Below are 64,596 nucleotides of genomic sequence, written 5' to 3' on the forward strand. Positions count from 1 at the left end.
GATGCATGACTCGGTTCTGATGTACCTATGACCACACACTACTTTTTCCCCCGATACCAACACTAGTCCGTGATTTTGCATTCAATGCTGTGCCAATGGATTTATTTAATATATTGAGTGCTAATGTATTCTATTCAGAACTGCCATTAGATGAACTGGATTCTTGTCGCCTGATGGTCGTCGTAGCGTGAAGCTCGTCGTGAGGCCCAACAAGTAATTTGTGCATTTCCGGCTTTCCCGGCGTGTAAGATGTAATGGGATATGTTGGTTCGTCCATCATGTACCGTATTTGCCCGATTATAAGTCGCACTCGGTTATTATACAGTACATGTAAGTCGCATCCCCATTCTCAGGTTTTGAGCCATATTGTTTTGGTATGCAGTAAAATCTGTAACAAAAGACCACAGTGACTAGCGACCAGCCTGGTACTACAGACCACTTCGCCAGGCACGGACGCTCTCACATTATGGTTGTGCGGTGCAAACCTCTAACTAAGGACCACCTGCCACTAAAGACCGCTTTCTCTGGCCCCAAGGGGTGGTCGTTAGTCACAGGGTTTACTGTATTGAATATTATTCATTTCAGTACATGTAGTAAGGCATGCTCGATTGTAAGTCGCACCATCTTTTTGCCCTCGAATGTGTAGTGTGAACGGTTGCTACGTATTTTCGGTGAACTACTGTGTGTCCTTTTAGCAACGGACCGTGCGTGGAGTAAGTATTTATTCCCGTAGCTATGCAGAAGACGTTACTTCAGAAACGTCTGGCGCTAGCCAGGGTCCACACAGCTTTAATTTGGTGTTTGTTTGTTTGTTTGTTTGTTTGTTTGTGTCACGCCTGGCGCTATCCCGTATCTGTCCCGTACCGTATCGCACAGCTGGCCATTTGCTGGCTCCCGTATCTGTCCCGTACCGTACCGTACCATCAAACACAGCTGGCTACAAACAGCTGGCCACAATGCTATGTACAATGTACATGTATACGACTCCCTGTGTGTTGCAACTGTGCTTGAAGGGGACAGTTGCACTTTTTGTAGCTCCGTTTTATCTGAGTTTTCAGTCGTTCCTCTTACTAGTCTTGCCAAGGGGGTGGCTCTGGGTCCACCAGAGTTGCCCCTGGCGTATTTCTGAATTTGCTGGGGCGAGGGTTCCGCGACGCGGTTGCCAAGGCAGTGTCTTTTCAGTCACGACCGTTGTCGTCCTCGTCTCTCCATTCGCGGTGGTGTAGCTGACCCCCGAATGGTTTCAAACTGCGAAGCTCGGAGGAGTATAGTGGTGGCAGAGGCATGAGCTGTGAGTGGAGACGGTTGCTGGAGATGGATGGTGATGCAGGGAGAAGAGTTACGCTGCCTGACGCCGCGTGGGAAATTGTTTGAACCTGCAATTTCAGTTCGAGCGCGGTAGACTTCTAGACGATGTGTCCTCATGGCTGTTTTTCAACGCTTGGCCTATCGCTGATATCCCTGCGTGGGATGTTCTTCCAGTGGAGTCCAGGTGCGACTTCGGGTGCCCACACTCCATCACCTGGTTGATTGTTTCGGAACTGCAAAAATAATCAGTATTGTTTCCTATTTTGTGCGCATCTCTTGTCATCTCTCTTTTCTATACGTCGCACACCAGATGTACTACTATCGTCGTCTTTCTCTTGCTTTCTCTCCCTGCTTGCTGTTTTTTTGTTTCTGTTGCCACTGTCCCTCATCATACACATGCTTGGGTGGTGGGCGGCGTGACCCGTTAGGGTAGCTGCCAATACAGTACGACTCCCTGATGTATAGAGAGACTTTCTGGAAAGAAATAGGGAGACGAGGAGGAAATGAAGTTAGAATGGATGTTAGTTGCCGAATAGGTGATAGGATGCGTCAGCAAAAACATACTTTGGAAGAGAGATCCCGTTGTCTCCAAAATAGGCGTGAACGGGCGAGTCAGCGCCGGTCACAGGAAACGTCGGCAGAGTGATCCCGTCGACTCCAGAACGCGCGTGCTCGGCAGAGTCAGCGCCTTCCCAGGAAACATTTCCATCAGTTCCCACAACATGCACGATGAGCTAAGTAACAAAGCATAGCGTAGGGCCCTGAGCTTCCAAGCTCTCTCGTTTAATTTATATTTATCTCGGATACTGAGCCTGGATAGCCCTTGGCGGATTATGCCGGCATAATATTTGGCATAATCTTGGGATTTCGTCAAAAAATTATGCTCCGGCATAATATACGGATTCCAACGTGTAAGGTCGGCATAATCTTTCGGTTTAGACAAAAATTATGCTAATAGGGGCATAATACAGCTTTGTCAGAAAGCCTGCAGATGGTTTTTTTTCTAAATACCCCAGTTACGACCCTTTGTCATAGCCCTTGGCGGATTATGCCGGCATAATATTTGGCATTATCTTGGGATTTCGTCAAAAATTATGCTCCGGCATAATATACGGATTCCAACGTGTAAGGTCGGCATAATCTTTCGGTTTAAACAAACATTATGCTTAGGGCATGTTCGTGTGTGTATGCGTGGCTTCTCAATCCTCTATGTACAGCGTGAGTACATAGTGGCACCGAGCATAATTCAGCATATTTGTTGGCATAATTGTGGCATAATCAAAAGCATAATTTGACGATTGGCCGAGCATAGTCCGCCAATGGCTACTGAGCCAGTAAAAAAATGTTTAAAAGAAGGAAAGAGAAGAAAACACATAAGAACGAGTTATGCAGCAACTATCCACGACTGTATAATAACATGATGATCATTGAAACAGTCAGAAAGTGCGATAATAGGGCACAAAACTGACAGGCTACTGAGACAATCAGCGACCTGAGACCTAGCTCTAACACATCTCCAGTGCGCAAACCAACAGCCTTCCAACTACATGTACCGGTATTACTTGGAAGGTTCATGGTTACGTAGGACCAAGAGTACATAACCCCCCAGGTAGGACCGAAGAGGGAAGGTGAGGGCAGCGAAAATGTGCACAAGCTAAGTCCCACGGCAACAAAGAATACCGACTGTTACAGGACGATGACGAGACCAGTTGGTTTGCGCACTGGAGATGTGTTAGAGGCTTAGAGCTAACTATGAACCTTCCAAGTAATTACTAGTAGTTGGAAGGCTGTTGGTTAGCGGAGGTGTGTTAGTCTTAGAGCTAGGTCTTAGGTCGTTGAATGTCTCAGTAGCCCGTCAGTTTTGTGCCTTGTTATCGCCGCGGCACGTACATGTAGATCTACTGACTGCTTATTATCTTGTTTACAGTCGTGGATAGTTGCTTCATAACTCGTTCCCATGGCATGTGTTTTCTTCTTCTAGTGTATTATGTAAGTATCACAGGTCACAATACGCCTCTGTCCGGCGATAGTTTCCTGGTCATACTTTGCAAAATGAATAGTCCCACTTAGCCCTTGGCGGATAAGGCTGACAAACTGGCAGATTCTGCTCGAAAAGCAGTCATCGGAAACGGGCAGAACCCCTGCAAACCTCATGACAGACACTTCCTTGAATGCTGCCGCTCCATTCCCGTATCCAAACATGCATGAAACATACCAGAAAGAGTAGTGTACATTGTACATACATGTATACCAAATGCTGCCAATGTTTCTGCTGGCATTATCCGCCAAAGCCAAAGGCTATTATTACTAGTCCCACTCCTAGCTTGCTTTATTAGACTTAGAGTTTAGTTGGGCACGATCACGTACACGTACATGACGTGTACATGTACAGTGCTGGCACTGTACATGTACCGGTACATGATTGTATACAAATGTAACACTATTGTCGACTACTGGCCATTAGTCTCCAAAAAATGTACATGTATACTGACTATGAACTCGGATGGAGAGCCAAGGATTATTTATAAAAAGTAAAAAGGACCAAGGAACTCCAAGATGTGCTAGAGCTGTTAGCCAGTTATAGTTGTAGAACGTCAGTACCGTCGGTCAGTGTCGTGCAATCTTATCGCATGCGCATGAGCTGATTGTTTAGTAACTGGTGGTGTTAGTGGACATTACATGTATCGTAGAACTTGTAGTTCCTTGGTTCTTTTTTACTTTTTATATACTGACTATACTCTTCTTTGAAGCCACAGGTTTGAAGCCACAGGGCGTGACAGGGGCGACAATTTATTTGGACATACATCTACATGTAAACTCGGATACTGAGTAGGGTCCAGCGGATAATGCTCCGAAAATGTTCGTATAATGCTAACCAATCGTTTTTAACCAACAGCCTCTGACTCAAGTGTCTAGCACGAGAATCCTGGTGGGAGTCATTGTAGACAGTGATGTTTCTTGGTCTGGTCACATAGACTTTATCGTTAGGAAGACTTGCACGAAAATTGGTGCTCTTCGACGGTGTTTTCGGCAACTAAGTTTGAAGGCAACACGGCAGTTTATCCTCTCTGTTATCCTGCCTGACTTATTATACTGCTGCTCTTGCTTTGCAATGAAACTATCCACCAAGGACCGACAGCGACTCTCGTCCGTTTATCGTCGTTCTGTACGCGCTGCTTGTGGCTCGAAACTACAAGATGACGTCATGCCGCTGTTAGCTAGATTGTCGATTGATCCGTTTGAACATTACCTTATTCGTAGCATTGCTAAATTTATCCATGTTAATCATGTCGTTTTCCCTCTCCCAAATCTGACGGACCTTTTCCCTCAAGTTTCAACCGGCCCTAGGACAACAAGAAGCTCTTTTAATGCTGCTATTGCAATATCTAAATTCCGGACGACTGACGGTGTCAGTTCCTTTTCAAATCGTGCTGCCCTGTTCTTTAATTCTTTGCCTGTGGAGTGGCGCACCCAGCACCGCACTACATTTGCTAAGCACCTTCAGACCATGCTAAAAGACGCAGCGTCTTTTCAGAAGTATTTTGATCTTCTTTTCAGCAAACTCCCTCATTGATCTGCACCGCCTGTATTGTATAACTGTGTTTACTGCGTTCCTAGTTTAAATTCGTTTTTAAAAACATCTCTTTAATTCTTGCATTATCCCATTATGACCATGCTTAAAGACGCAGCGTCTTTTCAGAAGTATTTTGATCTTCTTTTCAGCAAACGGCCTCATTGATCTGCATCGCTTTTATTGTATACCTGTGTTTACTGCTTACTGCTTACTGCTGCTTTATTGTTCCAAGTATCAGTTTAGTTTAGTTTAAATATCTCTTATTTTTTCTCACCCCACACCCCTCTACTCTGTTATCGGCCCTCTTAAGAGTTGTGTTCATCACTGTTGAGGCTTCCGATGGAAAATAAAAGAATACTACTACTACTACTACTACTACTACTACTACTACTACTACTACTACTACTACTACTACTACTACTACTACTACTACTACTACTACTACTACTACTACTACTACTACTACTACTACTACTACTACTACTACTACTACTACTACTACTACTACTACTACTACTACTACTACTACTACTACTACTACTACTACTACTACTACTACTACTACTACTACTACTACTACTACTACTACTACTACTACTACTACTACTACTACTACTACTACTACTACTACTACTACTACTACTACTACTACTACTACTACTACTACTACTACTACTACTACTACTACTACTACTACTACTACTACTACTACTACTACTACTACTACTACTACTACTACTACTACTACTACTACTACTACTACTACTACTACTACTACTACTACTACTACTACTACTACTACTACTACTACTACTACTACTACTACTAACCATAATGCTCCAAAAACTGCCTTATAATGCTGATTATAATGCTTCAGCAAGGGATATAATGCTCTTGGTTTGGGACAAAAACTTGGTTTGGGACAAAAATGGAAGAAAGTCTGCACACCGACAAACTTCCAGGAAATTATGCATATCGTTGATCTGCATCTGAATTAGTTGCCACCTTATCTCTCACGAGCTCTACCACTTCTTCGCACTATAAGACATGATCGCTTCTCCATTGATTGCTCTCCATTCCAACTTTGATGCAGGGTTGTGGCAGAATAGTCGGTGTATCAAATCTTTCCCCTAATTATCCATGTAGTGAGAGATGAAACCATTATTGCAGGTAGTCATTCATTCATTATAGGGTACCTCACTTCAAACTCTCCAACTACGGTCTCTTCGCTGCATATGTTCACTTCACTTCCAAAAAAAACAAATAATATTAGATATAAATTGAATGCACCAAATTTTCGGGCATGGCCCATCTTCAGGGTGAAAAAGAAAACCATTCAACTAAAGCCAACAAAAACTGAAACGAGTATATATGCTGTGTGGTGCGGTAGTGCTGGAAATCTTTGTATGTGTGAAGGGTAGCAGCAATGGTGAAGTGTGTTGGTAAAAAGGGAAGGAGCGAAAGAGACCAGTGGAGAGCTGTGTCTGTAAGTGTGAATATGTGTTAGTGCGATGTGAAGGGAAAGCACGAGAAGTGTGGTTACCAGCAGCAATGGTGAAGTGTGTTGGTAGAAAGTGAAGGAGCCAAGTGGAGAGCTGTGTCTGTAAGTGTGAATATGTGTTAGTGACATGGAGAATAGAATGCAAAGCATCAATGTAGTTGGGTCCATGGGTGTGAAGACAAAGATGACGACAACTATTTGCTAAGCACTATATAACCATATAACCAGCTAGCACACATAAACATCAAATATCAAATATTATCATAATATATTCGCAACATCACAGTCTACCACAATTTACAACACCAGCATCTAACACAATAATTTCACACTGTGTCCAGCAGTCTCCAGCCACGATCCCTGTTAACACTTGGGCGTTTATCACGAATGAACATTGCTTCACGTATACGACGATTCACAAGGGACGACTGCTTGGCGAGAATTGATGCGTTGGTGATGGGTGTAGATGTGATTGCTTGTTGTGGGTGGTGTTCTGCATAGTGTTCTCCCCATGGCGTCTCCAGCGCTTGCGCTTTGGCCTCTCTGCAATGCTCCTCAAATCTCTTCCTTGCAGTTCGCTCGGTCTCGCCAACGTACTCCTCGGCGCAAAGTGCACATAACATCGAGTAGATAACATCCTGAGACAAACATTGACCACTCTCCATACCAGCATCACATGCACGACATTCAACTGGTCGCCCCCTCCCTCTTCTCTTCTTATACACTTCCTTCGGGCATTCAGGACGGGACAATGATGACGATACCAACATGTCCCTTAGTGACCGACCGGACTGGTCGTTGGCTTTAGTTGAATGGTTTTCTTTTTCACCCTGAAGATGGGCCATGCCCGAAAATTTGGTGCATTCAATTTATATCTAATATTATTTGTTTTTTTTGGAAGTGAAGTGAACATATGCAGCGAAGAGACCGTAGTTGGAGAGTTTGAAGTGAGGTACCCTATAATGTGTGAATGGCTGCAATGGAGTCTGCGAGTGCTTAGAAATAGTCATTCATTGTTGGGATGAAGTTAATCTTGGCAAAATTAATAGTATTCCTGCCTGCAGACAAGCTGTCACTGCGTCCACTCTGTGAATAATGTCTTCTTCTGAAACACTAGACGTGAGGCCAGCTCCTGAGATCCGATCTCAGATGGAGAGCCCTCCCATTTGCGGAAATCCTGAACTTGTGACACGTGGTCAGAAGTTATTTTGCCACTCTTCATCCTTTTATTGTGCTCTCATCTTCTCCTTGAGATGGTGTGTAGACGTATGGCGTGCCACAATACTCTTCCTTTCTGATAGCATTTGACTGTAGGCCTGGCATTACAACCGTCCACAACTAACTGTACGTGCTTCATCAGGAAGTAAGACAGGCGCTGCTGACTTGGTACTGAGTCCATGAGAAATTCTAGTTCTTTTCGAGCCTCCTGAGCTGGACTCGGCAAAGTCAGTTCTTTTGGAACGAGCTCTTTCTGTTTTAGCCGCTCCTTCATCCTGGCCCAAATTTAGCAATGCATCAGTGTCTACTTCAGTATCGCTAGAGATGCTATCGCCAGAGCCTCTGGCACAACTAGAAAACTCTTCTTCGTCTGTTTGATATTCGCTTCGCGTATGTCTCCTCCATAGCTCTCCAATATTCTAAAAGTAAAAGAAACCTCGTAAATAATCTATTCGGATTTGTGTCACTTGAACTGCCTCGGCGCCTCGGTTGGGCATGCTTCACAAATGGCTTGTATACATTTACCTGACCACATCGCTACAATCAGGGAGTCGTCAAATACCGGTATTTGACGACTCCCTGGCTACAATCATAACGTTTTTATGTAGCAATAGTTGTATTATGTAGCGTTAGTGCTAAAGGTGTTACGTGTCTACACAATCACAAACTCATGCGCCGGTACAATGCATAGTGCTCGAATGCCCGGAGTGGGCGGAGCGTAGTACGCAAGAGGAACACAAAAGGAGTAAAATAGGTCTGTTTCGTTGTTACTCAGAGTTTTGTGGCAAAAACCAGTCATCAGACAACATCTCATGATCATGATTGTAGCCGATTGTAGCCAAAAACCTGGGATTAGGCCAAACTAAAGAAGGTGTGTGGTTCGACTCACCCGACCGACCGTACAATTTCAGCCCGACCGTAACTTTTTTTCGGCGGGCTGTCGTGTGACTGACGTACGTGGACTGAACACGTCCACGTCTACGTGCTGTGCGGCGTGAGTCTGCGGACGCAGGCGGCTCCTTTTGGACTTGACTTGTAGTTGTACTGCAGTGCAGTGCAGTGAGTGGTACGACTGCTGCCTTGTGCTGGTAGTAGAGTCTACTCGATACGCGTATACAGTGTATTTACATGTACTAAAAATATATATTAAAAAAAAAAAATCCGCCCGCCCGCCCGTAAAAACAATGTCCATGTTAGTCGAACCACACACCTTCTTTAGTTTGGCCTTATTATTATTATTTTTGGATTACCCGATATTATCCACTATGAAACTCGCTATGCCGCTCAAACCTCACATAATGCTCGTTTTGTTACTTTCTAATGCTTCATAATGCTCTGATGCTCGGATAGTCGTATAATGCCGACTATAATGCCGGCATTATCCGCTGGACCCTAATACTGAGCCAGTAATATTTGTAAAAAAAAAGAAGAGAAGAAACACATGAATGTCTCAGTCGCCTGTCAGTTTTGTGCCCTATTATCCGCACTTTCTGACCGTTTATCATCTTGTTACAGTCGTGGAAAGTTGCTGCATAACTCGTTCTCATGTGTTTCTTCTCTTTTTTACATGTACATGTACATGTAAATGTACTTGTATATGTACATGTACATGTACATATACATATTATGTATATGTATATGTATATGTACATGTACATATACATGTACATGTATATGTATATGTATATGTACATGTAATTACAATAGAAACATTACTGTAATAGGACAGTTGGTGAAGGTAGTAAGAGATGGTTAATTGGCTGCAGTGGAGCCTCCGAGTATTGAAGGAAGCGTACTACTACTACAAGAGTAAACATGCTCGCGGGGAGCCTATTTTCTCCTTTTAGTACTTGCAATGTAGATCTAGTAGAACAGTGTCGTCCTTTCTCCCAGTCCGAGTGGGTATCTCCAGGCCAGGGTACTGTGTGCCCTTCTTTCCGAAACGGCGAAAGCTAGAACGATGATGATGATAAGCCATGACTCCCATCGATTATTGCTACATATATACCTAAGCAGTCAAATACAATGACTGTATTCCTGCATATTTCACTCCCTAGGGCCTCACGTACATGTAACATGCAATTACAAGATGATAAAAACAGTCAGAAAGTGCGATAATAGGGCACAAAACTGACAAGCTACTGAGACATTCAGCGACCTGAGACCTACATGTAGCTGTAACACACCTCCGCAAACCAACAACCTTCCAACTTGGAAGGTTCATGGTTACATAGGACCGAAGAGGGGAAGGTGAGCGCAGCGGAAATGTGCACAAGCTAAGTCCCACGGCAACAAAGAATGCCGACTGTTTTCTCAGGTCGCTGAATGTCTCAGTAGCTTGTCAGTAGTTGTGCCCTAATGTCGCACTTTCTGACTGTTTATCACCTTGTTACAGTCGCGGATAGTTGCTGCATAACTCGTTCTCATGTGTTTCTTCTCCTTTTATTATTATTATTTTTCACGGTGGCCGTTGGCCAATAAGAGATGCAATTAATAATGATGATTATAGGAGGCTATGAGGTAACATCAGTTGAAAATATGGCGATACTGATAGTTCAAGAGTTGATCGCTAGGGAGTGTACAGAATGGGATGGAGCTATCAGCACATTCGACTTAGTTGGGGCTGCACTGGAGATTAGAGCAAGAGCATATGCTAGATTCGATGTGAGCAGAGAGTTGCTAAGGAAGGGTTCTGACTGGATCTTATGTCTCGGGGTAGACTATTGAACGGTTTCATTGAGCAAAGAAGTGGAGAGGAGGAATAGCGAGTGGGGCAAGCAACAGACAGAGAAAAAGCTCTGAGGTGCCTCAACTCTCTGGTACTGTGCATGGGGAAATGTGCTACCAAAATTCCCGTATTATAGTTACAGTGCTGCCAAACCGTCCGATTTTTCGGACAGTGTCCGATTTTGAAGGCTCTTCCGAAAACCGGTCCGAAAAAGGAAACGTCCGAAAAGCAACCAAAACTGTCAGGGATTAGTACTTTCCTATGCAGAAGTCCAGAAGTCCTGTAGTCCTGTAAGCATGTAAGGCTGTATTTTCACTTCTCAGCGCAACTAAAGGCACAAATCACCATGATCACAGTACCTGTGCAGTAAAAGGCTAGCGCTTACTCATGCATTACAAAATTCATGACAACTTCGGGGGTGCCATATCGGTTACCATGGCAGCGGAGCGAATTTTCATGGTATTGCGGGCGTTATTTTGAATTCTTTGGAAAAAATTTGCTGAGGAGAAAAATTCGCACCATGTGGACAGCCTTGGCGGTGAACATGGTGCAGGGTGTCCGATTTTGGGTGAAAATTATTTGGCAGCACTGTAGTTACTACACAGAATTATCATCATGGTGAAACAAAGGAACCTGGAAGACACACAATATAGGCATGGAAAGTCAACAGGTACATCTACGAAGACCATTATAGGAGGCTATGAGGTAACATCAGTTGAAAATATGGCGATACTGATAGTTCAAGAGTTGATCGCTAGGGAGTGTACAGAATGGGATGGAGCTATCAGCACATTCGACTTAGTTGGGGCTGCACTGGAGATTAGAGCAAGAGCATATGCTAGATTCGATGTGAGCAGAGAGTTGCTAAGGAAGGGTTCTGACTGGATCTTATGTCTCGGGGTAGACTATTGAACGGTTTCATTGAGCAAAGAAGTGGAGAGGAGGAATAGCGAGTGGGGCAAGCAACAGACAGAGAAAAAGCTCTGAGGTGCCTCAACTCTCTGGTACTGTGCATGGGGAAATGGGGGAAATGTGCTACCAAAATTCCCGTATTATAGTTACAGTGCTGCCAAACCGTCCGATTTTTCGGACAGTGTCCGATTTTGAAGGCTCTTCCGAAAACCGGTCCGAAAAAGGAAACGTCCGAAAAGCAACCAAAACTGTCAGGGATTAGTACTTTCCTATGCAGAAGTCCAGAAGTCCTGTAGTCCTGTAAGCATGTAAGGCTGTATTTTCACTTCTCAGCGCAACTAAAGGCACAAATCACCATGATCACAGTACCTGTGCAGTAAAAGGCTAGCGCTTACTCATGCATTACAAAATTCATGACAACTTCGGGGGTGCCATATCGGTTACCATGGCAGCGGAGCGAATTTTCATGGTATTGCGGGCGTTATTTTGAATTCTTTGGAAAAAATTTGCTGAGGAGAAAAATTCGCACCATGTGGACAGCCTTGGCGGTGAACATGGTGCAGGGTGTCCGATTTTGGGTGAAAATTATTTGGCAGCACTGTAGTTACTACACAGAATTATCATCATGGTGAAACAAAGGAACCTGGAAGACACACAATATAGGCATGGAAAGTCAACAGGTACATCTACGAAGACCATTAGTCTAGGAGCCAGGGGGTCATCAGAACTGAGCTATGTGACACCCTGTCCAGGAAGGATTTTTTGATGGATTTGGAATGGCATAACAACCAGTAACTGATCCCTGAAAACCAGAACGTGCCAAAGTTGTCCATTCAAGAGTTATGGCCGATTTACTAAAATTGCCATGGTTACCATAGCAACGTACATGTAAATTGCCTCTTTTTAGCTGAAGAGACATGCAATATGGGTCAAATAGATAATGAATGGCTGTCAAAGTCATAAGTGAAGATAAAAGTTCCCAAAACTGCCTTCAAAATATTATAAATGTCATCAAAAGTGAATTATTTAATACTGGTGTGGTTTGTACATGTACAATGTACAGTGTACATGTATTTGGTATCATTATTACATTGTATGTAGAGGTAGTATCGCCGTTATTTATCAGTGGGAAATTGCTGTATGGTCACCAGGACCAGAGCTTAACACTGGCACATAGAAGTACAAAACAATAATTTACAGAAAAGAAAAAGGACCATCGAACTACAAGCTACGCTATAATCCACTAACACCACTAGTTACTGAACAATCAGCTCATGCGATAACATTGCACGACACTGACCGACGGTACTGACGTTCTACAACTAACTGGCTAACAGCTCTAGCAGTGGCTAGCACATCTTGGATGCGCACTACACCAGCCTTCCAACTTGGAAGGTTCTAAGTTACATGTATATGATAACATATGAGGGGAAGGTGATTGTTTAGTAACTGGTGGTGTTCGTGGATATTCTAGCATAGCTTGCAGTTCAATGGTCCTTTTTCCTTTCTATAAATTTATCCTTGGCTCTCCATCCAAAAAAGAACTGTTCAGTACGCTTCACCAACAAGGAATGAATCTGCCCCAGACCTTGGTGCAGAAGGGTGAGTCGTCAGGCAACGCTGTTGCGGCTCTTCGCTAGTCCTTTTCTCTATCCTCCAGCGACTACATCTGTCAACGAGGCACGATAACAGCTCTTCTTCATGACTCCAGTGGGCTATCCATGAGTCGTCCCCCTTCCAAGACTCCCATAACTACATGTATATCCGTATAGCCAAAGCCACCTTCCAGGCAGCTCTTTCAGGAAACATGTGCTGCTGCTCAGCCTGGTATGATGGTATCCCAGATCCCGCTGCCCATTGATGGTATGCTACAACCTCTCCATCCGATGGCCATCACAGATTTCAGGTCCAGAGCTTTTGCTGCAGCTTGACACATAGTCGCTGGAGGATAGAGAAAAGGACTAGCGAAGAGCTGCAACAGCTTTGCCTGACGACTCACCCTTCTGCACGGTCACTGCACCTACATGTACATGTAGGGCAGATTCATTCCTTGTTTGTGAAGCATACTGAACAGTTCTAATTTCGTACTTCAGTGTGCCAGTGTCAAGCGCTGCTCCTGGTGACCATACAGAAATTTCCCACTGATAAGTAACTGTGATACTACCTCTACATACAATGTAATAATGATACCAAATACATGTACACTGTACATTGTACATGTACATGTACAAACCACACCAGTATTAAATAATTCACTTTTGATGACATTTATAATATTTTGAAGGCAGTTTTGGGAACTTTTATCTTCACTTATGACTTTGACAGCCATTCATTATCTATTTGACCCATATTGCATGTCTCTTCAGCTAAAAAGAGGCAATTTACATGTACGTTGCTATGGTAACCATGGCAATTTTAGTAAATCGGCCATAACTCTTGAATGGACAACTTTGGCACGTTCTGGTTTTCAGGGATCAGTTACTGGTTGTTATGCCATTCCAAATCCGTCAAAAAATCTTTCCTGGACAAGGTGTCACACTAACTCCTTATTCCTTGGACTTTTGCTGACTTGGCTCCTAGACTACATTGTAGATTCTACGAAGCCCATTGTAGATTCGCATTGTATCTGATCTCCTTCCCGTCTTCATGATCATAAGCAAAATCCGGTTTCTATATTATAGTATCAGATCACAATCATGACCAACCACAGTCATACAGTGACAGGTAAATATGCCTGCACGCGAGATAGGAGTATTAAGGGGGGAATGACCCTTCGCGCACGCCATACTGGACCGTACATGTCCGAACGACCACAACTTCTGTTTCCTTCAATATTTCTTGAAGAAATTTTCACCATGTCTTGATGGAATAACATACAACAGATCAATGGCACTCTGAATGAAAATAAACTAAAGAAAGTTGGAAGATTTGACAACAAAAGGATAATTATCGCACAACGGACAAAAGCTAAACGGTGCGCAATTTTATCAGAATGTAGTTCATCAGAATCATCTCTTTCAGCCATAGATATTTAGATTACAGGTACACGCAGTGCGTTTGCCTAATATCACACAGTCCTAAACATCAGTGGCAGTGGTACAGCTCTCACATGCTGCACTACCGCACATGCGCAGTTTCCTCATGGATGGAATGGGCAGAATATGCACACAGGATTGAAGAAATCTCCTGCCCATAGGCAAACGCACAAGCTGACATCACACAGATTTCAAAAATGTATACTTTTGCATGTCCATTCTGTACAAGTGAGCCAGGAAACTGCGCGGAGTGTCAACAAACCACTAAAAATGGCGAAAATTCAGGGTATATTTAGGTCTATATTCAGGGTATGTTCAGCAATTTTCATACAGCACCATCACGATGCAGGCAGATAGCTGCACTAAAACTTGCCCGGTCCATAAGTATCTCCTTCCTCTTCAATAGTGGTCTCCTCCCAGCCCTTCTTTCGCCTTCTTCTCTTCTTTCTCTTCTCCTTCTCTTCTGCTGAACCTTTGCGATCGGCTTTGCTGATGCGGGTGAAATCCTCATCTTGGCATGCTTTGTGGGTCAGCACGCCAGGTACACAGTCTGCTTCCAGAAGCACACTCTCCACAGCCAGTGCACCATCATTGAAGTGGGCAACTGCAAGGCTGGCAGCGAACCGGACAACATCAGCGCCACAGAAGCTTTCCTTCTGGCACATACCCCAGATGACGCCGTTGAAGCTTTCATTCGCATTCTGCGTGGCTCCGAGGAGGCATCTCTCGAGAAGCTTGCGCTCTGTCAAGCGGAGATACAGTGGCTTGACGACGTCAAACACGGCCTTGGGGAGAATGTGGCGATGGGTGTACTCATCCCTGACTCCAGCCTGCACCAACTGCCACTTGCACCAACTGTCAGGACCGGTCGGGCAAAACTGGTGCTGGGGATTGTCGTCCGACGAACACCGGTGCATAAGGCCACTCCAGATAGCCCGGGCCATGCCTTGGATGTCTTGGCTGTGCTCCCTCACTGCCCATCCATAGTACGTCTGGAGAGTGTCAATGGCTTTGTCGGTGAGCCGGCCTTTCCCAGACAACGCCTTGCCGTCTGACAATTTCGTACCCTTCATCGTCTTCTTCAGCTCCCGCAAGCCCGTGCCGATGCGTTTCTGTACATGTCCAATGCACTCCTCCTTTTCAATGGCTACACCATTGTACGGGTCAGCTTCAACGACAGAATTGAATGCCTTACTGTCGCCATCTCCGATGTACGTTGTATACCGGAGACCACGATCAGCAACAGAGCGACTCCATATGATGACAGCTGCCTCGCTCTCCATGGCTGGTGCAGATCGCGCTGTATTCACTCCACAGGTGTGGGCACCTTTCCAGGCAGTGAAATCAGCTGCACTAATTCTCCCGGACTCCTTCCGGTCGTTCCACACGACACATTCCTGGCAGTACTTGCTGCTCACGTGTATGTCCAGTACACGGCCTGTTCTCCACGATATACAGGCAAAGACACCGTAGAGAGACGTATAGCCGCGCCTCATCCAGGTGCCATCGCAAGTTACCGCCACGGTGTCGCAACCATTCAGCACCTTCACCTCGTCAGCAGCATTGACCATGCTCTTATGAGCCACAGTGGCTGAAGCGATCACGAGTGCTTCCTGGTGACGGGTGTAGGCATGTGTGTTCACAGGGCTGGGCATGTCCATGGTTCCGCAGAACTTATTCAGAGCGGCACGTCCCTTGCCAATTCTCCGCATGGCTAACACTGATCGCCGGTTGACGTCAAAGAACCGCTTCTCTTTCAGGCATAGGTTAAATCTCCAACTGTGACTACATAAGACATTGTCGCACTGCACGTGCACCACCGATGCGAGGCCAACGGCGCAGCAGTCAACAATATTTATTTTTCCAGATTTGCACTCGCTACACACAGTGGCCACGTCCAGAAGCTCCTGAAGACATTTCAGGTACACAATTCTGTTGCTCCGCAAGCAATCCTCTTCTATCTCTTCTCCAGATCCCTCAGACGCCTCAGTATCGTCGTCCTCAGAACTGTCTGGGTTCGAGTTCACATCTGAGCCGTCGCTGCTGTCAAAGCTTTCATCAGCTAAATAGGCCGGCTTCCTGCTCAACTTTCGCGTGGACGCGCTTTCAGTCACTTCAACATCACTGGCGACCTCAGGAACCTCAACGACATCGTCGACTTCAGCAGCAGCTGGCTTTGGACCAAAATATTTCCTTTTCTGTCGTCTAGAACGTCCACTCGAGCTCGTTCTTCGGTTCCCCATTGTTCAAATTTCAAAATTTAATAATAATAATAATATTTTGTTCTCAAGGCAGGAAGCTGTTCAGCGCTTCTCCTTGTACGCCATGGTATCCAGTAGCAACGATTTCAAGTCAAAAACTCGCTAGTAGTACGCGGTTTCAGTGAAAATCACCGACTGCATGGAGTGCAAAATTGTACAAATTTTCGTTCCGTGCGTACTCATTTTCATTTGAATTGTTGAATTTGAAACGGTCGTAACTTTGGAACCAGTAGTCCGTTTCACCAAAAATTTTGTTTCTACACCCTATAGGGTCCGCTGGCCTAGTTGGATACCCAAAACAGCCAGAATTAAAACTTTCAATTTTTGAGTATCTGAAGGGTCATTCCCCCCTTAAAGGGGAACTCCGGTCCAAAATCACCCCCATTTTTTATTGCGGAATCCATTAGAGCATGTCGTAAGTGGTAGAATGGCGAAAACCGGAAGCTTCTACGACAAGGATAACATACCTAAATTACCAATTGCAATTTTCCATATTTGGCACGAGGGGGCCCCCGCCCACCCTGTGACGTAAAACGTTCTCAGTGACCTCCAAATTTTTTTATTCAAATGGTAGACCTGCAGAAATTTTGAAAAAGGTATTCACTGTTTTTTCTTCAATCAATAACCCTTGTACTAGTATTCATTCGATCATCATGTTGGAGGAAGAGGAGACCACGGGAGGTGTGGAGGTGGACGCCACTTCGGATTCAACAACACCGAGGCCTTTTAGGTTCGAGCCGAAGCGCGCATCAGCGTCTGCGAAACTGTCTACAAGTAATATTTCTGAGACTACAAAACAGATGAACGTGAAGAGAACGCTTTGGTTGCAAGTGCTCGCTTGAGAAGCACTGCTTGATGCCGTTGCGGACAATGCAGCATGATGTGGAGCGAGGTCGAGTCGACTTGTTGCTGGGAGGTTCCTGCAGCTTTCAGTAAACGCGGCGAGCAGGAAGGGCTGCAGTGCGTCACGCAGCACTCAGAGTTTGCTGTTGTTTGCCTGCAAAAATCAGTGCTCGAGGTGGCATTGCTTTCCTTCGAAGAATTTCGGGCAAGGTGTGGACCGTGGTCAAACAGGTGAGGATTCACTGAATCGGTTTCATTATTTCCTTTCTTTCCATGTTTCATGTACCGGTACAAAGTAGATAGGAAGTGTTGTGCAATGATTTTGTGTACAGTATTCAAATTCACCAACTTCCATCACACAATCATGAAGTTCTATTGCACCCATGCCAATATAATTATACTGGTACAACGATGTCTTTCATTCATACTATTCCTAGCACTGTAAGTGTTTCAACTGTGTGTAAAAGTGATGTAAATTTGAAAAAAGGCCAAAGTGTCTTTAGTATAGTAGCCCATAGAAATATTAACTCGAATCCGAAACTATTTACACTGAAACTATTTACTTTTACACAATCATGAAGACACTCGTGGTATGTGTATCTACATCTCTCCAACTGTTTTGTGCAGGATTTGGAGACATGTGGCGTATAGACAATACACATGGTTCACCCATGGATACTTTGGACGCAAGCAGCGGCGTGTGATACCGTCTTGCGTGGTATCGAAGATAAAGCAGCTGTACCAGAAGCCAATGCAGATGCGCACTGGGGCTTTGAGGAAGCAGTTGGACATGATGATGATGATGATGATAATGCTTCTTGGCCTGGTTGACGTTCACATAATCATTGGTACATGTGCATGCAGAATGTAGAAAACAGTTGACAGACACGATTTATAACTATTCTTGACTCGGGCAATATTTGTGTTTTCGGGTGGGCGCATGCTTTGCACCAATGCAGCTGCACGAACAATCTGGTAAAGTTGACAGATACAATGGCACAAGACTGTACTGTGTTCGGGAGCATGGGGTTGTGCCGGTGCCGTGTGCCGTTGCGAATGCCGAGAATGGTTGTATGCACATCGTTCAACAGGTCCTTCAAGAAGTTGCAGGACATTGTCGTGCAGCTTCTTGGCCACTTTGTGCTCTTGGTGTATTCCAGCCTGTACCTGAGCACACCCTCCTTGGTTTTGGCGTGCGCTCTCCCTATATTGGCATTGTGGGACAGACATGCCGACTGTACCCGTGCTCTCATGCCATTGTACGAAAAGTGGACACGTTTTGGTGCCCACTTCAGTATGACAGCATGGAAATTTTCCAGACTACAAATCATACTGTACCTTGTATTTGTGGCAGTGTAGCTGCAACCGGAAAGTAACGCAATGGAAACTTACAGATAAAGAGAACCGAAATAACACACATGATAACGTTCCATGTACATTACATCAATTCTCGACTTCACTGACTAGGATTTTGAGTAGGACTGTAGTCGTTTAGAGCTACGTTCTGGACGGCACAAAATCATGCCGTTCACTTACCTCATCGTGCTCACGTTCCTGGAAGTAAATCGAAGATGGTCTGCTTTTGCTGGCAGCAGAGGTAGAGGAGCTACTAACTATTAGTATGACATGCACCACCAAGTTTCAGGATGGCAGAGACCCTGGCTGGTGAAATGCTCAGTGCAGACACGATTATTTTTCGTCGGAGAAAAATCCTTCCAACATACTCTCCATAGCCAAGCTGTCGTCAGGTTCGCGTCAGCCAGAGGAAAGCCATGCTACGACAGCCCGCAGGCGCCTCTTTCTTCGTGACATTGTTGCATCCAGAGACGCAGCAGCGAGTCGTGACAATATATCGGGCATGGCACAGAACAACAAGCACTTCAACAATGGCCAAGGACTTTTCATTCTTGCTTCAATTATTTGAAAATTTCATCTGAGTGGACCGGGCTGAGAACGTTTTACGTCACAGGGTGGGAGGGGGCCCCCTCGTGCCAAATATGGAAAATTGCAATTGGTAATTTAGGTATGTTATCCTTGTCGTAGAAGCTTCCGGTTTTCGCCATTCTACCACTTACGACATACTCTAATGGATTCCGCAATAAAAAATGGGGGTGATTTTGGACCGGAGTTCCCCTTTAGGCCTCGGTCACACTACGGCAAAAATGCTCCGTCAGCGTCAGAATCATGAGCTTTTCCATGGCAACTGACGCAACGCGGGAAGTTTGAGCGTCAGACGCTGCTGCGTCTGACGTGGGGAAATCGGCTGCGTTGCCGCTGATGGGAGTGACGCTTGGCGGAAAAACAGTGTCTTTCAAGTAAAATTAGTTTCAAGACACTTTGCTTGAGTTGAGCAGTTATTCGACATTCGTCTCTTCAAGGTTTGTTTTGTTCCCTCTTTTTGTTCGAGATGAGTCCGTGGACCTACGAGGCCGAGGCTGCTCTGCTCCGAACCTGGCGGAAGAGCGAGGCGTTTTCTGAGAAGAAAATGATGTCGAGAAAGGACCAGTTGTTTGAGTGGGTCATCGGCCAACTGGAGCCTGTTGACTTGTGAGTGTTGTGTTGTCGTCAAGAGCCCCAAAAAGGACAACCAGTATGACGAAGTCAGGAGAAACACAGCTGCGATGCGGACTTTTCTTGCCTGATCAATGACACTACAACTGAAAATGGCTTCAAATTCGGAAAGAAACAACAACGATCGTGCACGCGTGGACCTACAAGTACAAGTACCTTTCGTCTTCTTGTAATCAAAATCAATGAAAAATTCGAAAACTTTGTCCGACAATTTTTTTGTATAATAAGCAAAAGGCCGGTTTCCGTGGGAATCCGTGTCGTCATTGAGTTTTCCTGGTGGTTTTGTGACGTAGACAAATGCGTCAAGCCGCGGCAGTCATGAGCTGCAAAAAAAACAAAACACTGTGTGACCCCACGTCTCCGTCAAGTGCTGCGACTTGACGCTGCGTCCAGCTTCAGACTGCCGTAGTGTGACCGAGGCCTTAAGGGGAACTACACCCAAAAATCAAAACTTCATGGTCCGTAGAGTTTTTGGCGCTGAGTCGAATGGTGAAGGTCCCACTTCGATCCGACCAAGCGTTCTTAAGATATATCAGTTTGAAATTGTCCTAAGACAACAGAACACTGCATCCTGTAGTACAGTTGAAATCGTCCTGCTCAATGAAATCCAGTCCCAGCACTCAAGTGTTTGCGCCTTGGCACCATTTCGAAGGCCAGTGTTCGCAGGTCTAGGGCTGCGCAACGCCGAGTGTGGCGACTGGATTTCATTGAGCAGCACTGACTGCAGTAAGGACGGAGACAATGAAAGAGCTGAATGCAAACACCCCATGGCCCAGATGCCACACGCAAAAGCATGAAGTCCGCCGGCTCTCTAGCGTGGGCACACAGTGAAGAGAACCGCTGTCACACAGGTCACATGCCAACATTGAACAACCCTTCCAGCCCCCCAGGTCAGTAACTCTGCCAAGCAGTTGTCGTTCATCAACACAATCATACTGCGTGCTTTCATCAAGACAGCTAGCTGAGCGTTGATTCCAATCATGCCACTGGAGAATCCTCAGTACTGAGTCTGTAACGTCCCTAGCAAACACGAGATATAATAGACGTGAAAATACACTCCGTGTACTTGTACAATGTGTAGTAGTGTTGTAATTTACTTGTAAATCTACACAGCTTGCCTCGGTGCAACAGCCCCCTCTCCCATGAGTGCTGATTCCACTGTTAAAATCTACCCAAGCGACTCGGGGTGGACCAGAACGACCGCTGCCTTGACTGTCGAAATCACAAGGAAAAACTAGTAACCCTGTGACGGGTGCAACTACATGTACTAGATTGCATAGGTAACCAAGTAAAGTAATGCAACAAGCAGCAGCTGCAGCACGCAAGCTACACTGCATGCACTGAGTACTTGTAATAGTATACTAGACCTGATCCCGACCATGTACCAAGGAGTTGGCTGTGGCTTTCTCCTTCTCCACCTTTCAGTGTCTCACACCACTGTGACACCAGCTACATGTAGCATCTCGACGGACCATCGACAGGAGCACGTAATCGTTTCAAATTCAATCTAGCCCAATGCGGGTGGAGGTATGCGTGTAACACGTACGCGATGGCCAGATGATGATTGTGTACTTCTGTCTAGTCCTTGCAGACACTGATGGCCGTGGACCGTGAAATGTTCTGTGATGGTGGAATAGATCGTCTCTGATGCCGTAGGTGTAGCAAGAACTGAGGAAGGACCCATCAAAAACCCAAGGAACCATCTTATCAGCTCGCATTTCATCACGGAACCACTACAAGTAGATCTACACGGCACTGATGAGTGATGGTTTGTCACTCTTGATGGGTGTTGCAGTTCCAGCACAGGGTGCGTACTCGACACGCCTTCGCGCAAGGCGCTGCGTGCCAGCTTTCTCAGTTTTTACCTGTTTCTGTTCCGCTGTCAGTGTCAAGACAGCTGATAGTTGATAATACATTAACCTTAATAGTACAGTATCGACTAGCAACTCCAACAGGCAACACAGTCTCGGGTGATTACAGCGGTGGTGTCATTTATTTCTCTGCGTGTGTGCGTGTACGTGTATCACACTCTGTCAGTGTGTCACCGTGCGTGCACTCTCCAGCTAGCACTGTCACTGTCAGCCGCAGCGACGCTTTAGGTGTTCTGACCATCTGCACTTCTTTCACTTCGCAGACGCAGACTGTGTCTGTGTGTGGTGAGTGTCACTGCAGTGCATGCAGTGGCTGATGCGGACGTAGATCTACGTTGCGGACGAGTGTTCTTCGCACCTCCTTCGCACCTTCTTCGCTACGTTCTCATCATCACCGGAGTCTGGCGGAGATATCCGTGTTGAAAAAGCAGCCCCCGCCCGCAAGACCTCGTCAGTTGGCAGGAAGAGGTCCGCTGTGCAGGTCGACGACTGCGGTACAGGAAGAAGTGGTGTGTACCTTTCTCTTTGCCCCGGTGTGGAACTGTGACCCAGTCCTGAGTAGGCTTCTGAGTGTGGTGACCTTCAATAGCTCGCTAGCGAAGCTTTGAACTGCCCTCGCATTGTTGTCGCAGTACTCAGTATTGCTGCTGAAGCGTGTAATGTTTTCTCTGGGTGTGTTACATTTCGCGTGATGTGTCGTGTGTTTGTGTGGCTGCTTGGTGTTTTCTCAACCACCACCACCGCTAGTAACACCGCCTAACGTTGCAGCACAGGCCAGTACAGCCTAGGCGGACGACTGTCCCGTGTATATGCTGAGCGTGGGCTCAATATTTCTCTAGGCGAGGCATCGAGGTTTGGTCTGACCTGTGTTGTCCGGTGTAGATAATTAATTGATTATTTCTACGTTTTCTACGTTCGAGTTGTCCCTATCACCCTCAAATTTCCGGAAACCATTGCTAGTGAGAAGAGCTTGCCTTCCGAATCACGATGGCAGATCTCTGGCGTCGCAAGTCCGTACCGGTGAAAATGATGGTGCACGACGCGGTCATCCAGGGAGCCAGCGGCCTGGGCAAACGATCGGTGGACAACATTGTGAAGTCGAGGCCCGCGGACATTGTGGCCGTGCTGCACGAAAAGCCCGACTCTAGCCTGGGTCGTTTGCATCTGGCATTGAAGCAGTGCGACAAGGTCTGGATGAAAGGCTTTCTGAAAAGCGGTGGCTTGGAGAAACTCTTCTCCTACCTGAGCGTACTGAGCGGTGGACCGGGCAGTGGAGGAAATTCAGAGATCGGCCGGACAACGAGTCCTTCTGGTGGTGGTGGTACTGGTAGCAACAAGATTGCACCGAAGCGGCGAGTGTCCGAGCCTGGCTCTCTGATGATGGCGGTGGGTCTGCTGCAGTGCGTGATGTGCATCAAGGACGTGACGAACAGCCGCGAAGGTCTGGACTACCTGATCGACACTGGCAAGGAGCAGGTCAAGTCCTTGGCAATAGGTAAGAACGGATACTGTTACAAGCAGATTATGTAACTGATTATCTGTGTTTCCTTTTTTCTAAACAAATTCCTCACACTCTGCTTCTAAGTTCAGGAAAGTAAAACAACTTCTTTTACTCAACACTCCACAAACACAGCATTCATTGCGGTCTGGTCTTCGGCAGTCACATTGCAAGAGAAAAAAGAAACTTGCAGTGCAAGGCCAACGAGAAGCGCCGCATAATCACTGCTGTGTCGGATATTGCTGCAGACTGCTTTTCCAAGGCAGCAAATTCCAGTTTCCACGGAAATTCATGAATTTCCTCGTAAGTTCGGTTGAGAGCTCCTAATTAGTTTTGTTTATCTAGTAAAAAGGCTTCAAACAGTAAGGCCGAAGATCGGGTCTCCAATCAGCCTTCAACTGGATAATGGCTGTCATCATGTCGATGCAATAAAGCAAAGAAACACGGCGATCTGTCAGTTTTGCAGAGAGAAGGTTCTCAGTGAACATCTACATGCTCCTGCCCACTGTTGTCTGTGGGCAGTTAGTGATGCAGTCGCAGCACGAGCAAGTCAACATGACGTACTTGTACAAATGCAGCAGCGGTCGGCATCTCAGAAGTATATTCTACGGAAAAGTGGCCCCACTGTTGTGGTCTATGACGAATCAGTGCAGCGAGCAGAAGAAGTGTTTATGTTGGCGAATGCACTGTATACAGAGGTACAATAGAACCTGTCGAGGCAACCACCCGTCCCAGGGGACCACTACCATTAGGACCAAGGGGTGTTATTTCCAGTCAAACGACCCTGGATACAAGGAGACCACCTCTATGCACGGGGGGGGGGGGGGGGGTACATTTGTAAGGTTCCTTTGGCGGTCACCATGGACAGGTTTCACTGTACATCATTTCATTCGATTTGTATGCACCGGCACAGGCCATTTCAGCTCAAGAGGAGGGGTGTTCTTTCATTTACCTTTAAGTACACAGCGAAAAATCGGGCTGCACACAAATGCTTGTGAAATATACTTATACAAGTACTTCTTTGAAGGAGATGGGCTGCGATGATATTGCTCGTGTTTGAGTCCTGATTGAATTTGGCAACGAAGACTATTTGCAGCTTGGTGCTGGTGTATGTTTGCGATCTTAGCAAAGGTCACACCAGCAAGTTTACTAGTCACAACGGCAAGTTTACTAGCGCCTTGAAATGGCTGTGGCCCTAGTGATGCAGCATCCAGCAACAACTCCAGTGTGAATATTTGTTCTCCAGGGAAAGTCATCAGCAGCATCTGGCTTAGATTACGCCACTTGTGATTTCCTGTGATGTCAGACTGTGTATGATACACTTGCAAACTAGGAACAGTTCGCACATCTGCTCTCAATTGAAAGACGTAACTAGTTTACCAGGGACTGTAAATATGGTGCAGAGGCGGCAATTACGGGCATCACTCCGCCTAGATTTCCCAAGCCGCATCGCATGATGTCGCACTGCACGGTCCACAATGTACGGATGTGCACGGTAAAAAAAGTACTCGCACATGTAGTTAGTTCCTTGCTCTGCCAATACAGTCAACTTCGCTAATAACGACTGCGGATATAACGACAATTCGCAAATAACGACAGAATTTCCATGCCCAGAGCAAAGTCACATCCAACTGTAATACATATAATGGGACTTCGGGTATAACGACACTTCGCGAATAAGGACACTTTTCTGATGCCCCGCCGAGTGTCTATACGCGAAGTTGACTGTATGCATACTCTTGCTTGATCAGTTTCGTACTTATGGCTACGTGATATGTACACCAGTATTGGTCACACCGTGGTTTTGGTCATGCGGATGTGTTGTCCATGTCCATAATAATATGCTGGTGTTGGCCATGCGGTGGTGTTAGTCATGCCCTGGTGCTAGTCATGCGGTGGTATTAGTCATGCGGTGGTCACGGGCAGGCATTTGGAGGTACTAGGTGTTAGCCACACGGTGGTGTTGCCGTGTTGGGGTGATGTTGGTCACGGATCGTATTGGCCATGCGGTGATGCTGGCATTGAGGTAGCTATGGAGAGAAATCCGACAGGAGCATGATAATTGTAGTTACAGTATACAGTATATACCCTGTATCCAAGTCTAGTTTTGATAGGTCACTGCAATGCAATTCAATTGTGTGGTGAGCATACCCTTTATCTGTTCAGATAGTTTCTGGTAACAAACTAGTGGGTTTAGTAATATACAGGGGCTCAGTACTAGGCAGCACAGGTATGCATGATCAGTGGGCCGTGCCCGTGCGTCACAGTGCACTTGTCACTGAATCATACATGCATTCCACATTCCAACCAGCATTCCATCTCTTACAGAAGCCTGTTACATGGACAGGTGGTGCATCTAATCTTGCTCCTAGGCTATTCCTAGCATATAGCACTATAACAGTTTGTATTAGTCCTTAGTGTTGGGGATAGGTGTTGTAAGTAGTTGTAACTACTTCGAAGTAGATTTGTTACTTGTGCACATGTGGGCAGGCAACTCAGTACAGCTGTAGTACATTGTAGTACAGTCAGACCTCGCTTATCCGGTTCTCTTTTATCCGGATCCTTTGCCATCAGGAAGAAACACGTTGATTTACCAATTTACAGCACATGTCATCCGTACATACAGTATGTGCGTTCGATTATCCGGTTCCCTCGCCCACTAGTCACAAAGCCATACATTGGAATGTGAATGTCGTGCAGGAGAGCAAGGAGCCAAAGGGGTGGCCATAAGCTGCTATGCTGATTTTTCTGCAGCATCGACGGCACACCTTGTGCTCTTTGTGATCAGGCTACTGGGAGCGGCAGGGTTAGGTTGTCTTTTCTGGGTGTACATGCACAGTCAGACCTCGCTTATCCGGTCCTCTTTTATCCGGATCCCTCGCCATCCGGAAGAAAATCGTTGGTTACCGATTTACAGCATATGCCATGCATGCATACAATACGTGTGTTCCCTCGCCTATCCAGATATTTTTGTGGAAAACGGATGTGTGCGGTTAAACGAGGTCTGAGTGTATTGGCTGGCGTAAGCTAGGACATCTATCCATGGGGTTCTGGGCCATTTGGGCTTCCAAGAAGGTGGCATCACTTTTTCAACAAGAACAGTTTGCTGCACCTGTCCTGGCCATGAGTTCATTAACGAGATGTAAAAGTGGCCCACACCGTGTTGAGAGAAGCAAAGTATCATGTCATGTGTGTTGTGTCCCTCCCTTGTTTTAAATTAACCACTAGTCTGGAAAGAAGGCTGGAATTCAGTGCAATGCCCTTGACTCACTGTGGAAACTCTGGCTTAGGCCCTGCCCTTGCAGTAAACATTCTCTGTGAAGTGTCACCAGTCACGGTGCTGCCTGTTTTGTCATTATCAATTGGCGGCCAGTAAACTCAATAGAAAACAGGCATGTACAGTGTGACAGCCGACTGGTCGCAGGACGTACGGGTGACGTTTCAGCGTATGCGGCTGGTTCAACGGTTGGCTTTCCCTCTATACTATCTTATCCAGCCCATGTGTTAGTCTTAGAAAGCATCAACAAAAGGACCAGAGCCTGAAGAGTAGTTGAGGTCCTGGTGTCTTGGTCTCTCCTCAGGCAGGCTTAGGGCACATGTATAGTACACTGTGGGACCGAAGCCCCATGCAGTGATATCTTCATCCAACTCAATCTCTGAATAATTGAAACAAATATGAACAAACAAACTTAGAAGTTGCGACTTCGGCGGTAATAGTTATGAAGTTGATTATTCCAACTAGGAACACACACTTCTTGCCGAACTTGACACTTGACTGACTCACCACAAGTGTCAAGTTTGGCAAGAAGCGTGTGTTCCTAGTTGGAACAATCAACTTTATGAACAAACACTTTGTGAAAAGGGGAAAACTAAAAATGTGTGGATTGAGGAGGATTTCAGGGAAAATGTCATTCACAGACTTGGCAGTACATGAGTACAATGTCATGTACATGTACAGTCAGTTGAGTGTCTGACATGTTGTGCATTGTGTTCAAGGCAGACACATCTAATGTACATGTACTACAAATATGTACTGTACTAGAGCAGTCCAGCAGTAGTACATCACTGGTTTCACCCTTGTCCTGGATGATTGTGACTCTCCATTCCCGGTTTACAAACCATTACCTAGTACATCATACAGTACATGTGTAAGGCACGCTTGCTTTGATTGGAAATTGGAGTCGTGTCATACCTAGCTATGGCCAGTATGGGGGGCCATAGCTGCAGGTTACATGTACTAGGGTTGTGTGTGTATACTGTGTAGTGTACATTGTGTGTGTGTGTGTGTGTGTGTGTGTGTGTGTGTGTGTGTGTGTTTGTGTGTTTGTGTGTGTGTCAGAGAGTCATGTGTGGGGTATTTATGGTACCATTTGCTTCTACTTGGGGTGCCAGTAAATCTACCACACCCTTTTCAAGATTGAGTATGACCAGGGCCACTCTCCAGGGCCAGCAGCTAGCCAGCAGCAAGGAACCAACCACGCCAATACTAGACTGGCAGCAGGCACTGTACAGTAGAGCTCAGTTCTGCAGTTCTGCTAGCCTAACACTACAAGCAAGGGCAGATTTGCATGGTCACAGTTCTACATGAGATGCTTGTCAGAAAAACCATCCTTCCCCATGGCCCAGCCTGAGATTATCCTTACATGCGTCACTGTTGGAACAGCTGCAACCTGCAAGCCCCTTATGCCTTGTGCCTTGCATAAAGCAGAGTGCAGATACTCCTAAGATCCCACCACCAAGTAATAGTTAGTTCATCTGTAGTCACAGTACAGTTGAACCTGTCAAGGCGACCACTTGAATAAGTGGGACCATTGTCATCAGTAGGACCATGTCATTAGGTTTAGGCCTGTTTTGGAACTCCACTCTAAATAAAGCCAAACAACAACAACAAATAAGGCAACCACCCCTCCCAGAGGACCATTGTACCTAAGACTAAGCCTAAGGGATGTTATTTCCAGTCAAAATACTATACCCTGGAAAAGGAGACCACCCTTACACAGCCATCACATGTTGGTCCCTGGAGCAGTCGTCTTTTGCAGGTTTCATTGCAATACAGTGTACGCTGTGTAGTTTTAGTAGCTTGGTTTTCCACTCAGTCTGTAGTCCGACTCTGTACTGCAGCCTGCACTAGCTACAATGCACTGCATAAACAGGTCTGACACACACAGTGGCCTCTGAAGATAGGTGGTCACTTAGAGTACAGGTTTCTTCGACACATGCCATACAAGTACATGTAACTGCATATGTCATGTGCGGAGGAGCACACACGGTAGAACCCCTCTTAGCCAGACCTCCTGTATACGCCGGGTACCTCCCTCGTTCAAACCCTGCCGTCCAATTTTGGCGGTCGGCCACGAAGTATTTCACCGCATAGGAGATCATATCCCTCGGCTCTTTACGGTGTGTGCTTGTGAATGGTGTTAGTCTGGGGAAAGTGCGTCCAACTGAACTGAACACGTCATATCCAATATGGTTGAAGTGTATTTCCCAGTCATGGAAGCTACTAAGATACGGGCACCATTCAGCCTAGGCACCCTCAGTCCGGAGACACACTTCAGTCCGGAGACACACTAGTCAGTCTGGAGACACACTTCAGTCCGGAGACACACTAGTCAGTCTGGAGACGCACTAGTCAGTCTGGAGGCACACTAGTCAGTCCGGAGACACACTAGTCAGTCCGGAGACACACTAGTCAGTCTGGAGACACACTAGTCAGTCTGGAGACACACTAGTCAGTCCGGAGACACACTAGTCAGTCTGGAGACGCACTAGTCAGTCTGGAGACACACTAGAGTCAGTCCGGAGACACACTAGTCAGTCCGGAGGCGCACTAGTCAGTCCGGAGACACACTAGTCAGTCTGGAGACACACTTCAGTCCGGAGACACACTAGTCAGTCTGGAGACGCACTAGTCAGTCTGGAGGCACACTAGTCAGTCCGGAGACACACTAGTCAGTCCGGAGACACACTAGTCAGTCTGGAGACACACTAGTCAGTCTGGAGACACACTAGTCAGTCCGGAGACACACTAGTCAGTCTGGAGACGCACTAGTCAGTCTGGAGACACACTAGAGTCAGTCCGGAGACACACTAGTCAGTCTGGAGACACACTAGTCAGTCCGGAGACACACTAGTCAGTCCGGAGACACACTAGTCAGTCTGGAGACACACTAGTCAGTCCGGAGGCGCCCGCCCGCACAAGAAGGTTCTACTGTACATTTGATGAGTAACTTCAGTCGTGGCCAAAGAAATTCAACAAGGAAATCGGACCCACAAGTAGAAAGCAGCACTGCGCTTCTATTCCAATTGCATCATGCACGGTCCGAAAGCCCAATCAAGGGCCGCTGGGGCCCCGCGTGAACCTTTGTGCTGCCTTCGGCTCATGGGCTGGATCTCTTTGGCCACAACTATACAATCATACACATAGGCTACTCGATTGGACTCGCAACCAAGAATTCTTTTAAATTGGGATTCGTTGAGTGAGTGCCAGGGCCTGTGGAAATGCGGCTTTTACTGAGATTATGTAAATCATGACAGTTTCAAGTATGGATTACAGCTGACAGCTTTGCATGCTATGCTTTCCTTGCTTGCATGTGCGTGCCACTGCAGCTCTGGGCAGCACAAACGTCATGGCTAAGATCCAAGTGGTTGACTTGCTGAGTTGCCTCTCCCTCTACGACACCGCCGGCTATTGTCTTGTTCTTGATGTTCTCGCCCAGTACTCGGTAAGACCTGGGCACTTTCCCTCTTCCGGACCGAGGCATTCGCCCTCTTCCAGACCTAGGCATTTGCCCTCTGCTAAGACTACGCGCTTGCATACTATCCCGACCTTGGCATTTGCCCTCTTCCCCAACCTGTACACTTGCCCATTTCTCGACTGGGCATATGTTATCTGCTCTGATACCACTCTGATGGTGGGCTTCTTCTATGTTGCAGTCCTCACGTGGCTTGTCAAAGCGCCTTGCCTTCATCATCGATCAGTTTCGCACGGAGGAGCTGCCGTCTTATCAGAGCAGTTTGCTGGCGCTGCTCAACTGCTTGCTGAAAGCGGAGCGTGATCTGCAAAAAAGAGTTGCAATCCATGCAGAGCTGCAAGGTGAGTGGTGCTTTGGAACTTGCGGCTCCTCATGATGGATTCCTGGGTCATGGAGGGGGGGGGATCTGGTTTAGTAGTGCTTCGAAGTATGTACAGGGAGTTCAATATGACGTGCCTTGGTTGGCTCATTCAGTGCTGAAAGAACAGATTTCTAGGTTTGATGCCCTTTGAATGTAGATTTTCTCCTGATGATGCTTATTAACTAGTGATGTAACGAACCATGAATTTTATGAAGAAATAATCTAGCGAATACCACTCAAGCGAACAAACGATTATTCTTCTATTCCACAAAAAGTGTACAATGTAGCAAACACACAACACAAGCGCTCAGACTCGAGTCAGAGTAGAGCCTACCATGGTCTACCCCGCGTAGTCTAGTCGTTGTCTGCAACACAGTTCAACGTTTATGCACTGATTCAAGTCGACAGATCTAGTCGCGTGCGGTGTGCAGCGCACGGACATCGCCCGCCCATGGATACCATATATTCTCTATTAAAAGCACAGGTCTCCATTACTAGCACAGTCTCTAATACTAGCACACTGTGAGCACCTTTCGAAACATTATATACACGGTCTCTATTATCAGCACGGTCTTGGTGGAAATCAATGCGGCATGCATGATATCTAGCATGTATTTCTTCTTGCTCTGTACGGATGTATTGGTTGAAAAAATATGAGCACGGTCTCCGATATAAGCGCGGTCTCCAATATAAGCACGGGGTAGAGGGGTGTTGAAAAAATATAAGCACGGCGCTTAGTATAATAGAGGTTATCACTCTTCTATATCGACCTCCACTAATTCTCGTGATCCTTGACTGGTCCTATATTACCCATATCGCCGCAATATCGACCGCTTATATCGACCGCTTGTATCGACCACTTAGGCATTGTAATCTTTCGACTTTGGAGGGAATTAGAATTTTTCTCTCCACTTCAAAAAGAAAAATTGAAAGAAAGAAGACAAAGGAAGAGAACAAGCAGGATTCGAACTCACAACAGTATGAACCTCAAGCAACCCCTTATACCACCCAGCCACTGTGCTGCAGATGCTGAACCCTGTTGTTCTTACAGTCTTGTACCCAAAATAGGCAACATCCTATGTACACTATAGTACACATGCTATACTAAAAAGGTTACAATAGCTCCTAAACGTTCAAATTTTGGGGTTATGGCAAAGGAATCGTGATAAATAGGATATTGACCTCGACTTCGGTCTATATGGGAAATATAGGCCTCGTAAAAGACCTCAGCGGACCTCGGTCTTTTACTCGGCCTATATTTCCCATATAGACCTCGTCTTGGTCAATATCCTATACATATACGGTATTCGAATTTTCGAACCTCGACCTAGATTTTATCCGATCGATTATTCATTGATGTCCAAGAGATCGCGGTAATTCGAATAATCGATTATTCGTTACATCACTAGTATAAACCCTTTTCGGGCCTGGTTGAAATTAGGAAAAGAGCATTGTTAATGGGTTATCAAACGGAAGTGGTGCCATTGTCATTAGGCAATTTGCCTGTTCTCGTTGCCACCCTAGATACAATACAATACAATAGAAATGATTGCATCATAACTGATCCATCAGTTTATTGGTACAAAACATTCAAACCAGGGAATGCATGTGCGTGTGTGCTCATACATGTGTACCTGTGTCTGCTGTTTTTCTTCTCCGCCGTGACAGCATCTGGCTTCGTCTCGATCCTGAGACTACTGCGGTGAGTGGTGGCCATGGAAGGCGAAATACGTGCATTATGGTACTGTAGTGCACCAATAGCTGCAGCAGATAAGCATAATACTTGTGCCGCAAATTAGCACTCCTGGGATCGGCCTGTTTATGTCAACTGCACTTTGAATAACTCAACTGCTTGCAGGGTGCTATTATTTTTGAATGTGTGGTGCAGCTGATCCTCTGGCAAATGGGCAGCAAGTCCATGCCAGTACTTATGGAAATTGTTCAAAATCGACATGCATCTTTCGTGTATGACAGCGTGTACAGTACTGATGGGCACCGGAGAACGAACAGGCTAGAATTCCACCAAAGCATACCAATGTATACACGGTGACCCAATTGTGCATAGAGTGCAGTACATGAAAATAAGAACGGGCTAGGCTACGAGGCTGACCCCCCCAGTTCTTCGGCGACCGATAGAGTGTAGGTCACACTCCTAAGATATTCCTCACTGTGTGTGCTCTCCAGGGCCACGGAGGACGAAGACGTGCTCATTCAGCTGGAGGTGTTCGACCTCCTGGTGGCCGAGGATGAGCTGGATGGGTTGTCCGTTGATAATGTCGACGAGCAGAAAGAGCTGACCAATCTCTTCACCGATATTTGCCGCAGTGTAAGTCCAGTACAGCATTGCCTACGTAGTTCAAGGATGTGCCACCATGTATGGAAAGCTGGGGTAACAGAATGTCCTAGAGTACGATGTAGCTCAAGTTGTTGGATCAGGCTTTATCTTGTGAAACATGTATCCTGTACTGCATGAAGCAGACAAGGACGTGTAGAGTTGTGAGCAAGCTCGAAAATTACAACCGCAGCAACGTCATTTTGACAGAAGGTCAGGCTGAAATACTGCAATGGTACGTTCTCCGACTTTCGTGTCGTCCAAATATTGTGCGTATAAGCCAAAGCTGGTTTACAAAGTGATGTGCTGCCATGCCATTAGTAGGTGCTGTGTTCCACATTGACCCCCCCCCCCCACTGTGTGTACTGCACTGTCTCCAAGGCTTTCAAGGTGAAGGCTGTTGTTGTGCGTGCTGCTGAATGCGGTGGAGAGATTCCTGTGGTGTTCTGTAAAAGTTATGTGTGTTGTCAGGGGCGTCGGACACGGTACGGTCACTACGGTATTGACCGTACCACTATTTGCCCCAAGTACCCTGTGAATCAATAAAATGCACTGATTTGGGCTCTAATTTCCCAAAAATTTCGCCTCATCCATCCCTCCCACACGAGTGAATTGTACTTCAGATGGCTGACCGTACCACACCAACTTGCCTTCCGGCGCCCCTGGTTGTTATGTGTGTCTTGTTCTGCAGGCGGAGAAGGCCCATTGTGAGCCAGCGCTGCGACACATCCTGCACCACCTGACCATGATCAACAACAGCGAAGACAACCTGAGCAGAGCCAAGGAGCAGTGGCAACTAGCCGAGCAAGTCCTCATCAGGGCCGTGGTGCTGGAGACGAGTCGCGATGTGGAGGACATCGTCAAGACGAGCGAGCAGATAATGCAGTCTGACAAACACTCCACCAATCGACTGTGTAATGGACATGATAACTCACTTTCGGATAAGAATGCTAATCAGTCGTCCCAGAAGGACAGCAAAGCATCAGTAGTGAACGGAAATGAAACATCGCTGACAAAGTCGACACCGCCTCCGCCAGCACCGCCTCTACCAGGCGCGCCAGCTCCACCACCCCCTCCTCCGCTGCCCGGAATGGGTGTACCTCCCCCTCCTCCCCCACTTCCCGGAATGGGTGAACCACCGCCCCCTCCCCCACTGCCCGGAATGGGTGGACCTCCTCCCCCTCCTCCAATGCCCGGAATAGGCGGACCTCCTCCCCCTCCCCCGCTGCCAGGAATGGGTGGACCCCCTCCCCCTCCTCCTATGCCCGGAATGGGTGGGCCCCCTCCCCCTCCTCCAATGCCCGGAATGGGTGGACCTCCTCCCCCTCCTCCTATGCCCGGAATGGGTGGGCCTCCTCCCCCTCCACCAATGCCCGGATCGGGCGGACCACCCCCTCCTCCTATGCCCGGAATGGGACCTCCCCCTCCGCCAGGTGGAATGCCCGGTTTCTTTGGAGGATGTGGAGCACCAGCTACGCAGCAGATGAGTCTGCCCGGGACTAGGGTGAGGCCCAGCAAGAAGATGAAGAAACTCAACTGGGGAAAGCTCCATGAAAAGAAGGTGAGTTTGTGACACTGGTTTACACATCATGGGGGGGGGGGGGGGGGGGCTGTAGCATATCTATGAGGGGGGGGGGGGGGGGGAGTATGTTGCCCATCCTTTCCTTGGCAATTCCAAACAAAAGCTGGGATGACAGGGTTGTCAAGTCACTGAGTCAAAAGATCAGAAACACGATCATCTTTCATATAACCTTCCACCGTCTGCTCAACGAATGCGAAAGCATGCGCTACTTCAGCAGGTGGCAGAAATGACAAAGCCATCAATTGCCTGCAAGAAGACGTGAAGAAATCATCTTCGCTGTATAACTGACTCAGGCCAAGGTTCTGTATCCCCCCCCCCCCCCCCCCACACCCATTTGGCTAGAACACTGGGCCTATGTGTTTCACTCCACGGCTCCTTACCGCGTTCATGGTCACCAATTGTTCCGGAGATGCTCTATGTACAGTTGCTTAGGTTAACCCTTGCACTGCCACTGTCGACGAAAGTCGACAGCGCATTCATGCACTCTGAGTGCCACTGTCGACGAAAGTCGACAAGCAAACATGCAGTCCCCAGTGCCACCGTCGACTTTTGTCGACAGGCAGACTTCACCCAGTTTGGGCCGCTATTTTTGGATATTGGAGATGTTTAGCCGTGGTAGAGGGCCACTAGGCCCTAGAAGAGGTCCATACCCATCGAAATACGCTGCCAGAAGCATGGGTTGCCATTTGAAAAAAATCGAACCAGCGTCGTTGAAAATGCGCATCTGATTTTTAGCCGAGCGGCGCGGAAGAAATCGGCTCTCACGCACTTCCACCTTCCTGAGTCGGTGCCAGTTTTTTTCTCTTTCCCGTCAACTTTCATTGCAAGGAGCATGACATTTGGTTCAGACTTGATGCCTAGCCATTGCCCAAGACTCCAGGCGGCTATCGATTGCGATAGGCGGTTGGAGTCACGGGTAAAGACAACCACACGACGGATTCCTCACGGACGTATTCACTGCAAACTTGGCGGAAACAGCGCTGCTGGCGCTCACCGAGTCCAGAACTAAAATGTTCTAAGAACTACCACGTTACAATGGCGACCAGCACCGTCAAGAGACACTACAGGTATGTCAGCTACAACATAATTATATTCTTTCTACAACGACACCTACCTCAGGCTCAATACCTGACGATCTACTGCAAGCTGATGCGAAAGTGCATTACACCCGCGAACGCCGCGCTTGTCAACGGAACAGGGGAGCGCTTCACTCTCCGAAGTCGAAATGTATTCGGACTGCTGCTAATCGGGAGAACAAACGACCACCATGGCGGCAGAACATTCCGCAGCTGTTCACCGACACGATCCGCTTCACCAAACGACTTACGATCGTTTCGTTCTCCGAGTTTTCTGGTGGCAGCAACTAGAATTTCGTCCGCAACAACAGGACGAAAGTCTCTCGCAACTGAAGTCCTGTTGGCACGAAGACAGAGAAAATTCCGCACGCCGTCTCTTCTGCTTCCAGTGTTGTAGCTCTCCGGTCCACTGGCAGATCTTTCAATCCCAGCTAACAAAAAAAGGATCTGCTTCTCTCTCCAAAACAACAACTAAGTTTACTTCGCGAGTGTCCGGACCGATCGTGTAAATAGTGTATGTAGCGCATGCGGCGCAGGGCGCACTTTCGCATGACATGACATGCATTTTTGCACAGCGGCTGGCGCTAGAGCACGCAGCACGTTTGTACTTCGGATTTCGCGATTTTAGCGCAGCACGTTTGTACTTCGGATTTCGCGATTTTTTCGACGGCAATGGCTTCCTTTATGAGTTGTCTACCTACGATGTATACTTTGGAAAGCGATATTCCGTACAGAAAGTACCAAAAAATCCATGAGAAGTTGGCCTTTCGATTTTTCGAGATGGAGGCAAAAAGTGCCAGGCTGTACAGCTCGGCTGGCAGCCTGGCAGGGAGCCGCCTTGTCACCTTGAGTGGTCAGCTGGCAGTGAAAGGGTTAACAAGAAGCCGTGTAAAACTCCGACTGGAGTGTACCAAAATAGACTCCTCCATTTATGTCCACTGTTGTCTGTCTCCCTTTCCACTCTTCTGCTGGTGTTGTCCACATCTATACTAGGTGATGCCCAGTGAGGCCCTGTGGAAGAACATCATTGCGTCGGATACGATGGAGATCGACAGCTCTCTTCCGCGCATCGAAGAGCTCTTCAGCCAAAAGGTGGTGGAAAGGAAGAAGAAGGAGGACAAGAAAGAGGAGAAGGCGGACAAGAAGAAGGAATCGAGTGTGGTAAGGGTGACAGTAAACACTGCCCAGCGGCTACTCAGTGGGACTATTTGACAAAGAAGCTAAGCAAAGCCAGGACAAACGTGTGTGCAACATTTTTGCCCAGTATACCTAAATGTTATAGCAGGTCAACAACCCCTGGAGAAGTCTGACCTGCAGCTACTCCTAGCAGGCATTGATATCTTTCAAAAATGGGTGTGGGATCAGATATGGGCCGAGTATGCCTGTTTGGTAAAGGCTGACATGTGTACTCTGCTGAAGTGAGGTTATTTTGTTTGTGCCTGTGACTTGCCACAAGTTGAGGGGTATTCAGGTTCACTCAGTTTCCTCCATCTGCTGCCGGGATGGAGTTGTATATACAATCACAATTGAATTTCTCACAGTGTCCTTGAACATGGTGAACGTGTAAGTAAGCTGTCATGTCATGGTGTTTACCTGTGCTCCTCATACATTAGGTCACACTACTGGATGGGAAAGTCCATCTCAATGTCTCCATCTTCCTTAAGCAGTTCAAGCTGTGAGTTTCTTTACACGGCTTTTGTAGCAGATGTACAGTCAGCCTGGCAGATACCAGTGACCCTCAATAGTGCATGAGAAAAGTCTCGTTGTTCACGAGTTGTTGCTATTTGTGAGGTTGAAAACATGCAGTCAAATGGTCACTAGGTCTGAAGATTGTGTTGTGCACGAGTTGTTATATCCCAGGTCGTTATTCCCCAGGTCGTTATCCACAAGGTTGACTGTACAATGATGTACATGAACATTTGGCAGAATGCTCGCCGTCTTGACTGAAACGGCGATTTTCTCGACTAAGACGTTGATGTTGCCTACTCTGCTTGATGCAAATCCTATCGTGTGTCTGCATGCGGTCATGTATCCTAGCTGTGTATGCATGCGGTCATGTATCCTAGCTGTGTGTGCGTGTGGTCATGTGTTATGCCACTGGTGTGTGAGGCCCTCCAGTTCTTGCACTACATCTGTAAACTAGCCAGACATCACGTTCTCAGTACAGTCATCATTCACGGCGAGCTAAGGTTTATTAATTACAGAGGAAGCAGGAATTGGACACGGATACATGGTAACTTGCTAATATGATAGCCAGTGCCTCCAGAAAATAAGTACATCCGTGTGCATGTGCATATAACATGCAGAGTACACCTTGGGTTAGCGGAGCATGCTACTCTAGTGCCTGGCAGCTTGGATTGAGCTAACAAGACACGTGTGTGATCAGCGTATTCACCCCCCCCCCTGGCCATTGCAAAGACTGGCGGCAGATGCTCATATGTCTGCTTTACACACTCTTGCCTGTCTCCACTTGTTGTTTCGGTTGTCAGGAGTATAGATCAATTTGTTGAACTGATCAGGAAATTGGACACTACACAAGTGGAAGCCGATCAGCTGAAGTCTCTAGAGGTCTTGCTACCGGACAGTGACCAGGTAGGAGAGAGGCGGTGATGTCATGCTAGCTAGTGGAATTCGTCCCCGTGATCAGGGTGGCAGCGTAGCATTCGACTGCACGGCCCACTGTCCATAGTTAGTTACCGGGCTGTGTAGTGCACCGAGCTTAACGTTAGTTCACTCAAGGGCCACTCACATGTCTTAACAGCTCACTCCTGACGGTGAACCTCACTGTCCCGAGCGCTGTATTGGTAGGAAAGAAGTGGTGCAATTTGTCCCAGATAATTACTACCCTAGTTGTGTGCTACCTTGGTCCATAGTGCGTGCTTGATTTGTGTAAGGCAGAGAATCATGATAGATCCTTCCGGATCTACCGGAAGCCCTGGTAAGAAACCTCTCGTTGAATCTAAATAATACTCAACCGTTTGCACACAGTGTAGACATGTGTACCTCATTGGGTCGTGCACTGTCAGAAAATTTGGCAACGGATGTGATAATATCTTGCTGGGTATGTTTGTCGCAGACCGAACTCATACGCAGCTACAAGGGTGATCCGGCATTGCTCGGTACACCAGAGAAGTTCTACCAGGCATTGGACCAGCTCAACCAGTAAGAAGCAGTGTTTTGTTAAGTCGACATGCCTGCACATTGGTACAGTGTATAGCACATAGTACAGTGCTGTGGAAGACACACTGCAAATCACACTGCTTGTGTGTGTGACTATTATGAAGTTGCATGGTATACTGGTGTAAAAAGAACGTCATGGTATTCGATGTGAACACTTTGCTTTCCGTTCCACTGTACCTTAGCTACCGCTTCCGGGTCAAGGTGATGTTACTCAAGTTGGACGTCGCTGAGGGCCTGCAGAGCCTGTGGCCATCGGTCAACACTCTTCTGCAGGCTTGCAACGGTAGGTTACACACTATCACCTGCCACACAACACTTGGCACGCGTCTTTCATGAAGTGGTGCCGATCCCATTGCTCTTAAAGTAAACAGTCCTGGTGCGGTTCATTTTCCCAAGGCTGAAAATGGCTGAAGGATAGTTGAAGATATTGCTAATAGTTCCACTTCTCTTTAGCACAGCCTTGCCTTCAAGCCCTGTAGATTACTGTAAAAGCCAATATTCTAACCAGGTGCATATATAACGATTTCCCAAAATTGACTGGTTTACGTGTACCAAAGGTAACGATTCTCACTTATTCTCAACGCTCAATAGGACAGTATAATATGTATCGATTTCTGTATAACGATTTCTATTTTAACGACAGATTTCTCCTCGTTAACTCGTTAGAGTTAGCACATCGTTATATATATGTGTCGCATCCCTGCGAGGTTCGTTGCCTGTCATGATCGCTCATAACCCAACCAAATCCAACCGCCAGGCGGTCGACCAATATAGTCGACGACCCAACTTAGTGTTCTGCTCACCTTGGTTAACACACGAAGAGAAGACAACCAGTAGAGGGTCTGAGAGACTCAGTGTATTTCTCAAGTTCGGGAGAGAGTTAATTGTGATTGTTATGAGGTGACAAATGTTCTTTTATGCACCAAAGAAACGAGATGGAGAAGTTCGTGCAAAGCACGGTGCGTGATAGTTCTTAGAAATCGGCAAACAATACAGGTTTGACAACGCATGCATGGCAAGGAAACAGCAAAAGATCAATAGTTCAATAACGAAAACGACAATGAATAATTAGCACAAACGGAGCAAAAAGCCGGATCGGGACGTAGGGAGCCCGCTCACCTACGTCTCCGCGGAAATCTTGGAATTATATGGATCACGTCGGGGAGCCCGCTCACCCGACGTGATAGAACAGCGTAACTCCGGCGGGATGTTGGTTCATATCCGCGTCCCTTTTCCGGGAACTTCACCGGCGGGCCCTTCGCGGGTCACCGCGGCGTCGCTGTACCGCGCTTGCCACGCCTTCCTTTTGCGCCTTCATTTTGCGCGCGGTTCCCCGCTCTTTTGCGCACGCCTCTCGTTCTTCTGCACTCAGCTCTCATTCTTCTGCACTCAGCTCTCATTCTTTTGCGCACGGCCCTTCGTGTCTTGCACGAAGCGCGAAAGGGATCATGGAAATCAATAGGACTTCTCAGTCACATGATCTTGCATGAAGCCTAGAGCGTACATTTCCAGGAAGTCAAGAACTTCCTGGAACATACCTAGAACATTCCACGCGAGAACCTACCTGACCAGGTTCCGGCGGTGAATCATACGATGTGTCATGTCCAAGAGACATGACACCAACGTGGGATATCACACCCAAAAGCATGACACCTACGCGGAACAGCGCGTGCCGCTCAACCTACATGCTCAACACGTGGGACAAGACACTGGCCAAACCACGTGATAGTATAGATTGTGACAGCTCAATCACAGAGCTGCACACTACACAGATCCTGCTGTCACAAGATCTGTCAAACCGCGAGGGTCACGTCCAGGACGTGACATTTCCCCCGCCATTAAAGAATCACGTCCCCGTGATTGTACTCAACCAACATGATAGTCAGCGAGATACCGCGGCGGCTGCCTGTCTCGGACAGGTCGTCCCCCAGGTGCCGCGACGGGTGCATCGGGCAAGTCAACTGGAGCTGCCGGAGGCACATCCAGTCCACCATAGGTTTCGGCACGAATACCGTCGTCATCGGCCGAATACAACTCATCGGTAGCATCAGGCTCATACGACCCAGAGCCGGCAGAATCATCTGCCGTTGTTAGTGGCTGCAAATCGGTTGAGTCCGTGACATCCTCTCCTACTGCTGGAAGCAGATGGTCAGGCCTCACACGGCATCTCTTCAACCGGTTTACATGCACAATCTGCAGCTTAGCTGCGCCGGCGGTGTCCTGGATACGGTACACGACCTGAGAGAGCCTATTCACAATTGTAAAAGGGCCCTTCCACAATTTAGCTAGCTTAGGAGCAGTGCCTACAGGTACTGCTGGAACCAAAAGCCAGACTAAATCGCCAATTTCAAAAGAAACTGGTTTTGCACCTGCATCATACAGATGAGCTTGGTGCTGGTGTACAGCACGGAGCCTATCACGCACCGTAGCATGCGCCTCAGCCAAACGCTCACGCAAACTCTTTGCGTGCGCTGGCTCAGTAACCCCCTCAGCACGAGGAAGGCCGTACGCGACGTCCTGTGGCAAACACAGTTCACGCCCAAACAGGAGATACGCTGGTGTGTACCCGGTACTGGATTGCTCAGTGGCGCGGTATGCCATTAGCACTGCCGGCAACTGCACATCCCAATTCCTCTGATTTTGGTCAACGTAATGCGAGAGCAGACGCTCGAGCGTTTGGTTGAACCGTTCAACAAGCCCATCCCCCGCAGGGTGATACGCAGTAGTACGTGTCTTCTTGATGCCAAGAAGAGTGCACACATCTTTGAACAACTTTGAATCAAAGTTGCGACCCTGATCAGTGTGTAAGCTTTCGGGTGCCCCAAAACGGGACACAAACTCACCCACGAATACAGAGGCAATACTCAGGGCATCCATTGTTGGTAATGGATACGCCTCAACCCACTTAGTAAAGTAGTCAATAACCACTAGGATATGCTTATTGCCACTTGCTGTTTCCGGGAGCCCTGGAATCAAATCCATGGCGATCCGTTCAAACGGGTAACCATTCCAGGTGACCTGCAAGGGTGCTCCATGTCCACGACCGACTGGTCTAGACCTTCTAGAGCACGACCCACAAGTACCCACCCAATCCACTACATCACGTTTCATTTGGTGCCAGTAGAATTTAGTCCGAAGCTGAGTCAGCGTTCGTTGCATTCCCACATGACCCAAGTAGTCGTGGTATTCTTCCAAAATTTTGGGACGTATTGCTACGGGCACCAAAATTTGAAATGTTGTGGATTTCAAATTGTTTGGATCCCCACTCCATGTCCGACCAACCACACCCTCCCGTAAAACAAGACATTGGCGTCCTCGCCAAAACTTACGGAGGTCAGGGCTCACACCCCTCAGATCAGGGTCGGCAGGACATGCTGTCAGCCACTCACGCAGACGCGCGAGGTCAGGATCGGCTTGCTGGGCCGCAGCCCAATCGGCAAGTGACCAGTTTCGTCGTTGGACGAACAGAGTTGGAAGCTGCGATACTGAAACGGCAGCAACAGCCACAGGCTGCAACGTCTGTCGGGATAGCCCATCGGCATTCGCGTGAGCACGGCCCTGGCGATACTGCACGTCAAAGTCAAACTGACTCAAAAATTCCATCCAACGAGCGATAATCGCCGGTGGATCTTTGAAAGTCTGCAAATGCTGTAACGCTTTGTGATCCGTGCGGACCAGAAAATGTTTCCCCAGCAAATAGCAGCGAAAATGTTTGAATGCCCACACTACCCCAAGCAGCTCGCTTTTGGTAGAGGCATACCGGCGTTCCGCGGCAGAGGTCACCCTGCTCGCGTACGCGATTGGCCGTTCAGTTCCGTTTTCGTCAAGCTGTGACAAAACAGCGCCCAAACCAGTACCACTTGCATCCACGTCCACAATGAACGGTGGCGCATCGTGACCATACCTGGGGTAAGCCAAGATAGGTGCACGAGTGAAATGTTCTTTCAGAGCCACAAAAGTGGACTCACACTGGTCGGACCAGACAAAAGAATTGTCTTGCCGGGTCAAATCAGTCAAGGGTCGTGCCACGGTTGAGAAGGCACGAATGAACCTTCTGTAATAGCCGCAAAACCCGAGAAATGCACGCACCTCTCCAACATTCGCCGGCCTGCCCCACGCCACAATCCGTTGGATTTTGGCGGGATCAGTGCCCACGCCCTCATCAGACACGACGTGTCCCAAGAATTCTACCTGTCGCCGCAGGAGGAAACATTTCGAGGGTTTGAGACGTAGGTTTGCCTCCAACAGACGTTGAAAGACAGCCTCCAACCGTTCGAGGTGTTCGGCAAATGTCCGGCTGAACACGATGATATCATCGAGGTAAACCAGACAGATCTGCCACTGATAGTCCTTCAACACAATGCTCATGAGCCGTTGGAAAGAACTAGGGCCATTGCATACTCCGAACGGCATAACCGTGAACTGGTAGTGCCCGTCGGGAGTCGAGAAAGCAGTTTTCTCCTTGTCACCATCCGCCATTGGCAGCTGATGATAGCCTGAACACAAGTCAAGGGTCGAGAAATACGTAGACCCGTTGAGAGCGTCGAGGGTATCATCGATGCGCGGAAGAGGATATGGATCCCGTTCCGTAACCGCGTTCAACTTCCTGTAATCCACACAGAACCGAGTCGACCCATCTTTCTTCTGGACAAGGACAATCGGTGAAGACCAAGGACTGCAGGAATCTTCAACCACAGCCTGAGCCTTCATGTCCTCAACCAACTGACGGGCGGACTCTCGTGAAGCCCACGGCAAGCGCCGTGCGGCTTGGAAAATTGGACCTCGTCCATTAGTCTCGATCCGATGGTGGAGCACCGAAGTACGCCCCAGCTCGGCCGAGCTCATAGCGAATACCTTCCGATAGCGAGCAACGAGGGACCTCAGGCGCAACAACTCATCCTCCCCAGATGAGTCTCGCCTACCCGGCTCCTCGACACAGGGCGTCCCCTGGTCAGCCAACACTGTGCCCGTGGGGTCCGGATCCAAATCATCCTCCCCCACCACAGCCTTTCCACTTCTAGGACCTCGTCCAATATGAAGTGCAGACCATACTTCTTCGGCCCCAGGAATCACATCCTCCTGGCCTGTATGGTCACCACCGTCCCCTCCTTCTTCGTTGCTCACGCAACCCACCGCGCAAACTGGTTGCAGACGGCCGATCCGAGCGCCTCGTCCCAGAGACACACACTGCTCCGAGCAGTTCAAAACTCGGACGGGAACGCCGTCTTCCGTTGGACATACCAATGCGTAGGCCAACATAACATCATCAGGCCCCCTCAGGCAGCCGTCAGGTTCCGTAATGGCACAGGGCGGCACACCGCCATCTCCTTCGATCACGGCGTTAACCGTAATCTCTGAGAGAGGGGGTATGGTTACACGTTTCCGTAAACGGAGAACGTGAACTTTTCCGCAAACGTCTTCCGTGTCAAGTGTCGACACTTCGGCTTTATCGGCCTGAAAGTGCAAACTACCGTTCTCGGACGTGATCGCGCACGGGATTCGGCACAACACATCCCGACCGATAAGGCAAGGATAGTGGAGTCCACGAACCACCGCCGTAGCGTGCCAACATGTTGCGCTACGCAAAGTGAGGCAAGCGACTACCTTGCCGCATACATCGAGCCTCTGCCCATCCGCCCCACAAAATGTGATGTCACTGTTCGGGGGTTCGAGATCATCCAATTGGTATCCCAAATCCCGGAACAGGGCTTCCGACATCAAACTGACCGCCGACCCAGTATCTACCAGCATGGTGACTGGTATACCGTTGGCCGCGCCATCTATCATCATTCCATTATGGTTCTCCGCTGCTCGTCCCAGAGCAGCGACGAGTTCCAATCGTCCCTCATCCTCCTGAGCATCCGGTACCTTGATGCTCGGGATTGGACCTCCGTCATAATCCTGACCGGAGACTTGGTCCCCGTCTCCGGTCACTGCCCGTTTCCCTCCCGTCGAGGACGGGATTGATAACGGGGTCCAGGCCCACGTGCCGCAGGGGCCCGTGGCCTCTGATTCAATTCGGGGCAGGTGGAGCGAAAGTGACCCATGCGGCCACATGCCCAACATGCCCCTGGTGGTGGCTGGACGGTTTGTTGAACCTGGAGGCTACGCTCCACTTGTTCGGCCAACCGTGCTACGACCTTGGTTAAGGCTTCTACCTCGGGACTCAGGCCCCTTGGCTCCACTGCTGCGGTAACCAACTGCTCCGGACCTAATTCAAAGGTGCGGGGCAGTCGAGAAGACTTCTCAGCGTCTTCCTTCTGCCAAACCCGTTCCAGGTGGTTAGCCATAGTAACCGCCGCCTGGATCGTGCCCGGTGCATTCTCTTGCAGACGCAAGCGCAAGGCGTTAGGCGTAACTGCATCGATGAACTGGTCCCGGACCAGTTCCTCCTGGACAGGTCCGGGCATAAGTGGATATGCCCGCCCTACCAGCTGTCGTAATTCGTCCGCGAGGCGACCGAAATCTTCATTGCCGCGTCGTCGCCGATTTCTAAACATAGATTTGTACTGCCGCGCTATGCCGGCCGGTGCAAACCTATCGTTGAGATCTGCCACCAGATCGTCCCAGTCCGCCCGACGTGCGGCCGGAATTGAGGCGAGAAATTTCTGTGCGGCGTCTCGCAGCCGTACGGCTAGGAATTGTGCGCGCTGCGCATTGTTCCAGCCATTCACGGCTGCACACTGGTTGAAGTACTCTAGGTACTCCACCCAATCTCCTGTGCCGTTAAATGCTTCCGGCATCACAGCCGGTCGCACGGCTTGTGCTGGGGCCGGCGGAGCGGCTGCAGCAGGGTTCTGGCGTTGATTCATTTTTAGAACCAAGACCTCAAGAACAAGACAAACTTAAAGCACTGCTTCAAGAAGTTTCTTGACAACCAAGAAGATGGCCACTAGCTTGCTCAGAGCTTGTCGCGATCCTCAGGAGGGCTGAAGACAACTGAGCGAATTCTGTCCTCGGCACCTCCTTTTATTCCCCTCCAGCAGGATATTCGACCAATCAGCGTCGAGCACGTACCCAGACCTAGCTGACGTGGCCTAAGATTGCGCGTCACCATGGTGACCCGTGCTGCGCCGTCGGCGTCGGCCTACGTGGCATAAGGCTAGTTGTCGGAAACTAGCTGTTATCTCCTCGTTCTTTGGAGGAGCCTGGTATGGCTTGCTCCAAAACCCGTTATCGACGTCGTCCCAGACGTCGCGTCACGCATACATGCTGGTGGACCGCAGGCCCTTATTTATGTACGCGTACTGGAATCGGCGCAAGTCGACGTGCTCACAACCACCGGCTGTGTCGCGGACTTCGCACTCCGGTGACAGCTTTTTATGGCACACTGCACTGGCCTCGGGACCCCCCATCAGATTGAACTAATGGACCCGAAGTTTTGACACGTGCATGCGGAACGGCCGCGCCTGAGCTGGGCCGTTTTCGCACCTCTGCGTGCGGGGTACAGTCAACCTGCTGTATTTAGGATTCTCCGTGCGGCAGTAGTGGTGGTCTCGAATCACCGCGCTACCGCCGAGCTGGCGCTTAGGTCCGAAGTACAGGTACGCACTAGTACTTTGGGCCCTAGTTGGTTCCGGGGCTGCCGACAGTTTCCTGGCTCAGCCACCCTATCACACACGCTTTTCGTGCGTGTACTACGGTGTAGTTCCATCTTCCTGCTGGCGCACGTGCTTTTTAGGCCGCGTGCGCGTGCAGAAATCATATGTAGAGACTACATGCACTAACTCCGTCCCGTACAGACCAGACTGTGTCCTACAAGTCTGGCCTGATCGTAACTTGTTGAATACCATTACACTCTCTACCCGCCTCTCTCAGTGCTGTGTTATTATCACTGTCACCCATATATGCATTCGAATATTATGCAGCTGCCCAAAGGATTCCCGCCTCAACCCCTGATGTCCCTGCATGCTAATTTCCACAAGACCACGGAAGTAAAAACTTCCTTGTCTTTTAGCACACCCACAGAACACGAGCAGTTTGATTTTTGTGCCATCTGGCCACGGTTCAGGATTGAGATTATGAATATGAGGGTGAATAATGAAATCAGTCTTCCATCATCCTTTCCTCCGCCGCCTTCAAATTTTCCTCGACCAGGGCTTCAGCCTTGGCCGTCGCCAGTTCCGCCTCTCTCCGTCTCATTTGTTCCTCGCGCTCCGCCGCGACAGCAGGAGGAGGCGGCTTTGGGGCCGCCTCTCCCGCTGCGGCCACGGTAGCCTTCGTGTGCCGGTCTTTGGCAGGGTGGTGAACCGGTTTGGCCGGCGGCCGTCCCGGCGTTGTCGCCGCCAACACCGAGCGTGGACGCTCGACGCTGTTGTTCCGACTGGTCCTGGGGACCCCCTCTTCCCCACGGCATGGCCGTTTGGGAGAGGGCCCCGGGGACCGTGCACCATCCCTCTGCCGGTAATTCACGGGGCCTGGCGATGAACTGCGAGACGGTTCGACTGCCGCGTTGAGTGACCTAATGGCCGAATGCAGCTGCGTCAGCCCTTGCTGCAAGCGACGGATCACCCTCGCTGAATTAAATTGCCGCATGGCCTCCAGGGCGGCGGCCGACTGTGCGAGCGCCTCGTGCAGCTCACGCAAATTGTCTGTAGGCGGGTTGTTCCGTTTGGGTGGCATCTACAACAACCAGGTCAAACAGAGAACACAGACGTTGGGATCCTGGTCACAGCACCAAATGTCGCATCCCTGCGAGGTTCGTTGCCTGTCATGATCGCTCATAACCCAACCAAATCCAACCGCCAGGCGGTCGACCAATATAGTCGACGACCCAACTTAGTGTTCTGCTCACCTTGGTTAACACACGAAGAGAAGACAACCAGTAGAGGGTCTGAGAGACTCAGTGTATTTCTCAAGTTCGGGAGAGAGTTAATTGTGATTGTTATGAGGTGACAAATGTTCTTTTATGCACCAAAGAAACGAGATGGAGAAGTTCGTGCAAAGCACGGTGCGTGATAGTTCTTAGAAATCGGCAAACAATACAGGTTTGACAACGCATGCATGGCAAGGAAACAGCAAAAGATCAATAGTTCAATAACGAAAACGACAATGAATAATTAGCACAAACGGAGCAAAAAGCCGGATCGGGACGTAGGGAGCCCGCTCACCTACGTCTCCGCGGGAATCTTGGAATTATATGGATCACGTCGGGGAGCCCGCTCACCCGACGTGATAGAACAGCGTAACTCCGGCGGGATGTTGGTTCATATCCGCGTCCCTTTTCCGGGAACTTCACCGGCGGGCCCTTCGCGGGTCACCGCGGCGTCGCTGTACCGCGCTTGCCACGCCTTCCTTTTGCGCCTTCATTTTGCGCGCGGTTCCCCGCTCTTTTGCGCACGCCTCTCGTTCTTCTGCACTCAGCTCTCATTCTTCTGCACTCAGCTCTCATTCTTTTGCGCACGGCCCTTCGTGTCTTGCACGAAGCGCGAAAGGGATCATGGAAATCAATAGGACTTCTCAGTCACATGATCTTGCATGAAGCCTAGAGCGTACATTTCCAGGAAGTCAAGAACTTCCTGGAACATACCTAGAACATTCCACGCGAGAACCTACCTGACCAGGTTCCGGCGGTGAATCATACGATGTGTCATGTCCAAGAGACATGACACCAACGTGGGATATCACACCCAAAAGCATGACACCTACGCGGAACAGCGCGTGCCGCTCAACCTACATGCTCAACACGTGGGACAAGACACTGGCCAAACCACGTGATAGTATAGATTGTGACAGCTCAATCACAGAGCTGCACACTACACAGATCCTGCTGTCACAAGATCTGTCAAACCGCGAGGGTCACGTCCAGGACGTGACATATGGCTTTTACAGTAGTATGTGACAACAATAGTGTATATGTGTGTCCCGGGATTGCCAGTTTACGACAAGTACATGGGTACAAGTCCAGTTACGCTCGTGAAATCCAACCCCAAAAAAGTGCATATTTGGTGCCCTCGACTTGCAGGACCCTTGACACCCTGGCATACAGTGAAAAACAGTTTGTGTGTTTTTTCGACATGTGAGTGGTTTTCATGTTGCTGCTTTGCTGTCCGGTGCTGTAGACGTGCGCGAGTGTGAAGAGCTGCGCAAAGTCTTCCTCATCGTTCTGACAGTGGGAAACTTCCTCAACTCTGTACGTAGACCTTGAGCAAAACCAAGAGTGAAACTGTGATGTTGCATTCCATTCCTTCAAGTAGACGCATACATACAATGTACTTACCCATGACTGGGACTTTTTAGCACATAATTCCTCGTTCAGCTACAGGTAAAACCCCTGTGTTCAGCAACCACTGCAATAGGAGATCTAACACCTGTGTTCAGCAACCACTGCAATAGGATACCCAGCACCTGTGTTAAGTGGCCGGTCATCTCACACACTAGACCATGCCTTCACATATATACACGTACTCTAGACCTGCAAAGAAAGACCACCTGTCAATAAAGACCGGTTTTCTGTGCACACATGGGTGGCCACTAGAAACTGCCCACTGTGTAAACCAACACGTCCTGTTACTCCACAACACTGCATTGTGCTCTTGATTGACACAACTAATTACTTGCACGTTCATCCCCACTAAGCTAATTGCGTAGAGGCCCTACGTACATGCACCAGATGCGCAGGGCGGAAATTCCCGGAATACCGAGAAACTGTGTCTGCTCACGTAGCCATGTGTCTGCTGTCTGCCCTGGATTTGAACATGTCATGAAAACACATGGTTGAAGTACCCATGTGGTGCATGCATGGAACGTGACTATCAGTGATACGGTACCTCAGGCAGTGAAGTTAGCTGATCGATAATCATCAGTGTGCGTTGTTCATGTATCAATGGATAGGGCGGAAATGCTGGCAATGCGGCTGGCTTTCGTCTGGAGACGCTGCTCAAGCTGGACGACACGCGTGCGAACGCACCGCGTATGACACTGGTGCACTTCCTGGCAGAGGTGAGCCCTAGTGCATACGAGTACAGGATGTGCTGTTACTGCACGTGTGTGTATGTGCCCTGGTCTACACCGCTACTTTGTTCAGACTGTGATGGGTTTCATGTGAGAATTGAGTGAATAGTATGCACATCCTTAGAGTCTGTGCGCTGCATCACTGGCAGAATAGGGCTGCAATTACGGCAATGTATGCCCAGTTGTCTCAATTATGCTCTCTTTCAGGCTTTCCATCTAGTCTTCTATCCTCTCTCTCTCTCCGTCCGTCTGTCCATCCATCCATCTTCCGGTCTCTCTCTCTCTCTCTCACTCTCGTGTTCTCTCGTTCTCTATCCCCTCCGCTACACTACACTCTTCTCTAGTTCATTGAACAGAAGCACCCGGAGTTGCTCGGACTGCCCCAGAAGCTAGACATACTGGAGAAGGCGACGCGGTGAGTAGACAGGTGGCATTTCTTTGCTTCGACTAAGATACTGCTAGCATGGATGGGTGGTGTTGATGCCTTGACCGGAACACATACTGTGACATACTCATTAGCAGTGCCGCCAACCTTTTTCCGTATTTGTACGGAAGATCACTCCTTCGTCCGCAGTACGGAATTTGAGAAAAATGGTACATTCAAGACCTATCATTGACAGTAATATACACAATACTCAATCTGCGGACAGTAATATACATGTACATGTGGTAATATCTTGTCTTCACATGTTGGAGGGAAAGATGCAAACGGGAAAAGTAACCACCAGGACTCGAACCAGGGACCTTCGCTTGAGGCCAGCGATGCTCTGACCACTGAGCTATCTTGTCCTTGTCCCTTTCCTTTGTGTGTGTGTGTGTGTGCGTGTGTGCGTGCGTATGTGTGCGCGCGCTTGTACCCTGTGCGCACACACAGGCTATCCGTGAGCAATGTACAAAGTGAGTGCAGTGCACTCTCTAACCGACTCATGATGGCCCAGAAGAACATAGCGACCGTGTCGGATGACATCAAGGAACAGGCCAAGGACTATCTGGACGTAAGGTTACAGTTTCACCATATATAGGCATATAAGCTATAAAAGGAGGGATATTGATACGCAGACTGTGGAAGGTGGTCCGTCTAAAACTGAAACTGTATCGGTATTCCTTGAAAACTAAGCTATTGTTTGTAGTCCGGGCAAGGAGTTGTACCCTGTAACAGTGTGTGTGTGTGTGTGGGCTGCGTTCCTGCCGTTACATTACCATCATCATTCTTAACCCTTTGCGTGCGGATGACGTGTATACACGCGCCTGAACCCCGTGCCGGTTCTCTGAGGACGTGTATACATGCGCATTTTTCAATACGATTTGGGTGCTTTCTCTTGGGGTCTAGCCAACTAGATAGGGCTTGCCGACTCGTGAATACGTGTCTGTACGCTACCCTAGACGTGTGCCGATATGTAGCACCAGCCGCGATCGCGGCATCCTGAAGCATCAGTGCATGCGATCCATCCGCGTTTAAATTTTGTAAGTGCGAAATACAATTTGACCAGTTTCAGTTTTTGCTGTCGTCTGGGAGTTCTGGAGGTCGGAGGGGACTAGGTGGCCACATCGGTGTCTCTTGATGATGCCATCCAGCAGATATTTATGGACAGTGAGTCCGAGAATGAACCTGACGGATCGTGGGACGATACAGACGTGCATTTGGACGACGCTCGTACTGACTCGTATTCTCAGGGTTGTGGAGGTGACGGTAGCTCGCTTGATCTACTGGCAGCTGCTGCCGCCGCTTCATTGGACGACGTTGATGACTCGGTGACAATGACTGTCGAGCAAAATCATGCCGATGCCGACAACGAGGACGATTCAGTATTTGAAGGTATGCAAGGAATTATTTGTATTTCCGGAAAATTCCAAAAAAATCAAATTTGTTTAATTTTTTGTTTATGCATGTAGATGAACCTGCGCGGATAAGTAGTGATGATGATGCTGAGCCTGCTGCTGCTGCTGCTGCTGCTGACCCAGGTGATTTCATAACCCACACATGTGTCCATAATGTGGATAATTCACCGGATGCACTGGACGATTCGCGCTGGACGCGGCGAAATGACGCAAATCCCGGACCAGCTCTAAGTGTGCAGCCTGGCCTAACTACACAGCCACCTGCAGACGCTGGAGTGAGTATTTCATCGGACTGTTCCTGCCAGATGCTGTATTTGAGCTCCTAGTGCGTGAGACAAACCGCTATGCTGATCAGTATATCGCTTCTAATCCTGACCTGCCACCGCACTCCAGAGCGAAGTCTTGGAAACCCATCACGGTACCTGACATGAAAAAGTTCATTGCCATTTACCTCTTATCTGGCATAGTACGCAAATCTCAGTTGCAGCAATATTGGTCTACAGATTCGTTCAGTGAGACACCTGGATTTGCGCGCATCATGAAGCGTGACAAGTTTCTGGGCATTCTCCAGTTCCTCCATTTCGCTGACAACAATGACGCTGTGCCAGGCGATCGATTGGCCAAGCTGTCACCGTTGACCGACATGCTCATTGATATATTCAAGCAAACGTATGTGCCTCAGCAGTTCATCAGCATCGATGAGGAGCTTGTTCTCTTCATGGGCAGACTGCTTTGCAAACAGTACATCCCTAGCAAGCGAGCGCGCTTTGGCGTTAAGGTATTCGCTCTTTGCGACACCTCCGGCTATTACTGGTCGGCTTCTATCTACACTGGTCGGCCCGCCAACCCTCTCCCACACACTGTTCAGCTAGGATCAACTGGTGCCATTGTCGTGCATCTGATGGGTGAGCTACTCGGCAAGGGATATCATGTCTATCTAGACAATTGGTACACATCGCTTGATCTAGCAACTTACCCCAAGGCCAATACGACCGGCATGTGCGGTACGATGCGCGCCAACCGTCGCGGCATACCTAACGAGCTGAAGAAACTGGACTTCCCGAAAGCACAGTATGCGTTCCGCAGAAAAGGTGCGCTTCTGCTGGTGAAGTTACATGACAAAACAGTCATCTACCTACTGTCAACAGTTCACAATGCTGATCTTGTTCGCACCGGCAAAACGACTCGACAAGGCCAGTACGTAAAGAGGCTCCAGGTGAACCACCAGTATAACAGCCGGATGGGAGGCGTGGACAAGAATGATGCCATGGTGACAGCGTTCTCCGCAGTACGCCGCACGCTCAAATGGTACGTAAAAGTCGGGTTTCACTTTGTCGAAGAAGCTGTGCAGAATGCGTACATTACCTACCGAATGCATGGTGGCAAGAAAAAGCACCATGCATTTGTCCAGAAAGCCGTGCATGTCCTGGTTGAAGCTGCGGATGCTGAGCTTGCTGCTGCAGCTACTCCTACTGCTACTGCCCAGGACCGATTGACGGGGAAACACTTTCCCGAGAAGCACCCGGCCACAGAAGCCAAGGCCGTTGTCCTGCGTCGCTGTGTTATGTGCACATCTCGCGGCATTCGCAGGGAAACGCGCTACCGCTGCAAAACATGCCACAACCATGTGTCTCTATGCGTCGAGCCCTGCTTCGAGATCTATCACACACGAAGCAGGTACTAACTGCAGGCTGCTGTAATTGGAAAAAGGTCATTAGAATCAACAGCGGGCTGTAAACTTGTACTTCAAAAAGTAAATATGTCCAGATTTGTTCTAACGTATAATTGCATTGGGTTGAGTTACTTGAGTGCATATCACATCGGCGTGAATTTAGCTTTTCTACATAAACTGATTAGAACACTTAGTACATTGGTAGAGCTTGAAATCATCAGCTTTGAACAATACTGCCATCACAGCAGCAGTAACACTCTTCAATAATACTTCTAGGCCATTAGAATTTGCGTAAAAAACACGGAACGGCAATTGTAATTAGGCTGTTAGCACAACTTTGACTACTTGTATTCTGCTCAATCTTCACCAGTTAGTGTCTTTTATACCACTGAAACATCTGCAAGAAAAAATTCAAAGAAACTTCAATTTAAAAAAATTCCATTTTTTGCTAGAATTTGCGGAATAATCCACTAGACCGGCAATTGTAAATAGGCTATTAGCACAACTTTTGCTATGTGTATTCTGCTCAAACTTCACCAGTGAGTGTCTATTATGACACTGAAGCATCTACAAGAAACAAATTCAAAGAAACTCCAATTTTGAAATTTTCCATTTTTGGCCTGAAATCACCTGGAGAACCAGGGAAAACGGCCCAGCATGCAAAGGGTTAACAGTGACTGAAACGCTGCACTCTGACTATGTATACTCATGATGACGTCACCGCTGCCCTGCGCAGCTAGCAGGATGTCTTGTACGCAACTCCAAGGAGCATGAAAACTGGTGTTGTACGTGACCTCTAGAAGGTCCCCCTTTGGCTGTGTGTGTGTATTGGTGACCTATACGAGGTCCCCTTTTGGCGCTGTGTCCGTGCGGACCCCTTTGGTCGTGTGTGTGTGTGTGTGTGTGTGTATTTGTGACCTATGCGAGGTCCCCTTTTGGTGCTGTGTCCGTGCGGACCGCGCGTGCGCGCAGGTTGTGTAGAGGCCAAAGACAACACTGGCCCGTCACACCTTGAAACCAGCCGAGTGAGCAAACCAGTCCTGATTACCCGCACTTCTTGAAGTATATTTTGACCGCTCGTGCGTGCAGGTTGTGTAGAGGTCAAAAACAACACTGGCACGGCACACCTTGAAACCAGCCGAGTGAGCAAACCAGTCCTGATTACCCGCACTTCTTGAGGTATATTTTGAAGGCCAACGTAACAAGGTTAAGTGGCTACCTGCACTTACTAGCTTTGCTTGTGACCTAAAATCGTTCTTATCAATTGCACAGAAAGCAGTTGATGAAGTCGCCAGCGTCTCAGCGTCAATCAAGAAGCTGACGGACAAGAAAGACGAGCTGGCAGTGTACTTCCTGGAGACGCCCAAGGACTTCGATCTGGAAGGCACTTTCCAGGTGTTGCTCAAGTTTTGCAAGCGACTTGCTGAGGCGGGACAGGTGAGCTTAATAAAGATGATCCCCTTCTCCTTACACTGGATGCGTATGTAGGAGCATCGAATAGCATGCTTAGGATCTTACAAGGTCATAAAAACCTGGCTGAAGAATTCAGCTTTGACTGAAAACGTGAGAGCAGAATTCTAAAAAAACATCACTGCTTTGGGCAACCCTCCTCACCTATCAACCTCCCAAGGCCTTCTGACCGACTCTAAAGTTCATTTCTAGATATAGTTGTGATTTCGTAATTTCAGCCACACTTACTCCAGCCGGTACATATTCGTCGACAGCTGTCTGATTGCGCATATGTTTGTGCATATGTTTGTGCATATGTTTGTGCATATGACCGCACATTGTGTGCATGCACATGCGTGTTCGTGTATGTGTGTGCCGTCTGCTCGTATGTTTGTCTATCTGCATGCACATGTTAATACGCATTACATAATTGTGTGTGTGTGTGTGTGTGTGCGAGTGCGTGCGTGTGTGGGTGCGTGCGTGTGTGGGTGCGTGCGAGTGCGTGTATGTGTGTGTGCGTGCGTGTATGTGCGTGTGTGTGCATGCATATGTGCGTGTCACGGACATTTCACGCGCTAAAGGAGAACGCAAAGCGACGCGAGCTGGAGGAGAGAACGCGCAGACGCAAACTCCAGCTGGAGGAGGAAGCCAAGAAGAAGGCCGAGAAGAAGGGCGCTGCCGGAGGAAGCAAGCAGCCAATGGGCTCTGCACCGCTGGTCGAGGGTGGCAACATACTTGATAACCTGATGGGAGAGATACGCGGTGGCTTCCAGCTGAAAACCGCGCGCCGCTCAGCAAATGATGAATAATAGATCTCGAAGCACCGTCAACCGTCAACCCTATCAGCAGCATAGGTCTCTACTCACCTGCCAATCCTATCAGCAGCATACAGTACGGTACTGGCAGTCTCCGAAGAACGAACAGGCTGACTCGACTGTGCATGAAAATAATAACGGTCAAGGCTACAAGGCTGATCCACCCGGTCTTCGGCAACCGGCAGCATGATGACAGATAAGAAAGGCATGTTCAATAAATTGTAATGTTGTAGAAAGGAAAATCTGAAGAAGTATAGCATGACAAATGAACTATGTAAGGAGCCAGGGAAATGAGGAAAATGTGTGCATGCATATCAGCCGAGATATATTTTACCGATCACATAATAAGAACATACAGAACGGCATTATCAAATCCTATAATATATCCTTCTTTTAAATTTTTTTATACGTGTTTTGATTCGATTGACCCCTCTTTCTTCTGCGTTATCATAAGTTACGAAATATGTTTGCGCTGGCGCCACGAATAGTTCTGTCCTAAAGAAGGGAGATATGCCTCAACTATTATTACTTCAAACCTACTGGCTAATGCTGTGTACACCACTTGAATGCTCAGTATAAATTATTCAACTTGACCTGCGATATACAGGCAACCTTCAGATGTGTGTTGTGTGCGTGTAGCATAATTATGGTATTTAGAAATTCATGTGTGCGGTAATATAAATAAATGCCCAGGTGGAAAACGAAATCCCTGAAACCAAAACCCTACCTACAGACAGTCATTATTAGATTTATGCAACAAGGACAGGGAGAGAGAGGAGCAGGAAAGCTGAGTGTTTGGGGCAGTATTTCGCCTCAAAGTGCAGCCTGGGCGCCGACGACTTCCCCACCAACCAACCAGCGACTGATTTCCCCCACGTTGCTCAGCGCACGGCTGAAAAGCTCTCATCAGTTCGGTTCCGCCCTGCCACTGTCAAGAGAGAACTCCGGCGCCTAAATGCATCGAAAGCTACTGGACCGGATTGCATTCCCGCGCGAGTTCTGAAGATGTGTGCTGACCCCCTAATAAGTAAGCCACTCTCCAAACTGTTCTCCCTTAGCTTCTGTAACACAGTGCATATTGCATATTTGGGCATGCCTCATTCATTGTACCTTGTATGGAGGGATGACAGTGGTTTGGAAACAGTAGATCGTGTAGTTTAGGTTCGAGCCACCTCAGTGTTGTAAAGCTTGAATCTTTTTTCTTGTTTTCATACTTTTTTAGCAGGCATCTGTTACTTGACATCATGCATGACTCACTGCATTCCTAGTTGGTGCAGTTGCACCACACCTGTAGTCATGGTAGTCACAGGTATAGCTCCTGATTGGACAGAGAGCACTCTGGCCAGGTATAAGTAGGGCTGTCACACATCAGTTCATCCTCTTCCAATTCAGTCTGATTCTGAGTCTACATCTGATCTACAACTGAACTGTGACCTACTTGTGAGTTTGATCTGATGATTCTCCTTGTCTGCTGCCTGGCCCACTGAGGCCAGGCTACATCCGGTGGCAGCGGTATTAAGTTCTGTTGTTTGTTGTTTTGTTGGATGGAAGATATCTTACCCGTGTGTAGAGATGGCCCAACAACAGCAAGCAGTCAACCCACTTCGTCTCCGGCCGTGCGCTACCCCGGATAAATTTGATGGCAGTGCGTCTGCTGATTGGACAACTTGGATCGCACACTTCCGGCAAGTGTCACGAGTTAACGCCTGGACACCACAAGAACAGGTCGACTACCTCCCCCTGTACCTAGTTGGCAACGCGCAGTCCTACTACGGCTCGCTAACAGATGTAGTACGCGCAGACATTGCACAACTCGTGTCAACCCTAGAAGGCAGATTCTCGCCAGCCGTCCGAGTAGATGTGCACCGAGCAGAGCTCAAGGCCAGGCGCCAGCGGCCAGGTGAGAGTCCCTATCCGACTTCTGCGAGGCTATCCGAAGGGCCGTGAGGTTAGCCTACCCCGCCCTGGCAGCCGACGTCCGCGAGCAGCTTGCCAAGGACCAGTATATCGACGGGTTGGACAGCCGAGAGCTACGCCTTGATGTCCGGCGGCAGGCTCCCGCCACTCTAGATGCCGCACTGCAGCACGCGCTACGGGCCCTGGCCATCCTGCAGACGGACCTCACGTCACAGCCACCACCTGCTGTAGCTGTATGTGCCGCACGACCTGACGGGATGACGGAGCTCCTGGCCAGGATGTCGAAGTTGGAGGAAACCCTAGCCGCTCTGGCAACTGCAGCACCGCGTCGTGGGCAGCGATCATGCTACCGTTGTGGCAGCCCTCGGCATCTCATCGCCAATTGCCCGGAGCCTCCTCCACCGCAGCAGCAACAGCAGCGGCAGCGCAGTCCTGACCAGGGAAACTGAGGAGAGCTGGTGAGAAGGGTCAACCGCCAGCTCCACCACTGCCAGACCCGGAGGTGCAACACGCCGTGCCCTCCGAGGTGTGTCACTCGGTCACTGTAAGCAAGTGCCAATTTGTTCTGGGTAAAATCATTCCGCTTTGTTTGCAAGATTTGAAGATGCTCATTGACTCTGGCAGCTCAATATCATTCATAAGCACGAATTTTTTCTCCAGATCTGAGAATGCAAAGTTGTAAAATTGCAGTACCCGAGTGCGAAGTGTTGATGGCAGTGCTGTGCAAGTTAAGGGAGCAATAGAAGTAACTATTCAGCTAGGGGATGTTGTCAGGTCCCATATGATGGTTGTGGCAGATATCGAACCTGATGTCCTCCTAGGCATTGACTTTCTTGCTAAACATGGCTGTATCCTGGACCTAGCAGGCAGTTGTCTTCGAATTGGACATTCTACTTTAGTTGTCTTCGAATTGGACATTCTACTTTGCAGTTGCTTTCCAGAGAGGGTTCCCCTACACCGTCTTGCCATAGTTTACAGTTTACTGATCCAGCTCCAGTACAACTAGCTGAAACTGTTGTTGTCTCAGGCTATGGTCAAGTAATCACCAGGGCGAAAATTAGCACCACTTTGCCAATTCCGAAGTTGTGTGGTTTTGTCGAACCATCTGAAACATTTGTAGACAAATTCTGCATGGGAACGGCTAGAGTTGTGACAACTGTTAGCGAAGAGAACACTGTACCCGTCCGCCTTCAGAATTTATTGTCACGACCTGTTACAATCCACAAAGATACTGTCTTGGGCACATTTGAGCAATGTACGGTTCTTGACGAGGATAATGCGGAGCATGTTGGCACGAATTGTGATGTGGAAACGTGTTGTGCTACAGTAGAGTCGCGCGCTGAAGAACGCAGAGCCCAAGAACGTCCAGCCTGAAATTCTAAGAACACCACAGCCTAAAGCTAAGAACGGCGGTGTTGGTTTTCTGGCAGCTTGTGGAATACATATGATCCAGTACGGATTGTTTCTAAGAACGTGGTATAAGAACGCAGCCAGATTGCAGAAAAAATAAGAACGTCCCAGGCTAACCCCTTGGAAACAACGTTCTTGGGCGCGCGACTCTACTGTAATGATGTTTCTGACCCTGTGGAGTTGTTTGACCTCAGCCATTTGGAACCACAGGAAGCCACTGCTGTACGAGAACTGCTCTCGGAATTCAGGGACATCATGTCCACTGGACCTATGGACCTTGGCTCTGCCGATGTCATTCAACACGACATCGAGACTACCAGCACCAGGCCCATTCGTCAAGCACCACGTCGTCTCCCAATGCATCAAGCAGATGAGGTACGGGACCATGTTGAGAATTTGCTGCATGAAGGTTTGATTGAGCCGTCCAACAGCCCATGGGCAGCACCAATCGTTGTTGTTAGGAAGTCGGATCGTTCAATAAGGCTGTGTGTGGACTATCGTAAGTTGAATACAGTAACAGTGAAAGATGCATTTCCCATACCGAGAGTTGATGATGCGATAGATCACATGAGTGAAGCACAGTACTTTTCCACGTTGGATTTGGCATCAGGGTATTGGCAAGTGGAACTCACCAACGCAGCCAGGGCTAAAGCAGCGTTTGTCACCCCCTTCGGATTGTATGGGTGGAAAGTCATGCCGTTTGGGTTATGCAATGCTCCAGCTACATTTCAGAGATTGATGAATGCAGTACTGGGTGATATAGTACCGAAGGCCTGCGCGGCTTACATTGATGATACGATCACATTCTCTACTACCTTTGATGAGCATCTTGTGCGGTTACGGCTTGTGTTTGAGAAATTCCGTGCAGCTGGTCTTAAGGTTAAGCCTCGCAAATGCCAGATTCTGCAAAAGTCCGTAACGTACCTGGGACATGTCTTTGAAGGAGGGGGTGTGGCCCCTAAACCAACCAACTGCAGTGCTGTCACTAATATGCAGGCACTTGCCTCTGTGCAGGAAGTTCGCAGGTTTGTTGGGTTTGCCTCTTACTACAGACGCTTCATCAAGGACTTCGCCACGATAGCGGCACCACTGCACAAGCTCACGCAGAAGAAAGTCGACTTTGTCTGGACTGATGAGTGTCAAGATGCGTTTGACACTTTGAAGCACCGCCTCACAACGCCGCCGATTCTGACGTATCCTGATGCTCATCGTAAGTTCATCTTGGATACAGATGCTTCAGACTATGGCATTGGTGCTACTCTATCCCAGATTGATGACCAGGGCAGAGAAAGAGTCATTGCATTTGCAAGCAGAGCTTTGAGCAAGAGTCAACGTCGATACAGCACCACGCGCCGTGAGATGTATGCTGTAGTTTTCTTCATGCAGTATTTCAAACACTACTTACTTGGAGCAAATTTCACTCTCAGAACTGATCACAAGGTGCTGGTATGGTTAAAGTCATTCAAGGACACTGAAGGCATTCTTGCACGGTGGATAGAGAAGCTGGAACCGTTTGATTTCACAGTGGTACATCGGAAAGGCTCTCAGCATGGCAATGCGGATGGTTTATCTCGATTTCCTGAGCAGCTCGTTAATCCTGATTCCGCTGCAACTCCGACAGCCTCGCCGATCCTAGATTCGTCTACTAACACTAATAACAAGCAATGTTATGATCCTTCTGTTCAGTGTGACTGTACAATGTCTACAGGTACAACAGCAGCTTTACAAGTTCCGGTACAACAAGCTGATGACTCATCGCATGACACTGACAACTCTTCGCCGGTACAACAAGCTGAAGACTCTTCGAATGACACGAGCGCTACTGCCTACGCCAGCTTAGATGAAACTACTACTAGCGGTGAGACGGTCGCCTGCGAGCTTAGCAGTCCTGATGATGTAAGTGCTGATTTGATAAACTGGTCAGACTTCTTCACAGTAGAAGATATTCGGAAGGCTCAAGCGGAAGACAGTGACATTGACTGCATGATTGGTTGGCAACAAGCATTGTTAGACAGGCCTAAACGCAGTGGTAGTGCTATGAAAGGAGCATCATTGACCTTGATACGTCTGTGGGGTCAGTGGAAACGGCTGGTTCTACAAGATGGCTTATTGTATCGTACGTACACTTCACTAGACGGTAGCAAATCATTCCTGCAACTTGTTGTACCTGTCAGTTTGCGACAGAGAATTATGACTAGGATGCACAATGAGAGTGGTGGTGGCCATCTCGCTACTGGACGTACTCTAGAGAAGGTGAAAGCTAGATTCTATTGGCCTTTTATGTCATCTGACATTGAGCTGCATTGCAAGGCGTGTGAGCTGTGTTCAGCTAGGCATACCCCAGCACCAACCGCTCGCGCTCCAATGAAGGTGGACCAACCATCGTTTCCGCTACAGCGTGTCGCTATGGACATCATGGGACCACTGCCCAGAACAGATCGAGGTAACCTCTACATTGTTGTGATTACTGATTATTTCACAAAGTGGGTAGAAGCGTTTGCCATCCCGGATATGACTGCTAGGACAATAGCTTCTGCACTGATTGATGGTTTCATTTGTCGCTACGGTGTGCCAGTGTCTATCCACACTGATCAAGGTGCGCAATTTGAGTCAAATTTGTTCAAATCCATCTGTGAACTGTTAGACATGAAGAAGACACGCACAACACCATATCATCCTTCTAGTGATGGTCTAGTTGAGCGGATGAACCGTACACTTGAGAACATGCTGAGTGCCAGAGTCAATGCCAATCACAATGACTGGGATCTGCATATTCAACGCTGTTTACTGGCGTATCGTAGTAGCGTACATAGTTCAACCAAGGAAACCCCAGCTAGATTGATGTTCGGCAGAGAGCTTAAGTTGCCAGTGGATATTATGTTTAACGACTCCAGAGAACATGTCAAATCTGTACCTGACTATTTGATTGATCTGGAGACCTCCTTGCAGCAGGCATTTTCTCATGCTCGATCAGCTGGCGCTAAGGCACAGAAACGTCAGAAGGACTACTATGATGCAAAGACAACCAAGCCACGGTTTGCGATCAATGACAAGGTGCGCTTACACAACCCAGCTGTGAAGGCAGGCACCACGAAGAAGTTCCGGAAACCATGGTCGGGACCGTACCGAGTCATTGAAGTGATTGATGATGTGGTGTATCGCATTGAGCATTGTCAAACTGGTAAGATGCAAGTAGTTCACGTCAACCGTTTAAAACCGGTTCGAGAAGACGATACCAGTGTCAATAGTAGTGCTGATCTGCCCCATCCGTCTCCATCAGCAGTTAGCTTTCCGGAACCAGTAGTCGAGTTCCTACAAGTTCCAGTCGTAGCACCAGTAGCACCAGTTGCACCGCAGCATGCATATGGTTTGCGAAACCGTAACAATATTCAACCTCCAGCGCGTTATCGCTAGGACAATGTAGTCCTGACATTTTTGTACAGTCTTCATTAGGTAAATTTGTATCATACTGTATATAGTTCTATAACTGGAGGCATTTTCCAGTTATCTTGTGTTTTTTCCCTCTCCTGCTCTGACTGGATTTGTTTGATAATCACGAGGACGTGATTCAATTTGGGGAGGGAGTGATGTAACACAGTGCATATTGCATATTTGGGCATGCCTCATTCATTGTACCTTGTATGGAGGGATGCCAGTGGTTTGGAAACAGTAGATCGTGTAGTTTAGGTTCGAGCCACCTTGTTGTAAAGCTTGAATCTTTTTTCTTGTTTTCATACTTTTTTAGCAGGCATCTGTTACTTGACATCATGCATGACTCACTGCATTCCTAGTTGGTGCAGTTGCACCACACCTGTAGTCATGGTAGTCACATGTATAGCTCCTGATTGGACAGAGAGCACTCTGGCCAGGTATAAGTAGGGCTGTCACACATCAGTTCATCCTCTTCCAATTCAGTCTGATTCTGAGTCTACATCTGATCTACAACTGAACTGTGACCTACTTGTGAGTTTGATCTGATGATTCTCCTTGTCTGCTGCCTGGCCCACTGAGGCCAGGCTACACTTCTACAGCATGGTTATGCCGACATCCTGGAAGACAGCTAGAGTCACACCCATTCACAAGAAGAAATCCAAGAACCTGCCTCAACACTACAGACCTGTGTCTCTGCTGTCTATCATATCCAAAGTGATGGAAACAATTGTCAATCGTCAGATAACCAGTTTCGTGGAGTCCCACAATGTCATCTCTGCGAAACAGTTCGGGTTCAGAAAGGGCCTGAGCACAGCCGACGTCTTAACCAAGCTCCACTGTGAATGGTCCAGAGCAGCCGGCCTAGGAGGAGCCGCCCATATTTTGGCGATAGATAGCAGGCGCCTTTGATAAAGTCAGCCATGCTGGCCTGCTGCATAAGGCTTCCGTGTACGGTCTAGACGGCCCGCTTCTCGGATGGCTGGAAAGCTACCTGCACAACCGGCGCCTGCAGGCTGTTGTGGGCGGCCAAGAGTCCTCCCTGCACCATATCCAAGCAGGGGTACCACAAGGTAGCATCCTTGGACCAACGTTGTTCCTCCTGTACGTAAATGACTGCGAGGACACCTTGCCTGCTGGTGCTGAGCTTGCCACGTATGCAGATGACACGACACTGTATCAGTGCATCTCTGCCACCGCCAGCATATCCGACTCTGCAGCACAACTCCAGGAAGCAGTGGACGCCGTCTACCACTTGGGTTCCAAGTGGAAGGTCACCTTCGAGCCATCCAAATCTCAGGCCCTCATCATCGACCACCGCAAGCCTCCCCCAGCGTTCCCACCAGTGCTCTTCAATGGAGTGACTGTTCCTGAAGAGAAGGAAATTAAACTTCTGGGCATAGCATTCGATTCGCAACTGTCCTACGCAGCACACCGCCGGGCCATGGCCTCAAAGGCTGCCCAACGCCTACACTTCCTGAGAAAGGTTGCGCCCCTGTTGGACTCCAGCGGCCGCACGGCAGTCTACAAAGGCTTCGTGCGGCCAACAATGGAATACTGCCGCCTGGTGTGGATGGGGTCAGGTACATCCAGACTGGACAAAATCCAGCACAAGGCACTGAAGGTGATTGGCCCAGGCGCCTGGCTCCCCAGCCTGAAACACCGCCGACTGGTTGCTGCGCTTTCGTTCACGTTCAAGCTGTCTTACCTTCCAACAACAAGCCCCCTGAAGCCCATCCTCCCACCTCCAGCCAATCCCTGCCCAGTGGGTGGTCGATCCACTAGGTTAGCCACGGAGACTGCCCACTGCCACCCGCTCCAGCTCAAGTCGACGCTGCCCGTGTGCATTCGTAGCAGCCTCCAGGGTTCCTACCCAGACTGCATTATTCCCTTGTGGAACAGCCTACCAGCGACCATTCTACCAGCACGGCCGCAACCCAGACAGCTCCAATCATTCAAGGAAAAATGCAACAAGTATCTGCTGCACCTGAACTGGCAAGCAGCCACCGACGCCCTATGAAACGGTTTAGACCAGTGCCTCACTAGCATCCTCCCTCCCCCCCCCCCCCCCTTACCACAATGTGACGTTATCTTTCACTCTGCTTCTCTCACGACCATCTACCCATTGTCCTAGTTTCTCACTATTATTCATTTCCCTTCTTCCTCCCCTCTTCATGGTTTTACTGCATTATGGCGCGCTTTGTCTGCGTAGACGCCGAGACCTTTGAGGTCGGCAGAGCAGCCTGGCCCCGCCACCACTTCTCGCACATATTCGGGAATATACATGTAGTGGACTTTCGTATAAAAAAATCACTTGCATGGCTGTTGAAGTGCCTACGTCACGCTGCCTGAAAACACGTAGTTACCGTATTTTTCGGAGTATAGTGCTTAGTGCGCACCTTTGTATAAAGCGCACCCCCAATCTTCAGTGGGGGTGCGCACCAGGGAGTCGTAAAATACGACTCCCTGGTGCGCACTTCAATCTTCATTGAAGTACATGCAATTC

General features: G+C 48.4%; 2 protein-coding genes and 1 long non-coding RNA gene across 3 annotated transcripts in view; all 3 read left to right on the forward strand.

Annotated features, from left to right (window-relative positions):
* Nucleotides 1-149, forward strand: part of LOC135816303 (disintegrin and metalloproteinase domain-containing protein 10-like) — a 23,623-nt gene extending 23,474 nt beyond the window's left edge. The window contains exon 12 of the mRNA XM_065329654.1: nt 1-149. This exon is cut by the window's left edge and continues 439 nt beyond it. The gene's annotated coding sequence lies outside the window, so the exon portion shown is untranslated.
* A 16,857-nt stretch (nt 150-17,006) lies between these two features.
* LOC135806888 (uncharacterized) lies at nt 17,007-18,283 on the forward strand. Its single transcript, XR_010551331.1, has 2 exons — nt 17,007-17,611; nt 18,008-18,283. It is a non-coding gene; the product is annotated as an uncharacterized LOC135806888 (long non-coding RNA).
* Nucleotides 18,284-21,326: 3,043 nt separating this feature from the next.
* LOC135816368 (inverted formin-2-like) lies at nt 21,327-55,951 on the forward strand. Its single transcript, XM_065329658.1, has 17 exons — nt 21,327-23,317; nt 29,930-30,045; nt 30,257-30,416; nt 32,105-32,138; nt 32,621-32,762; nt 33,460-34,329; nt 36,420-36,587; nt 37,040-37,101; nt 37,916-38,018; nt 38,503-38,588; nt 38,789-38,889; nt 48,668-48,738; nt 49,440-49,547; nt 49,904-49,974; nt 50,434-50,554; nt 54,343-54,507; nt 55,101-55,951. The coding sequence occupies exons 1-17, from the start codon at nt 22,810-22,812 to the stop codon at nt 55,326-55,328; spliced, it is 3,114 nt and encodes a 1,037-aa protein (XP_065185730.1). The 5' UTR covers nt 21,327-22,809; the 3' UTR covers nt 55,329-55,951.
* Nucleotides 55,952-64,596: the final 8,645 nt, after the last annotated feature.

Source organism: Sycon ciliatum, chromosome 1, assembly GCF_964019385.1.
Source record: "Sycon ciliatum chromosome 1, ocSycCili1.1, whole genome shotgun sequence".
Taxonomy (NCBI): domain Eukaryota; kingdom Metazoa; phylum Porifera; class Calcarea; order Leucosolenida; family Sycettidae; genus Sycon; species Sycon ciliatum.

What these genes read in the sequence shown, in the direction of transcription:
- LOC135816368 (XM_065329658.1), top strand. Translation starts at nt 22,810, where the DNA reads ATGGCAGATCTCTGGCGTCGCAAGTCCGTACCGGTGAAAATGATGGTG. An exon ending in ATGTTCTCGCCCAGTACTCG is followed by an intron (nt 30,046 to 30,256) that starts GTAAGACCTGGG and finishes TCTATGTTGCAG; the next exon opens with TCCTCACGTGGCTTGTCAAA. An exon ending in TCACCGATATTTGCCGCAGT is followed by an intron (nt 32,763 to 33,459) that starts GTAAGTCCAGTA and finishes CTTGTTCTGCAG; the next exon opens with GCGGAGAAGGCCCATTGTGA.